Raw genomic sequence first — 67573 nt, 5'->3', positions numbered from 1 at the left:
CTTGAAGCACTAGGGAGCAAGCTGCTGGCGCACTCGTGCGTCAACCCCCGGCTCACTCGCTTTGCTCGCGCCGATATGAGTAAAATATCGTTCGATATAGATATTCCTCTACACTATAAAGGTACTCTATGAAGATTTTCTTACTTAATGAATAATGCTGTATCTGAAAGTCCATCAATCTTACCGCCTACGATCATTTTTAGCGGATAAACTTTTATAGAAATCTCATCAAAGAAGGGAACTTATAAATAGAGGAATGGAGTCCTCATAGTCTATTATATTTTAGGACATCTCAATTACCCCGAAGATCTCCGTAGATCTGCGCACTGAAACAACCCAAAATCCATCACCAAATCGAATTGATCTCCCTTTTGGCCAAAAATTGTTCATTCTTTAGGGATCGACGAGGGTGTAACTTTTATAAGTGCTTGTGAGAGAGAGGATTCAGGGACCAGGGTCCAAGCATGTGTCGCCTGGAAAACAAATGATCGCAAGTCGAAAGGGAAACCCAAGCGAGAGAAATTCTTTGGGTCTTTCATTTTTTTTGTGAAGAAATCCACAGGAAGAAGAAAAAAGAAAGAAGAAGTAGAAACTTTTCAATACGAAAATGTCAGATAAATCGGCTCAGGATGCTCGGGCACAGTCCCAGTCCCCTGGGAATAATTAATGATGTGCTCCATATTCACGCATTGGTGTAGGTCCGACTGCTCTCCGGCGGTTCCTTTCTCCTCTCTCTCTCTCTTGCGACACGACAGACCGCCTGCATGTCCGTCGTCTGTTTGATTTTAGATTTCACCATCTTTCTTTTGCTGTCTCTCGTCTCGTTGTTTTTCCTGGCAAACTGTCACTTTTCCGTACCCAACAAACGTGACGTGCGTACGGCAGCGACACGTGAGAGAAAGACTTTTACCCGACACACGAGGAGATAGTAAAGATTACGATTTCGTTTTCCACAAAAGATGCATCTGCATTTGGGCATCTGCTTAGCATTGCATGCATACTCGTATCTCCTATCTGTCTGTCTGGATGGGTGTCTGGTAACATGGGAGGCCATCTCTCTTTCTCTGACCATCACTCATGGCTCAATGGCAACCACACGACCTCTACCCCATGACCTCCACTCCCCCAGCACCCAAGAATATATAAGCCACCAAGTTGACAGACAAGTGAAGCTCGGGCTTGGTGTGTGGACGGTTCCTGTTTCGCTTTTGTTTACTCTTTCTTTTGGTTCGATAATGGAGTTTGTGATATATCAATGAATCTCTCGATCTTGGGAGATCTTTAGAGACCTTGAATGATCAAAATAACTGGAAAATGAAGCTTTATTTGGATAAAGACTGGTGGGATACAAGGAGTCGACTTCTTCAGGGCACCCAACCATCATTATAATCATCGCAGTATATTCCCACCTTTCCCTTTTACGATTTTAATTTCATTTCTTATCGCAGGCTCAGGGCTTGGGGGTTCTCTGGGGTTGGGCTCTCACTCAAGGCACTTATCAGAGTGGGGGGGCGTTCCATAGGGGGGAAGGGAAACCTTGTCACTCGCACTCACAGCTAATCAACGCGACCTCAAAATGTAAATGGGACCCAGTCCCGGGCCTTGGGCAAACATTGTCGCCATTTTTATTCCTTGCTTTCTTTCCATTTCTTTTTCTCGCTGCCATCCCTGATCCTGTATATCCTGTTCATCCACTTGGACGTCTCGCGCTGCCTGCGTATCTGTCAGTCAAACTCGTGCAAAAAGATACTTTTCTTTTTGAGTCGTCTCTCCCTCTCCCTCTCCCGCTGCTCTCTTTTCGCTTTCTCCTGCCTGTTTTGGTTTTCTCCCACTTTATTTTTTGTTGTTTTGTTGGATTTTCTCTCTCTTTCGTTTTTTTTGACACATAAAAGGACACGCACCGCGTCACATCATGAAAGGATTGATTAATGATTCGTTGATTTTTCGCCCTTATTCTCTTTAGTTACACTTGGGCACATAATCCGCCTCGTCTTCATCGCTTCCATTCTATTTTTGCGGCAGGCGGCCTGGACAGCACGGCAGCAGGAGGTGGCAGTGGCAAAGGGGATATGGGAGGAGGACTAGCTAGTCCAATTTTAGCCTAAAGTGAGTTTTCAAGAGGAAACAATGCATTGCCAAGTTTTAAATGCTTCGATTTGGGTAGGGATGTGGCAGGGAATGGGTCGGAAACTTACCAAATTTAAGGAGATTGCAAGGCATGTTCTTAAGTTCAGCCTGAGAGAGATTCCAGCTGATGAATTCTTTAACTTTAGAAACTTAAAGCTCCGAAAGACTTACAAAAAAAACTTGATTTTAGAGCATTGAAAAATGATCAAAATGAAAGGGATCTTTCTTAGAATAATGATTGATTGACTGAAGAATTGAATTATGCTAATGAGACAATGAGATCTTTGAAAGATTAGTGTCTCTTTAAGACTGTATATATGTACCTCAAAGCATACAAATGTTCATGGTCCCACAGATCATTTTCAACAACTATTTATCTGTGGATGTTTAGTAGTCCTACTCTATTTGAAGGAGCTGGGCTTTTTCTCATATAGAAATCTCTTCCCTAAACGTATGTTCAATGGAATATTTCCAATATCCTTTTCCCACATGCCTTGATGCTTTCCCACCTCACATTAGCAAATCAAATGTGTGTCATTGAGGGCCACATCACACCGCACCACCTTAACTTAGAGACTTCTCAAATGGAATCCATTAAACGAAAACAAATGCTTATGGGCACGAGTGCAGCTCATGAATAAAACAACAGAAAGAAAGTAATTATCCCAGGAGAAAACACCCAGCCCAACCCATCAACCCAATCCCCAATACAGCCGCCCATAAGAACTGACAATTAAAAGGAGGGAAACCTTCCATGCACACCTTAATGAATGAGAGACACTTTGACAAAGTGTTGATATTCCAAGTAATTAAAAGGGAAAACTGGGGGGAAGGACTCCCCACGTAGACTAATTTCTGCTACTTCTTGAGTTTTGACCAATGTCCATTCGTTATTAGCCGCTTAAGCAGCTGTTGAAGGGGGACTACTGATGGGGAGGGTGGATCGGTTGCCTTTTTGGGGTAGAAACTGATGGAGGACGTGACACATGTCCGCTCTCGACTCTGGACACACAAGTAAATCTGTTTGGCATTCCACACAACAGAAACAGAGACTGGCCCCGTGGCCATTGCTCTGAAAAGCGAGAGAAATTCCCAGCCCAAAATGGACCCTTGGCTCGCACCATTTCCTTTTATTTTTCCAGGGGGTGGACACTGCTGTTTAAAGTGTCGAGTTTAGCGTCTTAAAACTAGAAAAATGATTCGATTCGATTCGGACACCAGCAGCAGCAGCAGCAGGAGCATTTCCTTCTCCATTCTACCTACAGATAATTTTAAAATTGGTCTTAAGTCCGTGAAGCGAAGGAGGATGGCCCAGAACAGCGGACAGCGGAGGAGGCATGGCCCAAAAACAGCGGACAGAAAGAACAGAGCTCAAAAAGAATGAAAGAGAGAGGGGAAAAAACATTTAAAAGGCAAAATGCGTAGAAACCTTCATCACGTTTGACTGACAGGTTTTCAAGATGTTCGCACTACCCAACCAAATGTTTCCGCTGCTTCCAAACTCCATTTCACTGACTTTTAGGTTGGGTTGGTGGGGAATCCTAAAAAATGGCCATCGTCAGGGGGAGAGATGGTAGATGTTTTGCATGGTTTAGGCAGTCCAAGGAAAATTATTTTCTTTATTTGAAATTGTACATTTATTTAAAAGAGTGTTGCATTCGGCTTGAAAGTTGTTGTGTATTGAACGAATTTTCTAATTTTTTGTTGTCTTTAGCCCAAGGCCTCGATGCTAGCGCTCCGCTTAATTGATTTTTAATAATTTAATAATCATTAATAATATAATATTAAGTCAATTTTCATAAAATTATTTTCTCTTTACCTAAATGGTACATTTTACATTACATTACAGTACATTTACATATACATTTACATAGAGCTCCGTCTTTCGGCGGGTAGGAATGCGTTCCACATGGCTTAGCATAGACACAAACCACATGATAACATATAGCTGCTTCGCTCTAGTTCGTACAGTTGTCTTTTTCTTGCAGAGGGGAAATGTAAGCAACTGAAACGAATGGAATGGAAAGCAATTTGAAACAGCAGGGAAAGAAGATACATATTTCAAGAATATCTAGATATTGAAGGATGAAATTTGTAATACAGTGGACCACCACTGTAGCGCTAGCTATTAAAATTGTATATATGTAGCTTAGGTTTTCCCATACCAACTTAATACGAGTATATCTTTAACGAATCTTCATTTCGAGAATTTCCGATACATCATAAACATTTGTTATTTTAAATAGCTTATATGTTTTCCAGCTTATTTTTCCAGCCATCATCTAAGATAATTTTAATTAGACCCCCCATAAATTATACCACTAAAAACTCGACTAAGGAGCTCACACGATACACCGAATTATCAGCAATGAAAAAGCAATATTTATTATATTAGTCATTAAATTTATTATCACCAAATATTTGTTATTATATCATTTAATTTATTAATCTCTATTGATTCCATTTCTCTACCTCCCTAATATCCATATAGTACAACATTCCTTTACCATATATTTATAGAAATTACAAATACATTGCCGTTCTTATCTTTTGGAGGCCTTATCACTTATTAGATATCTTCCGCCACAGAAGAAGTACTTTTATTATATCGAACCTTATCAAATAGTTATAATCATGCACAGACATGAGTAATGATATTTTCCAATGTCTTAATTAGGTTAAAAAGATAGTAAAGAAAATTCCCCAAGGACTGGCACGACAATATCAATTGGTTGGGGGTTTTTATTGGAGAATCTCGAGGGTGGGAAATCTCTTGGAGAACAAAAAAGGTATCCTGGCATAATGGGCGGCGACGGATGTGATTCAAGTGGCGTCGTAGCCATATGCAAATTGGGTAAAAGTGCATGGCCATTTGCACAAAACTGCAACTTTGCCGATTCTCAGCAACCAAACAGCACACCCTCTCCGCCTTCCCGACTCCCCCCAGAAATCGACGCCCCACAAACCACTTGACCCAAATGTCTTGTTCAGGCGAAGCACACACCCCACATAGAGGGTGTTCCCCCCTCCCACTACACTCCTTTTGGCCAAATTGTAATAGCAATTTGTATGCAAAATTTGGAGAATGTAAATTTCATGCAACACATCGAATAAATTGAAGTCAGCAGGAATACAAATGAAGGCAAAAGAATCGAAAGGAAGTACAAACAACAACAGCAGCAAATGTCCCATGTCCGGTGGGTGAAGAAGTTTTGAAATGTGTGATACTTGATTCAATTGAAAGGCAAATACTTTTGTGGACAAGTATGAGCCGAAGGCCAATTGATGGAATTGATTTCTGAACATACTTGTGCTACCCTTGTTCCAGTTTGAGCACTGAAATATACAAAATATATTGATATATTGGAACTGTTAGGGACCTGAGTCCTTTATTGTGCCCGTTAACATTATTTTTCTTAGAAATTAATGCTGTTTTATTGTGTGACAATCTTAATAATTCACTTCCAAGTATCTTTAGGGTATGTCATTTTATGGTCAGACTTTTTAAACTAATCTCTTGATCATTGCCTTGCCCTTATAAATGATAGTAAATACAATTTTTGCTTATCAATTAAAGTCAAACAAAATAATGTCAAAAGAGGGATTCATGCACCAAGAACGTTTAGCAAAGAATTTGGAAAGTATTTCAAGTAGATTCTCTTGGAGTGACTCATTTTTGGAGTTCTTAAGATTTGACAGGGGCAATCCTTAGAAAAGCCTTGTCAATTTCAATTAAGACATTATCTTTAACAACAAATTATGTCATTTAGTTTATAATAATAATGTTTAACAAAAAATACATTAAACAAAAGAGTGAATATAATTGATGAAGTATATCCCTAAATATTGCTAATGTTTCTACCATTTAAGCCAAAATGAGTTTATATCTAATATCACAATTTATATATCAGTAAATTCTTAATTATATTTAAGAAAAATAAACTTAATGTTACAAGACTTGCACTTTATCACATTTCACTTTAATAACTATCTGTTTTCGTTGTACATTGAACCACACAAACCTCTCTAGAACCGAATTTGTCCTTAAAGCTAATGTAAAACAAATTCGGATCTACAGGGTAGACGTGGAGCAAACTTGAGAACCAAAAAACTGCCTGCAGAGGACGGGGTGTGGAGCCCAGTGCCATGCCCGAGGGCGCCGAGAGGTGAGCAATCAGGACTGGAAAAAAAAGTGAAAATATTAATAAATATTTTATATGCTAGGTTTTGTGAGGGGGTATAATTTCGATGGGGAGCTACGCCGTGAAGGAACAAATTACATGCGCCTAGACCAAATTATATTTATCGTGCCACACGTGATGCGACGGCAACCGCCGTTTCCTTTCATTGTTGCCTACGTCGCCATCGCCATCGCCATCGCCTGGCGAAATTATGAAATGACCCATAAAGGTGATTACAAAGCTCACTGTTGCCGGCCAATTAAAGCCGAGGCATGTTCGAGGTCCGTGTCGATGTCGATGTCCGTGTCCAGAGTCACGAAACGACACCCGTGAGCCGGCAGCCGCCGTCTCTTCACTCTCGCTGCCAAACCCAAACTGAGACTAGGCCCCCAACGAATGGTGACCAGGTGGATGGCGTACAAGATTAGGCGAAACAGACCCGAAAAGAATGAATACAGAAAGTAATTCCATTCCTTATCGGAAGACGCGGCGATAAGATAAGACCGCACTGATAGTTCGTTCAAGTAATAGTATCTCTGCCTGGGTTCCCGGTGTCTTCTGTCTTCTGTCTTCAGTCTTCTGTCTTTCGTGGTGTGCTTAGTGCTCCATGTATCTAATTGATTGCTCGCGGATTATGGCACTTTCTTGTGTGATAAAAATATACTGAAAATTGGATAGACAAGAAAACACATTTAATGAATGATAGATCTGGTGTACGGTAGCGGTCTTTTGTTTGCACTGAAATCAATCAGGTTGCTGATTCCTTGGCTCGTCAGTAGTGGCCTTCTCGTAAGCCCTTCGAACCCAGTCAGTCGCCAGTCGACAGTCGGCAGTCGGCAGTAATTTGTTTGTAAAGTCTTCCTTCTGCAGTTAGGCGCCAGTTCCGTAAGCCTTCTTCTGCTCCACTTTTCCGCGTGATGATGATGATGATTCAGCATAAGCCCCCTGGGTAAGGAGTGCTGAGTAATGGTATGAGCGGGGGGTACTTCTGCCAGATGACTCTCTCTCTCTCTCTCTCTCTCTCTCTCTCTCTCTCTCTCTCTCTCTCTCCTCCTCTGTCAATGTGCGTCCTGTCCTGTAATGAAATTTCAATTAATTAATGACTTTTTAGCATTATTCATTAGCAAGTCAAAAACCTTTTCGTGCTCGGGTCCTGGATATCCTAGATCCTGGGGTAGGCGGTTACCCTAGAAATCCCCCGGATTAAGCCCCGTAAATGGCAACAAATCTTGCGTAAACAAAGGAAAGAGGACCAAAGCATTTGACTTTGCACACCCTCTAGCCAGCCAGCTCTCTCTCTCTCTCTCTTGCTCTCTCTCACTCACAGTCTGTCTCTTTTTGGTGCCTCTTTGTCTGCGGGCCGTCCGCCCGGTGGTTGTCCTTTTTGCAGCCTCAATATGGCTGCTCTGCTGGATAGCCATAGCCCCGGAGCAAGAGAGAGAGAGAGAGAGAGAGCCAGGACCAGGACTCTCTCTCCAAATTTGTGTACACATACAATCCACAAAAGAGCAAGGAGGGATGGATGATAGAGAAGGGTAGCTATAGATGGAAAGAGAAAGAGAAGATGGCGAGCGAGCCGTTAGGGTGAAGGACCAGGCCGAAGGGCAGCTGGAAGTCTCTCTCAATTTGTGGTGGGTTTTCGGGTACGATCACACGTCTGTTCTTAACAAAACTGCTGCTCTAAATAGCCCTAATTTCTTGGCCTTGACTAAATTAACGCCGTTTCGCCAAAAACCTGGAAATTTGCGAAAAACATGCCTTACATCACCACCTCGGACAGACACCCTCCCGCCTCGTACTCCAGCCTTAGATTGATTCCCTGCTAATTGATTTCACGTGGCCCAAAGTTAACACATTATTCTCCCCTTCCCCGCATATTTTATTGACACAAACGCAAATTGTCAGGAAATAAACATGCTCAACGGCTTTTTACCCACTCCGATCATGCGAACATAGCGTAAATATTGGGGTTTATTAAATATATTAACAAATAATAATTTGTACTATGGCAGTGTTGTACAGTCATGCTTGGACAGAGGCTAATGATGGTTGGGAGGAGTTTTATTTTTAGATAAAACGTAAGGGAGAAATATTTCCATAAACAACAAACATTTCCAGAGGCTAAATGATGGACATACTGTGGAAAGAAAGCTTGCACGAGTGTTGGTTCATGATTAAGAGTGCCCAGTGTTGAGTAAGTAACTAAAAAGGGTTACATTTCAGATAGAAAGATTCTAATACATTTCCTTAGCATTTTTAACTAGTCATTATATCTATAAGAAGTTGACTTCTCATTGAAGTATATTTTCGTTTTACTTTGAAGTTTCCAAACCACTTTTAAAGCTCTTTTCTGTTGTATTTATAAGCCAAATTGATTAATTAATTTGCTCATTTCATTGATATAAATATCGGTAGTATTATCTGTAATTGATAAACATGATGTATGAGCTGGTAAACTATTTTTTCGGCAGCTCTTTGAAATTTAGTTCTACTATTCAGGTAGCAACAATCCACTTTCCTTGAACACAAAAATCACTCAATCAGTGTGTTATTTAATGATAAAATATTCCCGCTGCCTCCAGATGGACATGATATGAAATGCAGCGACATAAAAGAGAGGAAGGAGAGAGACGAGAGACCCCAAAGAGTCGATCCCCGTCTGGCATGGAACGGAAGTTCCGCGAAAGTACACAAAAGGCGAGTCAAGAATGCGTATATCCCCCCGTGACAGACCCCTGACCAGACCCAGACCCAGACCCAGACCCCTCCTCTGCCCACTAGCATGTCCCCTGGACAACAGACCCATAAACCATTGAGCCGCGCCACCAGAGAGCACCAGAGAACACCACTACACAAAGGGGCAATGACTGTGTAAATTTTTCGCAATGTTGCTTTTAACACTCGAAGACAACTTCGCACATAAATCACAGAACCACTGGGTGACGGCTGATGGGTGGGGGGAGGAGATCATTTACCTGGCTACCCTGCCCTGCCCTGCCCCGAGTGCAGCATGGTCAGGGTGCAATTTTCCATCGAGCATTGCCCCACTGTACCGGCGAGGGGCTCTACCATATTGTTGTTTGCAGCAACGCAACGGACACTGAGAGCTTGAGAGGCCAAGGTTGTTTCAGTTTGCTGAATAATATTATTATTCTCTGCTCTTCGCTGTTTCCATCTTTCGCGCTATTCGCGGCGAAAAATTGAGAGCTAGAGAGACAGGTAGAAACGGAGAGACGAGACAGAAATAAGAATGAAAATAAAGAGGAAAAGATATTCCGAAAACCCCGCGGTTGTATTTATATTTTTTTTTGAACCTGCCCAAGTTTGCGGCATTTTGTATCTTTGTATCTGTATCTTTATTTGTGTGTTCGCGTATGGATATGGGTATGGGTATGGGCATGGCTATCCCCCTGGATCCCTGGATCACATACCGGTCCCTGTCTGGGAGCTTCTCTGGAGGTTCTCTTCTCTTGATGTTGTCGGTGCCTGTTTGTTGTTTACGAAAATACGCGCCTTCCTTTCTGGTTTCTTGTTTTTATTTTTATTTTTGTTACCTTTTTCCTCTCCTTTCCGCAGTTTTGTATTTTATTTCTTTTTAGTGTCTTAATTTATCTTTACGTCGGGGCTTAATGAAAATGCGCGGGTAATTCTTGTCTGTGTTCTCTGGGGGTTCTCCCTGTGGATATAGAGTGCACAATACTCTGAGGGTTCCCTCTGTGGACATACGAGTATAGATTGCAAGCTCCCTCTCTCCCTCTCTCTCTCTCTTTCTTTCTTTCAAGACAGCTGCATTTGCCCAGTTGATTGTTTGGAAAATTTGCATGAAATTCCAATAAATATGTCATATTGCAGTCACTCGAAAATGGGTGGAAAGAAGTTCCCACCTCAATTCGATTCCCCTCAGGGTTGTTGTTGATAATGTTGATTGGGGGTTGGGGTTGTGGGGTGTTTTTTTCTGGCTATGCTAATTCGATAGGGAATTTGATAGCATTGGAAAAATACACCATATGCAGCATGGCATGTTTGAATTCTTGGGGTAAATTCAATTCTTAGGGGGATTTTGTACGGTTATCAAGTCGTGTTCACAAATTTTGTGGGAATTTGTTTAGTCACTGTTTTTCAGCTTGTTCTTTCATTTACTCATTCTTTGAAACTGCATTTAAATGCATATATTTTCACACAACTTATGCAACATAACCTCATTTGGTGACCCATTGACACAGAACTGGCGTCACCAAAGCCACCAAAGCTGTATTTTCGCTGACTTCTTGCTGATTTGAATTTTAAAATGCTCTGCCCTGCTAGCCGCTTATACATATTTATAAGAGGACACACAATTCCCAGTCCAATCTCCTAAGAATTCACATCTTATCAGTTTTTCTCACTCTCTTGGTATAAGGTTAATTGCTCCTTTTATAGATTGAATAATTATCCGCGAAACAGCATCATAGCCCTGTCAAACAGATATCTACACCATAAAGATATTCCAAGCAAACAGGTCTCGTCATCATCCATACGAAATTAGTCATAAACTACAAAAAGATACTCGAACTGGCATTAAACTTGGGGGGAGATTTCGATATAATATAATCATAATAATCAAGACAGCGCACAAATGCATAAAGTAGCAATAAAAGTTGGTTGTTTTTTTCAAGTGTGACCCAGCAAGTTTTTTTTTTGTTTTAATTTCAATGATATTCTCATTTTGGCTATTAGTCAGTTGCCGTTTTGGTTTTGTTGAACAATTTGCATACAAGAACAAAATTGGAAAATGGGTTTATTTTCCAAACATTAGGGGAACGGCTTGGACTGAACCGTTTTGACCTTAGCCAAATGTGAATGTGGAGAGCTTAAGAAGGGGTGCCATATCGCCATATTGCTGCCTGCGCATCGGCGAACCTCGAAGTTTACGCACCTTACGCGCATCCACAGATGTACATCCCCCGGTATGTACGCATTAAGTGCAGCCGCTGCATCCACAGCGTCCTCGGGTTGGGTCAACGTCATCATCATCATCTTCATCTTCATCAGCATCAGCATCGCCAACTCTATATCTACTGCAGATGCTGCCAATCCCAGCCCCAGTCCTCAGAGCCACTCTCAGCCTCCTTCCAGCTTAACACTTTGCCACTGCCGTATATGTATCTTCATCATCATGATGATGGGGTCCCTCTTGCGCCTGTAGATGCGTTGCCTCTGAAGCTCCTTTTGCTTCTAGGGTTGGGGTGTTCTTTTTTGGGGTTTATGGAGCAGCTGTCGCCGCCTCTTGTGCACCCCGCCCCTCTAAAATTTCGGTATACTACTTAACCCATGCACTAAATGGCGGGACAAGTGTTTCCCGGCCCCCGCCGAAATGGTGCACGTGGATACGAGTACTTCTAGGGTGGCTCTCCGGGGGTGGGCTTTGGTAGTTATTGTTGCTGCTGTTCATGCCACTGATAGCGCGACAACGAGGTTGAAATTCGGTTTTCTTATTTCTTTTTTTGTGTCGTTCTCCTGCTCCTGACTTTTCCTGTGTTGAAGAGGGGCGGGGGGTGTGGAGAGGGGTGGGAAGTTTGCGTTCGGTTTTCTGCGCAAATGAAAAGTGGATGAAAGGAGAGCTTCAACCGCTCCGGCTTCTGCCTCTGCCTTTGCACATTTCCGGGCGCGCGACACTCACACCAATACAGAAACGCGGACACACACTCAGAGACAGGGGAGACACACAGATAGACACACATATACATACAGAGGCGACGACGAGTCAAAACGAGGACAGGCGCAGAGGCTTTGGAAATGGCAATTGACTATAGCACCCCCTTACGCTCCTGTGCCACTAAGTCTACCCCACTCCCGCCTCCACCATCCTTTCCACACCTCACACCCTGCCCCACTTACTCCCTCTCTCCCTCTCTCTCTCTCTCCCTCGCGCCTGTCTGTGGCACATGCGTACGAGTGTGTCCTTTGGCTCTGACTTTGGCGTTTAATCGTTTTTTCGGCGAATTTCCATTTAATAAAGTGTAATTTTCAAAACATACCTGATTGAAACCAATATTAAACATTAAATCCTTGCCATTGTCTGGCTTTTAAAAGTTTAAACCTTTTTATCACTAGGATGTATTTTAAATGAGGTTTTTTGTAGCACTTTTTGCACCGTTTAGCGTTTTTTTCGCTTTATTTTTTGCTGGCATGTTAATGAATGGCCCTGAATGAGGGCCTGATCCCAGGGCCGTCGCAGAATCCTGCAGGATAATGGTTGCTGCTCTGCTGCTGCGACGACGTCAGCTGCGTAGCGACGGGCGGGTGGAAGATAGCAAAACCGGGCCGTCCCGTTGAATGTTCCGCTACGCTCGGCGTCAAATTTCAAAGTGAAGTCGACTCTGAGAGCAGCAGAGACGTCGACCCACCAGGCCGCACCGCAAGGCCGCCGCACCACAGCCAGAGCCAGAGCCACAGCCACAGCCAGCTCTCGGGCCAAAGGCATGCTTTTGCTGCCAAAGTTGATAACAGCCATAATGCTCGCTCGCTCGCTCTCTCTCTCTCTCTCTCTACCGTTGCGTGTGTGTGTCCATTAGCAAGAGCGAGAGAGAGCAAGAATGAGCTGCAAAAGAGAGCAGCTCGCTCTCGGCTTCCACTCGAAGAAATACTCGTAGTACGTCAGCAACTGTTGATAAATGGTGGATTTTATGCGATCTTAGATTGGAAAAGAAGATAGAGAAAGATTACTCTACATTTGATATCAAGATAATTTTAAGTCTTAAAAGAAAATAAACCTGAAGGATTTCTAAGTGAATACGTTTCAAAAAGTGGAGAACAGATCATCGGAAAAGAATTAAGATGTTTTTGAAGTTAAAATTAAATATTTAAAGTTTAATTGAATCTTATTCTTGAAGAGTTGAAGAATCCTTTTTTCATCGTCCGCAATAATGTATTTTATTTATTCTATGATTAAGTTCTGTTCTATTAGCAACATGGAAAGAATGTCGGCATGGAATAATTACAGAAATATGAAATTTTTCAGGATAAATGAAAAGTATATGAAAATAGCTGTGGAAAGTTGTTTATCATCTAATTTCGCTAAAAACTTCAGAATATAAAAAATGATATTTCGAAATGTTCCTAAATTGTTCAGATATGTTTTAAGACATGTTTTTTTTATATATATTATAAATTCAATGTAAAAATGTTATCTAATATAGAGAGTTGCCTGCATTTCTGATATTTCTTTGGGTTTAACATTCGCAAAGTAAACTCCTACAAGCAAAATAGATTCCTGAATGCCTTAAAAATTTTTACCAGTGCACCCTACTCCTGTTCCTTTATTTTACAGGCCGTGACATCGCTTTACACACGCAATCCCAAATGTCTGACTTTTTGTGGGAGAGAGGACATAGAAACAGCTCATTTGTAGACATTTTGTGGATTCTATTTCCACTGTTTCTGAAATTGCCCAATACATTCTCGTCCTGACAGGATACCCTGACTGGGACCCTCAGCTCTCTTAGCAATTTACGAGGGCCAGCTCTCTCTCTCTCTCTCTCCGGACCTTCATCTTTTACCCTGTAGCCATGTCCATGTCCACTCTCCACGAGCTGAGAGTCAATGAAACTTCTTTGTTGTTCCTCTCCCGAAGCGACGGCAGAGTGCTCCGCGTGTTTTGAGAATGAAATCAAAGTGGGATATTTAAAGCCTCATTAATCAGGACCTCCGCTTCGCCCAAGGAAAGTTCTGGCTTTGTCCACGAGGGCGACTTCAAGAGGCGCTGAGTGCCCCTTTCATGGGGTGGAGATTGAAGTTGTTGGAGAGGGTGGAGTCGGACTCGGACTCGGAGACTGGGCGAAGATGCGCTCGTTAAATTCAAATTTGTTGCATTGATAATTACACAGATAATACCCAATGAAGGCGGGGGAGGACAACATTAAATATAGTAATTATGCAAGCCGTACAAAGCTAATATTTCAATTATGTGTTTTGCCGGAAAGTATCAGAGGAAAATGTAGTTTAATATGGTTTTAAATATACTAGATATATCTTTTGGATTGATAGATAAATTGTGAATGCATTAAAGTTTGCTGTAAAATGAATATGAATGCATTCAATCCAACTAATTTCAGCTGAAAATCGATTCTGCAGTGGTACTTTTGACCACCTTTGACACGAGTATAAAATTGAGTATATTGAGTCGGTTATATTAATCTTGGATTATTCTTCAATTAGGCCTACACGCCTTCAAAACTAAGTTTCTCTATCCATTCTAAAGCTATTTCGTTCTTCAGAAAAACTAATTCACATACTTTTCCGTACATTTTTCACACCACCAAACCGTCAAAAAGATGCAAAGATATCCGAAATATTTGTCATACGCCATTTCTTTATTTCCCGGAGCGCTGTCATAAAGAACCCAACCCAAAAAATATTGAGAAAATGAGCAACGCAAGCTGTTCTGTTCTTTAGTTCTAACGAGGAAAATCTATAGCTCGGGTTCCATTGTTTCTTTGGCATTTGCCATTTTTTTAAATTTATGACCCATATTTCCTACGTTTTTCGGTTTCCTTTTTTTATGCAACGCCTCTCTACCTGAGGCCGAGAGGCCAACAGGTAACCGGCCGGATTTAATGGTCGTAGCCTTGATATATTTGCCAAAAGATACGAAAATTTCTCTGTAGCATATCAAGCTCCTATCATATCTCATCTAATTTCATCCGACGTCATGGAACAGTTTCGAAAGATCTCTTGACTTTAGTTTATCAACTAAATATTTGAGTTTATTTTGTAGATTAACACGGGACCGACCCACGGGCCGGACCGGACCCGGACCGGGCCTAATGTACACCCAACGTTTTCCTGCCTTTCCCCCGCAATGGGTCTCTGGTTTTATTGTTGCATCGTGAGTGGCCAAACTCTGCTGCCGTGGCAATTTGATGATTTGTCGTAATGAATGCTAATTAAACGCATTCGTTTCTAGTTCACTTGCCAGCATCCGAATACGCTGCTAAATCGACCAGATATACGTTTGCTGTTTGGTATCGGTATGTACTCTCCTCTCCTCCTTTGTCTGGCTGGGCCTTCATCTGGTGCTTCGTTTTTAGCGGGGTAGGAAAGTGTGTCAAAAATTCTTAGGCGTATCCACACAGCCAGCAAGCAGCGCTCTTCTCTTCTACATATGTATATGCCGTCGGAGTTTAACAAACATCCGTACACTACACTCAGGCACAGTTGTCGACACAGAGAGACAGCGAGAATTCTAGATACAGATACAAATGCCGTCGGAACAGAGACCCGGCATAGATACAGATACAGATAGCTGTGTATGTACAGCACACAATTTGGGTATATCCACGATGTCGGCAGTGAAGTAAATGGAAACGCAAATAAAAGGTGCTAATTTCATGAGGGTTCAATTAGACGCTGGCGGCCCAACTGGCTGCTGTTGTACGATTTCTTTTCTTCGCGGTGGTTAGCGCAGTGCGACTAGTTGAAACTAAACCATACTAAATGTATCCAAAAACAAATATGATCCAGTTTCATTTTGCAATCCATTGTCAAGCGGAAATATGAAAAAATTTGCTGCATGAAGCAAAAAAAAAAACAAAAAGTAGGTCGCCCGAGCAGGGACTTGAACCCTGGACCCTTGGATTAAAAGTCCAATGCTCTACCGACTGAGCTACCCGGGCATGTGATGGAGGGATGCCACAAAGCCAATATGGTGTTATGCCGAAAGCTCACGCTCGAAACATATGCGCGTGAAAGCATTCTTGATTCTAATCTACCTGACTACATTTCGTTGAAAGTCGAATTTATTATAAAACAACCATAACACAAATTCAAATACAAAATTTGATGAGGAATTTCGTCATACCAAAAAATATTTGGACATTTCGTTTCTTACATCCTTTCGGTTCCTTAAGGACTTACAAAAAAGAAAATAAAAATTTTGAGTAGCAAAAAGATTGTGGTCCAACCATGTTGGTGGGCTGGAAACGGCAGTTCACTCCGGTACGCTATCCCACTACTGCCTACCACGGGAACTCTTGGCTGCTGGTTTTCACCCCTGGCCCGGTTCATCCCTCCTTAGCCAACCTGAATGCCGCGGACTCCTCCATGGCACCCATATTGATGGCAAGCTTAGTGCGGACGTTCCGTCAACATGAGCTGGTCCGTTACACAGTGATTCCCAGCCTCAGGCCATCCCACAATCTGACCTCACAGAAGCGTGATTACAGAAGATGCCAACCTTCCAGTCGGAGCTCTGATGTCTAACATTGCATTATGTGTCACTTTTATTGATTTGGCTTTTATTAAAACTGCCTTAGCGACTAATGAACTGCTCTATCGGCGACAAGTCGCTGTGGATTTTCTGCTTTGTTTGCATATAAGCAGTTCAGTAGTGAACTGCTCTATCGATAATCGCGCTGCCAACCATATTTCCCAACCATAAATTTTAGTGGTTGTTGCACATAATATGCAAGCAGTTCATTCTAGTTAAGTGTAAGACAAAAAAAACTTGTTTACCAAATATATAATAGAAAATTATGAATTACAAAAAATTAACAAAATAAAATGTAAAATAAATTGAAAAAAGAAAAAAATTTAAGTCGCCCGAGCAGGGACTTGAACCCTGGACCCTTGGATTAAAAGTCCAATGCTCTACCGACTGAGCTACCCGGGCATTCAACCGACGCTAGCCAAAGTACTAACAAAACCAACGTTCTTATCTCATTCTGATGACGTGGAACAAGTATTTTTAGTTTGAAAAAATAATTCTCTAAATCGAGAATAATAACTAAATATGAATACTGCAATAATTACGATGCAAGCAAAAAGAAATCGCCCGAGCAGGGACTTGAACCCTGGACCCTTGGATTAAAAGTCCAATGCTCTACCGACTGAGCTACCCGGGCATATAAATTTCCGGCGCAAAAGGCCCCTGAAAATCGTATCCTTTGATTTTGTAAAACCGTTCTTATTCCTTCGAAGAGGATACCTTCCGGAACTAAGTTCCTTAAGTACCTTATAGCAGGACATATCGAATTTTCGAAATTTTCGAATTTGTACGGGAAAATTCATTGTAGGTTTTCAATCCGGAAATAAAATTGTGCTGTTATAACATTTAATTCTATGAATATTGCAGAGTATGTAATGAAATTTTCATGATGTGCTAAAGATTCTCGATCGGATTAAAACCAGGAACATTACCCGGCCAGTCCAATGTCCTAATTTCCACTATTGATACATATTATTTTAGCTAATAGCACCCATCGCTGGAAAAAAAACCCATCAAACTTTTTGAATGTATCATTACACAATCCAATAACAAAGTTTCAAAAAATATGCCTGACCAATCTTGCTCGGTCTCTGCGACGATCCTTTGTCATACTTTCCCACCAAACTCAGACGTACCGACTGAATAATCTGCCTTCTAATATCTTTGAACCGATTTTAGATGCTGAAGTGCTTAAGAGTACGATCCTACTTTTATAATCTCTTGAGATGGTCTTTTACCGAATAGCGTGCAAAAACAAATTTTTTCTGACCCCAATGCCAATATACCTATCGGCTTTAGAAATTTTTGGCATTTTTATACCCGATACTCAATAGGAGTATAGATTTGTGGCTAAACTGGATGTGTGTGTAGTCCAGAAGGAAGCGTTTCCGACCCCATAAATTATTTTTATTCTTGATCATCATCAATAGCCGAGTCGATAGAGCCATGTTTGTCTGTCCGTCCCGATGAGCGCCTAGGGCTCAGAGACTATAAGAGCTAGAGCAACGATATTTTGTATCCAGACTGCCGAATCTGGATCAGACCGGATTATTGTTATAACCAAAAGGAACAAATAAACTTTCAGTGGCTAGTTCTGACTGATATTCTGTCTCTCTCGCCCACACTCTTTGTCGTTCAATGTATTCGGCGTCTGCCGGAGGAGAGCCATACTGTCAAAGTATCGGGTATAAATGTAAGATATTATTTAGACTATTGTTTATTCGTATTATTATCGCGGTGGCCTGGAATTTGTGATTACAAAAGTTCCTAAGGTTACGGCTTGTTTCTGCTGATTTTCTGCTGCTGCTTGAGTCGCGTCCGTATGCTGCTGTTCTCTCTTTCGACTGACTTTCTCGGTTTCCCTTCTTCCCTGCTGTTCCTGCTTATCAGCTGTTCATCTTCTGCTGTTATTACTGCTCTTGATCTGCTGTTGATCTTCCACTACTGCTGTTAACCACTGCTCCCTCAATGTGCCAGTTTTCCTTTTCATTCTTACATAAATGTAGAGTTGCGGTCGCAGCAGTAACTCACAACGTTATCTCTCGTTATAATTTGTTTTAATAAAAATGAGAAGTAATACTTGATATATACATTTCATGGCCTTCAAGGTCAAATATTATAGATCCTATACATTCCCGCTAATTTTTTTCTAAGGATCTCTTCAAAGCTGTGGTTTTTCTTATCGTATTTGCTGGCTGGTAGACTGGCAGACACATAAAATGGTAATGTTGTAAAATGGCACCTCAAGATAACAAATTCGTTGTCGAAATTATGCATTTTATTAATGATTTCCCCTTCCTACATACTGTGCTTAATACATTGGATTGGTTACTATGGGAAATTTTCCCGGAATATGCAGATTTCTAAGCCCTAAGACTTAAAGTTATAGGATTAAAACATTTGCTGAGAAAACGAGGGGGAACGTTGTGAGTTGCTGCTGCGACCACAACTCTACATTTATGCCCGATACTTAGACAGTATGGCTCTCCTCCGTCAGACGGCACTAACATTGAACGACAAAGATTGTGTGCGAGGGAGAAAGAAAATAAGGCAGAACGTTTCGTCGGGCGCTGCGTAGTGATCTGATCCAGATTCGGCAATCTGGTAGACATGGATTGTGCGTTCTTAATATTCTCTTGTCTTAAAAATTTTGGAGGCCACAGATTTTCGTCTTTTGTTGGGGGCGGAAGGTGGTGGGGGAAAACTTTGAAATAAACTTGTAAGAGTAAGATCTAACAGGAGTGTGGATACCAAATTTGGATGCTCTAGCTTATATGGTCTCTGAGATCTAGGCGCTAATTTTCAGCGATATGCAAAGCCGACCATGAAAGAGGCAGAGCGAGTGGGAATGAAATTGTTTTCTTTATTCTGGCTATAATATTGATATGATGTGGTTCAGATCTAAACAAGAAGATATAGTCATAGTCTACGATTCTGAATTTTTGGTTTTCTCGTATCCTTAAAATTGTGGAAGCCACAGATTTTCGTCCATTGTGGTGGCAGAAGTCACAGAAGTCTAGACACAAAATGTCGTTGATCTACGTCAAGGAAAAAAGTCAACATACAGCATCAATTTTTCAATATTTCGGGTTTTCGCAATGAAAAGTAAGGGCCATTGTTTAGAACACATACAGTTATCATTACTTCAGAAAAGAAAATTATGTATGTATACTAAAGTTACTAGGACAGAACATAAAATGTTAACGGAAAAAAGAATACATACAGCGAGGGAATTCCCTTTAATATTCCTAGAAATAGTTGGTAAAAAAGGAAAATCCCCGACTATTTTGACGCTTAGCTCGTTGCCTATCAAGTGTGTGTATTGGGTCTTATTATTACTCTTTAAAAAAAAAAAAAATGGAAAAAAGGAAGGAAATACAGTCTTTTGTGCGAAATTTGATTATCAGCCTATCATATAGTCAAATTAAGTCGATCCACCGTCCAGACCATCATGCGGAATAAGAAGAGATAAGGAAGGCCAAAGAAGCTATCGAGTTGCGACGAGAGAAGCAGCCTCAAGGAAGTCAATAAAAACCAGAAGATAAGTGCACCAAAATGGTCGGAACACATCGAAAAGAATTCCGGAGTCATTGTGCACCCAAAAGCAATTGATAATTTTTCGCACAAGGATGGTTTCAAGAGCCGAGTTCCACGAAAGAAACCATTGATTTCCGGCAAGCATGGAGGCGGTAGTGTAATGGTTTGGGACGCTATGGCGTCGCAACTTGGTGTTTGTGGAATGGAATATGGATCGCTTCCAGTTTAAGAAGATATTGGACGATTTGAAACCATCGGTAGATGCACTGAGCCTGGGAAGCAGTTGGATCTTCCAGCAGGACAAAGAACCAAAGCACTCCGCACATGTGCGGGATTGGTTGCTGTATTGTGCCCCAAGACAGCTTCGTTCACCACCCCACATCGAACATCTTTGGGACATTTTAGAAAGATTGGTACGGAAGTATGACATCAGCAGTCGGGAAAGTCTCAAAACCGCCTTTATTTGAGCTTGGGTCGAAGTTCCGCCCACAACAGGCTGTAATAGATGCCAATGGTGGACCAACCAAGTATTAACGAGGGGGAACGTTGTGAGTTGCTGCGGACACCGCAACTCTACATTTATACCCGATACTTAGTCAGTATGGCTCTTCTCCGGCAGACGCTGCTAATATTAAACGGCACGACAAAGAGTTCGTGCGAGAGAGACAGAAAATCAGTATGAACATGTCGTCGGGCGCTGCGTAGACACTGCAAATTGATTTGTTTCGCTTTGGCTATAAAAATGATCCAATCAGAACCAGATTCAGCAATCTGATAGCAATCTGGTCATTCTCTATGATTGCGCGTTTTTAGTTTTCTGGAATCTTCAATATTGTGGATGCCACATATTTTCGTCCTTTGTGGAGGTCCCTTCCGCCTCCTGTGGGGCGAAATTTTGAAATGTATGTGTAATAGTGACATATTACAGAAGTCTGGATACAAAATGTCGTTGCTCTAGCTCTTATAATCTTTGAGCCCTAGGCGCTTATAGGGACGGACAGACAGACGGGGTTCAATCGACTCGGCTATTGATGCTGATCAAGAATATATATACTTTATCCCTCTGGACGTTACACACCTCCATTTTCACCACAAATCTAACATATGTATGTACGCCTACACTCATTTTAAGTATCTTGATTTTTATAACATAATTATTATTTTTGATTTTTATTGAATAATTGTTATTATAATTATTATTCTTGATTTTTATTGAATAATTGTTATTATAATAGTTATTCTTGATTTTTGTTGTATAATTGTTATTATAATTGTTATTATAATTGTTATTCTTGATTTTTATTGAATAATCGTTATTATAATTGTTATTCTTGATTTTTATTGAATAATCGTTATTATAATTGTTATTCTTGATTTTTATTGAATAATCGTTATTATAATTGTTATTATAATTGTTATTCTTGATTTTTATTGAATAATCGTTATTATAATTGTTATTATAATTTTTATTCTTGATTTGTATTGAATAATCGTTATTATAATTGTTATTCTTGATTTTTATTGAATAATCGTTATTATAATTGTTATTCTTGATTGTTATTGAATAATTGTTATTATAATTGTTATTCTTGATTTTTATTGAATAATCGTTATTATAATTGTTATTATAATTGTTATTCTTGATTTTTATTGAATAATCGTTATTATAATTGTTATTCTTGATTTTTATTGAATAATCGTTATTATAATTGTTATTCTTGATTTTTATTGAATAATTGTTATTATAATTGTTATTATAATTGTTATTCTTGATTTTTATTGAATAATCGTTATTATAATTGTTATTATAATTGTTATTCTTGATTTTTATTGAATAATCGTTATTATAATTGTTATTCTTGATTTTTATTGAATAATTGTTATTCTTGATTTTTATTGAATAATCGTTATTATAATTGTTATTCTTGATTTTTATTGAATAATTGTTATTATAATTGTTATTCTTGATTTTTATTGAATAATCGTTATTATAATTGTTATTATAATTGTTATTCTTGATTTTTATTGAATAATCGTTATTATAATTGTTATTCTTGATTTTTATTGAATAATCGTTATTATAATTGTTATTCTTGATTTTTATTGAATAATCGTTATTATAATTGTTATTATAATTGTTATTCTTGATTTTTATTGAATAATCGTTATTATAATTGTTATTCTTGATTTTTATTGAATAATCGTTATTATAATTGTTATTATAATTGTTATTCTTGATTTTTATTGAATAATCGTTATTATAATTGTTATTCTTGATTTTTATTGAATAATCGTTATTATAATTGTTATTCTTGATTTTTATTGAATAATTGTTATTATAATTGTTATTCTTGATTTTTATTGAATAATCGTTATTATAATTGTTATTATAATTGTTATTCTTGATTTTTATTGAATAATCGTTATTATAATTGTTATTATAATTGTTATTCTTGATTTTTATTGAATAATCGTTATTATAATTGTTATTATAATTGTTATTATAATTGTTATTCTTGATTTTTATTGAATAATCGTTATTATAATTGTTATTATAATTGTTATTCTTGATTTTTATTGAATAATCGTTATTATAATTGTTATTCTTGATTTTTATTGAATAATCGTTATTATAATTGTTATTCTTGATTTTTATTGAATAATCGTTATTATAATTGTTATTCTTGATTTTTATAGAATAATCGTTATTATAATTGTTATTATAATTGTTATTCTTGATTTTTATTGAATAATCGTTATTATAATTGTTATTCTTGATTTTTATTGAATAATCGTTATTATAATTGTTATTCTTGATTTTTATTGAATAATCGTTATTATAATTGTTATTATAATTGTTATTCTTGATTTTTATTGAATAATCGTTATTATAATTGTTATTCTTGATTTTTATTGAATAATCGTTATTATAATTGTTATTATAATTGTTATTCTTGATTTTTATTGAATAATCGTTATTATAATTGTTATTATAATTGTTATTCTTGATTTTTATTGAATAATCGTTATTATAATTGTTATTCTTGATTTTTATAGAATAATCGTTATTATAATTGTTATTATAATTGTTATTCTTGATTTTTATTGAATAATCGTTATTATAATTGTTATTCTTGATTTTTATTGAATAATCGTTATTATAATTGTTATTCTTGATTTTTATTGAATAATCGTTATTATAATTGTTATTCTTGATTTTTATTGAATAATTTGTAAACTTTTAATAGCACGGTTTTATTATATGTTCTTCTGTCTTCATTGTCGTATATCAATTGATTTGTGTTGGCATATCGATACTTGTCGAGGACAAGTATCGATATATCGGGTACATTGGTATTTCTTATAATACTATCGATGAGTAACTAATATTCAAATCTTATAAACTAATATTCATATCTTACATTCGGGCAACCTGACTACAGATCGCCCACGATCTACACACTAAGGCATACAGTTGGTTAAACATTTCTTAGTCGGTATTGTCTTACTTTACATACTACTTCATCGATTAACAACATGAGACCATGGTTTTATCATTACACTCTACCCAGGGTTTAAGCCTTGCTGGTTCTAGTATACTTCGGAATGGCATTTGCGTCAACTGACAGTCATCAATGTCGACAACCTCATAACGATCATTATCCAAAACTCTATTGATCCTGTACGGTCCTCGATACTTTGGTGCGAACTTCTTATTGATCCCCGGTGTTGTGTCCACATGCCGGACTGCTACATAGTCACCAGGTTCATACTTTAATGGGGCTCTATGTTTATGGGCATACATCTTCTCATTTCTTTTCTGCGACAACCGTATGTTCTCACTTGCTATTTCTCTTATAGTTTCCAACTCTCTAAGTTCTGACGCTAACTTCTCCTCTAGGTATTCGGTTAATTCATCTACAACGGGTCCTTTCTGGGGTATTCCAAATAACAATGTGCTAGGTGTCTTTTTCGTACTGCTGTTAACGGAGTTATTAATGGCGTGCTCTACCTTGCTCATCAACCTATACCAATCGGCTTGCTCAAGGGGCTCTGACAGTTTTCCTAACATAGGAGTAAGAACACGATTCACCCGCTCCACTTGGCCATTCGCCTGCGGTGCACCTGTAGCTACCTTAATGTGCTCTATCCCTCTCTCCTGCAGAAAACTAGAGAACTCTAACGAGGTGAAACAGGTCCCACGATCTGATATTATCCTAGTAGGGCGACTATAGAAATCAAAATATTTACTTAAGGCATCCTTCGCTTCCCGCGTGCTGGTACTATTAACCGGGAACAATTTGACAAACTTAGTGAATGCATCTATTACCACAAGGAGGTGTTTTCGCTTAGATCTAATACTCGGCAATGGACCCAAATGATCAACATGTAGGGTATGAAAAGGAACACACGACTTTGGGATACTATGGAGCGTTCTGTTATGGATTGTTTTAGGCATCGAGTGTAGTATACACGGTAGACAGTTTCTGATGAACCTTGCCACTTTACTTCTCATTGACGGAAACCAGTAGGTCCTCAAAAGGTCACTCACGCACTTCTCTGCGGCCAAATGTCCTAGTTTTTCGTGTGACCGCCTTATCAACTGCTCTTCCATACACATTGGTACATAGAAACATAGTTTGTTTTCACAACTCCTCTTGTAAACAATACCATCTATCATTTCAAAATCTACTTCAATTCCATCCTCTAGCATTTTTCGAATCCTAACTACTTCCTTGTCTCGCATCTGTTCTGTTTGCAATATCAAATCAACATCTTCTGGCGTTGCACCTACTACCCCAACTATCAATGATTTTAGTAATCTTTCCTCCTGAAACTCTAACTTGTCCCTCTCTACTGTATCCTCAACACATTTTTTCACTTTATCTGAATTCCTACTACTAATGTACTTTACTCCCCCCACCACATCGTTAACGCTTCCTCTACATTGGCTCAAATCTCTAATTTCAATCTTCGATCCATCCTCTTCCCTATATTCACTATTCTCTATGTTATCTCTACAATCACTACCAAGGTTCTCTCTATCATCAGACTTCCACCTATTTCCCAATCTACTTCCTACTGCACTTGATTCTCCACACTCAATCGCAGGGTTCTCTACTGTACTACTACGCTCTCTACTGATATTTAATTCTCTACACTTAATCACAGGGTTCTCTACGGTACCTCTACGCTCTCTACTGATATTTAATTCTCTACACTTAATCACAGGGTTCTCTACGGTACCTCTATGCTCACTACTAGGGTTGTCTCTACTTACACTATTCCTTGTATAATGCTTTCTACTATCATCTTTTTCTAAATTAGACTTTTCTAAACCGTATTTGACTCTATAACCATCCTCTAACATATTCGTCACTTGATCTTGTCTGCTCAGCGCATCAACGTGCGCCATACTGGCCCCAGGTCTGTGCATAATGGAGTAATCATAGTTCTCTAACTCTAGGGACCACCGTGCTATCTTAGGACTAATTGACTTTCTGGTTAACGTCTGTACTAACGAATTACAATCCGTGATTATTTTGAAGGACCTATGCTCCAAATATGCTCTAAAACGCCTCAATGCATAAATTATAGCTAATGTCTCTAGTTCGAAACTATGATAACGTGATTCTGTTTCTGTTGTTTTGCCAGAATAATAGGACACAGGGTGCATCTTCCCATCATCTTGTCTTTGCATCAGTATTGCGCCATAACCGTATGAACTTGCGTCTGTATGTAATTCCGTTTCTCTATTTGGGCTAAAAATGGCTAATACCGGAGGATTTGCCAACGCATTCTTAAGAGTTTCAAACGTCTTCACCTGTTCTCTATTCATAGGAAACGGACCCCCTTCTTTTAACAACTGCACCAAGGGCTTAGCTGTCGTCGCAAATGACAACATGAAACGTCGAAAGTACGAAAAGAATCCCAAGCATGAGTGCAGTGCTTTTACATTTTGAGGGACTGGGTATTTTTTCAAGGCCTCAATATGGGAATCACTAGGAACTATTCCGTTTTGATTAACTTTATACCCCAGGAAATCGATGTTTCGATTGACAAACCTACACTTTTTTAAATTTATCTCTAAATTTTGCTCGCTAAACCGAATGCATAGTCTTTTTAATATATCCATGTGTTCTTCAACTGTTTTAGTCGCTACTAATATATCATCCATGTACACTACAATGCTTTTGTTCCTAATAAAGTCTCTCAAGAGCTCCGAAATAAATCTTTGAAAAATAGCTGATCCATTTTTTAACCCAAAGGGCATTCTCAAGTACTCATACTGTCCTTGCGGTGTCACAAACGATGTATACGGAACCGATTTTTCTTCTACGCCTATTTGATGATACCCGCTTTTCAAATCTATAATGGAAAAACAGCACTTGTTTTCTAAAAACTCAAGACAGTCCTCAATAAGGGGCAATGGGAAATTATCTTTAACAATTCGTTTGTTCAGACCACGGTAATCGACACACATTCGAAGTTCTCCTGATTTTTTTTTTACTAGGACCAACGGGGAAGCATAAGGAGACTCACTATGACGGATTACTTTCTTTTCTAACAGATCATCTACTATTTCAGCTACTTTCTCTCTCTCATGGTAGGATAAACGACGCGGAGTACAATGAAATGGTGTTGTTTCTGTTACACGAATCTGCATCTGATACTTTGGTGGTGCTTTAAAGTCAAATTCTTTGTGTAAATAGTATGTCTTAATAACTTCCCTACACTTTTCTGCAATAGTGGGGCCAAATTCGAAACCTACGTTAATATGTTCCTCTTCATCAATCTCTACCGACGCACAAAAGTTACTGAATTCGTCGCCTTGATTCATATTCTCGATGACCATTTTGTCATTCCTTGAGTTTTCTTGTGTCTGATTTTTAAATGGATTACAACGTTTGATTAGCTCGCTTCTTTCTGATTGATTACCGTCTAACTTATCATATAGTCTTATGTTAATATTATTTTTACTTTCGGTGAATAAAGACGCGCAGGTTAAACTAATAGCTTTTTGCTTTAGCGAACTTAATGGTGTGTGTTGCTTCGCATTGATATTTTTCTTATGAACTAATTTTACTTCAATAACTTTAAGGGCATCGCGTCCCAACAATACCGGCAAAGGCAGCATGTTATCATCTACGATGTTTAATAAAACGATATATTTCTTTGTGCAAAATTCAATATGGCACTTAAATTTTCCCCATATGGGAATTGGTTGTCCTCCTAGTCCATAGTATTTCCTAACTTCATTATAGGCTTCAACTATAGCCGACTTCGGTATCAAAGACTTATGAATAAAACTTACAGGGCTACCTGTATCAAATAGACTAAAAATACTGACGCCTCTTTGTTCACCAAACGGAAGTCATAAAGTGATTGACTGGACAGCCGCTAACTCGTCGTTGTTTTTTTCTCCTGGTCGCTCCTCATCTTGAACTGCAGCTACCCTAGTGGCCATCTTTCGTTTCGGGCACTGCGAATATAGGTGGCTGGTACTCCAACAGTTAAAACATGCTCCATCCGGTCTCTTTGGCTGACTGCATTCCTTCATAACGTGCCCAAATTGCCGACAGTTGTAGCAACGCATTGCGCCACCACCTTGCTGCTGCCCAACTGCCATACTCACATTTAGTTTTCCCTTTGTCATACCTTCGCTACGAATTGCTACGACGCCAGGAGCTCTTCTGACCTTATCATAGGTGACCATCTTGTCACGCAACTCGTTGAGTGTGGTGCAGTATAGCATGGATGCTGCCATGCCCGTCTTGTCCTGCAGTCCCTCTACGATGAATTTGACCACATCGCTCGTGGCCATGTCTGCTTGCGACGCTATGCTGCACATTGCGACGAAATATTGCAATGCGCTTTCATTATTTGCAATTTTCCGTGCCTCCAGTCGCTTTCCAATGTCCCACGCTGTCACTTTCTGCTCAAAGACGTTGAGCAATTCTGCTCGCATCAATTGCCAAGTCAAAGGCGCCACATGGTCGATGTACGCCTTCGCCGATCCGCCTAGCAGCCGCTTCGCTAATATCCAGCATTTTGACTCGGATACACCATGGAAATTCATAATGTCCTCAAAGTTACTTATCCAACTGGTTACAGCCTGGTCGTCATCTCCAGAAAATGGACGCATCAACGCCTCAATGTGTGTCAAGTCGATGCAATCCCTCGGCGTTTCCAACTCCATAGCCTCTTTCTCCGTTTTCAATATGCTTAATTTGAGATCAGCTAAGCGCTTGCGAGAAACGTACAATTGTTCCAACTGCTGCAAACGGCGCGATTCTTCTTCGTATTCATCTGATCGCATGGTCAATTTCGAACAAGCGTTGTCTTGTCGCGGCATGAATGCTTCTCGAGCCTTCTGCACATTTTCACCATGTTCTTCTGGCGCCGCTTTTACTGCGTGTTGTGCACTACGGTTGTCTCTGTCTATCTCGCGCTCAACCGGGACTGCAAAAATGTCTGCCTGCATAGTCTCGTCTGCGCTTGGCGCCGTATTTCCTAGCTCATGCGTGTCTTCCATGATTTTTTTCACTGCTGTACGTAATTGGTGTATGTTGGCATCTTGATCAAAATATACGTTTTGCCTACGCAATATGTCGCTAAGTTCACTTTTGGTTTTCGCTCTTATGTCCGCATAGTTCATCGCAGAGTTTTATTTATTTATTTTTTTTTTTGGGCAAACCCCACACCTGATATGTAAACTTTTAATAGCACGGTTTTATTATATGTTCTTCTGTCTTCATTGTCGTATATCAATTGATTTGTGTTGGCATATCGATACTTGTCGAGGACAAGTATCGATATATCGGGTACATTGGTATTTCTTATAATACTATCGATGAGTAACTAATATTCAAATCTTATAAACTAATATTCATATCTTACAAATTGTTATTATAATTGTTATTCTTGATTTTTATTGAATAATCGTTATTATAATTGTTATTCTTGATTTTTATTGAATAATCGTTATTATAATTGTTATTCTTGATTTTTATTGAATAATCGTTATTATAATTGTTATTATAATTGTTATTCTTGATTTTTATTGAATAATCGTTATTATAATTGTTATTATAATTGTTATTCTTGATTTTTATAGAATAATCGTTATTATAATTGTTATTCTTGATTTTTATTGAATAATCGTTATTATAATTGTTATTCTTGATTTTTATTGAATAATCGTTATTATAATTGTTATTCTTGATTTTTATTGAATAATCGTTATTATAATTGTTATTCTTGATTTTTATTGAATAATTGTTATTATAATTGTTATTCTTGATTTTTATTGAATAATCGTTATTATAATTGTTATTCTTGATTTTTATTGAATAATTGTTATTATAACTGTTATTCTTGATTTTTATTGAATAATTGTTATTATAACTGTTATTCTTGATTTTTATTGAATAATTGTTATTATAACTGTTATTCTTGATTTTTTTGAATAATTGTTATTCTAATTGTTATTCTTGATTTTTATTGAATAATCGTTATTATAATTGTTATTCTTGATTTTTTTGAATAATTGTTATTATAAATATTATTCTTGATTTTTATTGAATAATTGTTATTATAACTGTTATTCTTGATTTTTATTGAATAATTGTTATTATAATTGTTATTTTTGATTTTTTTGAATAATTGTTACTATAATTGTGCGTGCGAGAGAGACAGAAAATCAGTCTGAGCGTGACGTCGGGCGCTGCGTAGCCACTGCAAATTGATTTGTTTCCTTTGGCTATAAAAATGATCCGATCTGATCCAGATTCAGCAACCTGATAGATATGGTCATTATTTATGATTCTGCGTTTTTAGTTTTCTCGAATGTGCAATATTGTGGATGCAACAGATTTTCGTCCTTTGTGGGGGCGGAAGGGGGTGGTGCGAAATTTTGAGATATACGTTTTATAGTGAGATCTAACAGTAGTACGGACACTAAATTTGGTTACTCTAGCCTTAATACTCTCTGAGATTTGTGAATATCCCCAGATTTGCATCCTTTGCGGGGCGGAAGGGGGTGTGGCGAAATTTTGAAACAAACTCGTCTCGGTCTGATTTATTAGGAGTGTGGATACCAAATTTGGTTGCTCTAGCTTTTATAGTCTCTGAGATCTAGGCGCTAATGTTTTACTCTAAGCAAAGCCGCCTATGCTACGTGTGTGTTAGAGAGAGACAGGGCAAGAAAAAATGAAATTGTTTTCTTGATGCTGGCTATAATAATAATACGATCCAATTCAGATTCTGCAGTCATATATGGTCATTCTCTACGATTCTGCGTTTTTGGTTTTATCGTATCTTTAAAAATGTGGATGCCACAGATTTTCGTCCTTTGTGGGGGCGGAAGTGGGGGGGGGCGAAGTTTAGAAATATTTTTGTAGCAGTGACATGTCACAGAAGTCTGGATCCAAAACATCGTTGCTCTAGCTCTTATAGTCTTTGAGCATTAGGCGCTGAAGGGGACGGACAGACGGACGGACGGACAGACAGACAGGGCTCTATCGACTCGGCTATTGATGCTGATCAAGAATATATATTCTTTATAGGGTCGGAAACGATTCCTTCTGGACGTTACACACATCCACTTTTACCACAAATCTAATATACCACAATACTCATTTTGAGTATCGGGTATAAAAACGCTTCCTTCTGGACGTTACACACATCAATTTTCACCCATATACTCATTTTACGTATCGTAATCGTAATTTAAAAGTATTTGTTTAATAAATCCCTAAAATAATACATAAGCTATGGCCGCATGGGGAGATGAGAGAGTGTCATTGTTGTTACCATAATTATATTTGTTCGATTAGCTGCAGGAGTAGTAAGCGTTGTAACCGTTTAATCTTGAAGTGACGGGGTGGGATAAAGATTGGACGAAACACTCGATTTCTATCTTCGCTTTAATTTTTATGTGAAAATAATAAAAAAAGACTTTGAAAAAAAGAAAATAAAAATTTGGAGTAGCAAAAAGATTGTGGTCCAACCATGTTGGTGGGCTGGAAACGGCAGTTCACTCCGGTACGCTATCCCACTACTGCCTACCACGGGAACTCTTGGCTGCTGGTTTTCACCCCTGGCCCGGTTCATCCCTCCTTAGCCAACCTGAATGCCGCGGACTCCTCCATGGCACCCATATTGATGGCAAGCTTAGTGCGGACGTTCCGTCAACATGAGCTGGTCCGTTACACAGTGATTCCCAGCCTCAGGCCATCCCACAATCTGACCTCACAGAAGCGTGATTACAGAAGATGCCAACCTTCCAGTCGAAAGTCCGGGGTTTAATACTCAAAAACGAGTTACAAATTCGAAAGGTTTTCTAACCTGAACTGCTTTGCCGACATAATGAACTGCTCAACCGACAGAATTAAATTCTAATTTCACTGCTTTAAACTGCTTTGAGATGTACAATGCAATCGAAAACAAAATAAACTTTTTAAACGTAAAAAAATTTTTCTATTGACAAAAATAAGATCAGTCAAAAGAAAAATTCAAATATTAAAAAATTAAACAAAAAAAGAGAAAATAAAAATATATCAAAAAGTTTTCGCCCGAGCAGGGACTTGAACCCTGGACCCTTGGATTAAAAGTCCAATGCTCTACCGACTGAGCTACCCGGGCATTCAACCAACGCTTGCCAAAGTACTAACAAAACCAACGTTCTGATCCCATTCTGATGACGTGGAACAAGTATTTTTAGTTTGAAAAAGTATTTCTCTAAATCGAGAATAATAACTAAATATGAAGGCTGCAATGATTAAGAGCAAGCAAAAAGAAATCGCCCGAGCAGGGACTTGAACCCTGGACCCTTGGATTAAAAGTCCAATGCTCTACCGACTGAGCTACCCGGGCACTTGGGCCACCCCCGCCCACGCCTTCTTCTCAGAATAATGCCCACCCCAGCATCCCAAACAAAGCCTTGATCAGGAATAAGATGATATCTGGTGGTACATTTTAAAATAGTTTTTATTTTTTTATGCCATATTCATACATGTTTACAAATTGGTTTTGTTTTGTTTTGTCATTATATTTGTATGGTTTTTGTGGTTTCATAGTTGAAATTTCCATTTGATTTTCGATTCCATTTTTTTTTTAGAAACAATGCAATGCCTATGCAATTGAACCCAGATTAAGTTAATACATATACATACGAATTTCATTAAAAATTAGTTGCGTAATTTTATTTTTACATGGAATGCAGTTAAACTTTTTGCGCCCACTGTGCGTAAGCGCCCCCTTAACCCAAAAACTACAAACAGTGTTTTGTATATTGTATTGCATTTCGTTTCGGTTCAGACAAATTGCAATAAAAAACAATAAACCAATCGAAAGGGTGGGTGCATCAAATGAATGATTGAACAAATGTACAACGAAATGAAACAAAAAATAATAATAGTAATGATTAATTAATTTGTGCTAAGTATTTTTTGTTTGATTTTTATGCATTTTCCATCGCCATATTTTGTTCGATTTGTATCCCATTTTTGTTCTGTTTTCACTAAAAATTTGTCTTGCTAGTTCGATATACATATAATTTAGGCTTACGGGCTAGGGTTCACATAGACTACCGATAGTTCTAGAATGCACTAACCTTAGCTTAGCGAAAAGTACAGCATAAATAATTACATTACATTACGGTTATGGGGTTGGGTTTCCTTTAGCTTTTTCGAGTGTAACAATTCTCGTTCTATTCAAGATTTTCCTTTGCTTATTATTGATTACCTTTCGGTTTTGTTTTTGTTTTTGTTTTTTTTTTTTACAGACATGAAACATTGCTGAAAGAGGTCTCTAAATAAAAAATATATTCTTTTAATGCGGCTCGAAAGAAAGTCCAGTTTCCATATCGAATTCTATGCTAAATGTGAAATATTTTTTAGTTCCTGTTTGACTTCCGAATTTGTTCTTCAGTGGCAAATTATAAAACGATTTGAATCTTTTTTGTTTTTAGTTTTTGTTTTTGGATAAAATTAGTAAAGCATTTTCGAAGCTGCTAGAGCACTTTCAACAACACACAAAATAAACTGAACAGTAGAGATACTTTCAAAATACTTTCATTTCTAAACGAAACACAAACATAATAAAAAGAAAGCCGTCCCCCGAGTCCGAGGGCGCTCTCTGCTATTTACAAACTAAACAAAGCCTTATGTGGTTAACTAGATTTAGGTTATCTACTAGCTAGGTATTAAGTACACACTTTAGGACTCCCTGGAGGGCGGGGAATTGGGTTGGGTTTGGGCTTGGACTTGGATTGGGTATATCTTTAAACGAAGAACTAATGTTAGTTAGAAATCACTTTGAAATTATTGCAGATATTAGTTTTTGTTTAACTCGATCTTCATCTCTGTTCATCTCCTCATCTGTGCAGCTCTTAGGGACTAAAATTTATGCTAGACTTACAGACTAACAGCTTTTCGAATACTGCTTAGAGAAAGAGGTCCATCATACTGGGGGCGAACCACACGCATTCACATAAAGAAAGTCCAGAATTAGGGGAATAGAAAGGAAATCTCTCTGGGATCCCCAGGCAGTTGAGAGCTGTGCTCAATTCGGGGAAAGTTTTGAAGGGAAGGAAACGTATCGAATATCGAATAGAATTGTGTGATTGCTTGGGGTCCCACATCCAGTATCATAGACCCAAACGAGCTGCCGTGCGGGGGGCGGGGGAACAGCTCGTTTCTTAGCTTAACACGAATCAGTTGCAAACAAGAAACATCGTCTCTGATGTTGGTTGATCGACGGGAGAGCGGCGACTGGGACAGGCGGGTGGCGGTATGCGGTAGGCAAGATTTGGGGCAGGTGGTGGCTAGATCGCCTCAGCAGCAGAACATATTGCAGCCAACAATGTCCGTCTTGTAGTCCAGTTCCAGTTCCAGTTCCAGGTCCAGCTCCGGATCGGGCTCACAGTCCGATTCCAGCAGCTGTTCCATCATCTGCGGATGACGATTGTGCTCCTCCTGCTCCGCCTGCTGCTGCCTGATGATAACCTGAGATCAGAACTCTTGCGGATACTTGAGGCAATCGGCATTGGAGTTGCTGGCAGCGGATGAGAAGAGCGAATTGGGACCGTTGCCGGTACTATTGCTGCCTCCACCGCCGCCTGTCACACCCGCACCACCACCACCAACGACACCACTACCTCCACCACCATTACCATTACCGCCAAGGGACACAGCATCCTGCGGCCCCTGCGACTGATAGCTACCGGCCACACTGGCCGCCGCCGCCGCCGTCTGATATGGTTCCTGATACAACTGATTGAGTCTCTAACCAGTACCCGAAAAGTGCCACGCGTCCTATGCGCTCAGATGCGCAAACTGTGACGGATGGATATCGAACTGATGGTAGGGATGGCCATAGGGACCCATATGGTAGGGCACGATGTTCATCGAGGCCATCTTGTGCTCCTTCTTCCACTTCATGCGCCGGTTCTGGAACCAGATCTTGATCTGGCGCTCGGTCAGGCAGAGGGCATGGGCGATCTCGATGCGTCGCCGGCGTGTCAGGTAGCGATTAAAATGGAATTCCTTCTCCAGTTCCAGTGTTTGATAGCGGGTGTATGAGGTCCGTTGTCGTTTCGTCTCGCCATTGGCATTCACAGTACCTACAGGAGAAGACAGAACATAGAGAGATATTTTTGTTAGTTGGAGCAAGAAAATGTTTCTTAAATTAAGAGTTTTCTTTTGGAATATACTTAAAATATCTATTTCATTGTCATTTCCCTTCTAAGACTTGTTTTCTTTCACTCCTTCCAATATTTGTAGGCGTTTCTAGGCAATCCTCAAACGTTCAAGTGGACAAGACCCCATCCATACCCCCTTGAAGCCCCAGGCAGTTAATTTTCTCATTTATTTTGTGATTTTCTGCAACGTTGCGCATTTCATTTCATTTCATAAATATGACGTGTCAAACTGCAATTTGTTTGGCACCCGAAAAAAACAGACCAAAACCAAACCAAAAACCCAGAAACTTTTGTATTGCCAAGGCGAAGGAGGAGTTCGTTCTGGCCAAGGTAGGTATCACCCCCTAGACAGATGTTTGTCGCTTGCCCCCCACCCTCTTATTTTGTATCTTTTATATTCATGGCAAGATAATGACAATTTCCCGTTCATTGTGAGTCGCCCCCGAAAAAACTTTTCTGTCATCTGTATTGGGCCTCCGACTGGCGAGGCAGCGAGGGCGTTGGAAACGCGTCGTTCATAATGAGGGGGCGTGCTGTGGCAAAGTAGACTTTTAAAAGCCATTTACCGTGGCGTGTTATTATGGCCAAGTCCAAGTCAATTGGCCCGCCCGCCCGCCTCGTATTCGCTGCCAAAGAGCCAAAGCCAAAAGAGTTGCCAGAGACAATAGGCATGGGCACGAGCATGGGCCAATGCCTTCTGCAATAGATATTGTATCTCTAGTATTTATATCTGTGAAATGTGTGGCAGTCAGTCAATGTGATAGACGGCAACCGCTGGCTCTTCTATGTGTGGCTCTCTGTGTGTTCTCCAATCCCTATCTGTTGTACGAGGGGGGCGACTTAATTCTACGTTTCACTGATTTTATATGGGTCATGGCCCATTCGCTAAATGGGAATTGGTTATTGGATAAGATAAAGCAAAAGTTTTGCTGTTACAACAGTATCTTTCTGTAAATATCGATGTGAAATTTAGTTTACTTAAACTTTTTCCGACTTTTAAAAATGTTTAAAATGTGCCACACACAAGCTGTTGCTATCCCCCTCTTTCTGTCTTTTTTGGTGGCTGTCTGCTGTCTCATTTTCGTGGTCTTCGATGTGACGTTGGCGGAAGAGATGTCAGGGGCACATCAATCAGCGTGGAAAATCTAAATGGAATTTCCGATTAAAGTTGAAATTAATTACCGCTCATTTAATTAAAGTGAATTTGAGTGTGGCAAATGCTCCTCCAAGCACACAGATACACCAGCTTGAAGCATGTGTACATACAATATATGTATGTATGTATGGGTGTGTGCTTGGGGAAGCGCTAACATCAAAAGCTCTTTTCACATCCCTGGCTCGCTCTCTGGCTGCCACATCCTGAATGGGTGCCAAACTAATGACCAAGTAAACAGCCGGCAGACAGTAACCAGACAACCGGCCATCGGCTTCATCAGTCATGCGGATCAGCAGAGCGAGAGAGGGACAGACAGAGACAGAGACAGAAACAGACAGATACGAGGAGTGAAAGGGATGGCCACAAATTGAATTGCAGTAATCCGAGACCCAACCAAACTCTTGACCCAGTGCAGCTCCTTTTTTGTCTGGGCAGAACTGTCAGTCAGGTTATCAAATTTGATTGTGCAACTAATATTTCTAGTTTGCCATTAGACCCAAACTTTGACCCCCACCCCTCTGCAAAAAAACTTGGCAGACGGCTCTCGCTCAGAGGGTCAGACTGATGCATGATGTGCAGACATTTTTGAGTGTTTTCTTGTGACTATTTCATAAGCTCGGCTCTGACCTTGTCCAGGGACCCAGCACCAAATCAATAAACAGACAGCACTGCTCTTCCTGGTACTCGTATGTTCTCCATTTTTGCTGTTGTCAAATCATGTGAGTGCCTGCTGGCTGGCTGGCTGTGGCTATGGCTGTGGCAGAGACAACAAAGAGACATGCTGAACACTTGCACTGCCATCGACCATTTACAATTGTCAAATGTTGCTGTCATATGTTGCAATTTGTTTACAACACTACTATGCCCCCAAAAGTGGGAAGAAGGAGGGGTGAGACACAGCAGCAACAGCATTGCCAAATGTATCTCAGAGATGTTGGGTTGGAGGGGAGTTTTGAGAATAAAGGTATCTCTACTATAAAAAAAGAGCCAGAAAGTGTTCTAGATAGTTCTCCTTTTGAAGAGCTAAAGTTCCCTTGAATTCTTAGATAATTCTGCAACAGATCTGTGTTCTTCTCTCTCATTATGTCTTCTTTGCCCATCATCTCCCTCTGGGGAAGATCTCAGCATCATTCAGCCTAATACCCACTCTCAAATTCAGTTTGATTTCCGACTAAAGATCAACACACATCCGCAACCCGTTGAGTGTCAGCACTGTGGTCGTGGTCTTCCCAATCTTCGGCGTCAGTCTCTTTTTCTTTTGGTTAACTACATCGCGAGTAAGTAGCGCATCGCTGTCGTCATGGCCAGGCGCAAAAGCCTCCCGAATGAGTTGACAGGGCAGCCACAGAAACGGCACCTGGCATGTCATATCACTCCACATGCTTATATCTTATATCAGGGGGGGGACTGGTCGAGAGCCGAGAGAGCGAGAGAGATCCCGGGAGGAAGGAAGGCCTCTTGACAGCGCCAATGAGCGAACATTCGAAGCGTTTTACAAGTTTGTTCCCATTTCCCTGCCACCTCTCAATGGGACGTGGATGTGGCTGCTACGTCTGGGCATTTGTGAAATACTATATAGACATATTGGATATATACATTCACATATTTCCGAGACAGAACGCCCCAAGAATGAAGAATTCGCTTGTGTGTGACTTTTTGTTTGTTTGGATGTGTCTTTTGCTTTGTCATGTACTCTTTCTGGTCGGGTTTTGGGATTGTTTGAATATGATGTTTGTTCAAAAGATACATTTATTTGAAAGCTTAAATACGAGGGTTGTTCAATAAGTCCGTGACAAAGGCATCTATTAGCTGATTGTTGTCAAACTTGATAAACAACTCTGGGAACTCTACTCCATCCAATTTCAATGGTAAAAAAGTGATTTGCCGAAAGGCCAGGACGCCTATATGAGGTCTCCTCTGTATGAACCTTAAACAAGAGCTAAAAACTGCATCTTTCATTCTCAAATTAAACCAGAACTAAGTGTAGAGATTATATATCCTTCCATTCCTCCAAAAAGGGTATTCAAACTTCTACTTTTCGTTATGATTTTCTCACTTGTTGGTCGCTTTTTCATTTGCATTTCATGTAAGATGACGTCAAGTGCTTGTGACTCGACCAGCGGCTGACAGCCGCTTAACATATCAGTTGATATTTGAAATATTTTGGTGCATCCCCAGCCATCTCCCAGCCACGGGGATTGCATGCAAAAGATCTGTTTCAGAATTTATTAAGTGACGATCGACGGGTCGGTCCAGCTTGGACAGCATTCAGGGTTCTGCAATTCAAATTGCCATTGTCTTTGGGCCTGTGTTCCCCCAATGTTTTTGGTCTTTATCTCTTTGCATACTGGCTGGAAGATCGGGTCTGTGATTGACACGAGATTAGCATACGCAGAGACTCCTCTCAGCTCAGAGGGCAGGTTCAAAGTTAAGCAGAAAACCTTTGGCGTAGGTCAGACACACAGTCGCTGGGCCCAGGCCGAGGCCTGAAGTTTAATTGTATTTTTTTTGTTGTGGCGCAAATAGACGGCAACAAAAAAGATACTTGCGGCTTGTCACAAACACTTGTAGCAGTCATTTGTCAACGGACCGGCGTCTGGTCAGCGGAGGTAGGAATAAAAATAAAAAACATACAGCCCCAACAACAACTGAACATCGTCATCGTAATCAGCAACGTGTGCGGCACGGCACGGCACCAGAGACTCGACCGACTCCCAGCACCTGGGATCTCATCTGGCGGCCTCAGTTTTGATCTTATCCCAGCAAAAAAACATCTCTGAACTTGTTGTATTTCTTACAGGGAATCGCGACAAACCAACTCCAAAGTGTCCAATGAGTCAGGGCAGGTTCGTGCTCCGAAGGAAAGTTCATAAATCAACGCACTTCCGATTGGACATCCAACGGAGATCCAGTGTGCAGTGGCTACTTAATGAGTCGTTTAACCAAAACCCATTATCAATGTCAAAATTCCACTCCAAGATCATTACTCATAAGAAGAGGGTTGGTCTGTGGAGGGTTACAGATAGTTTTGGTAGAAATTTGTCACAAATTGAACTAATTAACTCGGCACATCTCTGGCTGTATCTGGGGTTTTATTCCCAAAACAGTTTGCACGACTTTTAGTATTAAGATTCCCTCAAAACAGTTCCATAAATAAATCAGACGGAGAGAGAATGGGAATGGGAATGGTATGGTATGGTATGGAGAGAGAGAGAGATGATGCCACGCTTGAGGTCGTTTGGAAGAAATAAATCTTGAACCATGAGAAGCGATCGGAATGGCATGGGCATGGGGATGAGTATAGGAATGGAGGATGGGCATGGGCATGGGCATGGGCATGGGCGAGGAGTCAAAAGGGCCGCCACAGGGGTCGTCAGGGACATGTGCAGCCCGCGCGGGTTAATTTCTTTCGGAAAAAGAAAATTAATCAAATATGTGCCTCAGTCTCAGTGCTATCTTGAGCATGTATCGCTTCGCTCTTTCTCTTTCTCTCAGTTGCATTCCTTAGGTGATAAATGATGATGCCGTGGTGTTTCCAGACTCTTTGTGTGTTGTGTGTGTGTTTTATTTTTGGGGCCATGCGACAAATGATGTGACATTTGTGATAATGAAAGTGTTACCCCTCTCCCCCTCTGGCACGCGCTAATAATACGCTCGGACAACAGGTGTTTTTGGGGTTCTATCGATGTCCACACACCATTAAAGTGCTATTAAATCGTAGTTACAACTACTGTCTGCCCCCGCCACTGGCACTGGCACTGGCCGTTGTCTGGGCTACATTTGTCACAGGAGCAGCATGGGAAAATGGGAATGGAAATGGTAACGGAGCTGCTCGGATCATTAATCACAATTCAAATAAAGGAAACGATGCAGTCAGGAGGGGAAGATGTTGGTCAAGTTGGAGACGGGGTCTGGTGGGGGGGCATCATCATAAAAAATGGCAAGAATATTAAAAACACTCCACGAAAATGGGATGCAGCCAATTTCTGGAGCATCCATGCCCCTCCCCAAACCACGATTTTGGGGTTCGTTCTTTTTGTTTTGGGTGCGAATTGTGCGTGGCCTTGTCCTCCCACTCCCCCCACTCTCTCTCTCTCTTTCTCTCTCAGGTTTTTTTTCGGGGCATTCGCGTGGCTGCCTTTTGGTTTTCGTGAAAAATGGAAATTATGTCAAGAAGTAAATTGATTATTTCGCTTTAAAGCATTTTTCAATTTATATTCCGTGTTTGTTGTCAACACGAAACACCATTCGGTGTTTCGTCAGTTCCCGACAATTCTTTTCCTTCGAGTGTTCTTTCGAATGGAGAGCCACTCAAGTGAAATGACATCATGTGGCACGAAGCTCGGCAACAGCTGATGCGGTCTGTTGGCAAATTAAACGATCTGAGCCCTGTAGTAGGTACAGGAATGAGCGGAGAGGGGACGGGGACGGGGACTCTGAGGATACCATCCATGGACGAAGGCATATGGTAGAGCATATGGTTTCCGGTTTGGCAATGGAAGATGAGGATTGAGGCTTTAAGGAATGGAAAAATGTATATTAAATTGTGATAATTATTTGCCTTCTCTTTCATTCAGTCTCTCAATGAAATTCTCCTTCAATTACTCCGCTGAAGCAACCAATCACCACAATTAAAAGTCCCATTTTGCCACCTTTAAAATCAACCTGTTGATTGGATATCCCACCACTTAAGTGCTTTTTGGGGGATTAGACGAGAGGCAAACGCCCTCAGGAGACACGTGACACCGCCCCCGACCTAACCCCAAAGCCAGGCAGTAGCAAATTCAACCCTTAGAGAGTCATTCCACCACTCGGAGGAGTTTCACAATAATTGTTTTCAATTCGAAACAGTTGCCAGAAGCACAACAACCCAACCCCACCCCACTCTCGCCCATCCTTCAATCCTCAATCCTCGCTCTCGGTGTTGGCTGAATAATGAGCTGAATAACAAATTATGCCGCTGTTTCTGTTTGTGTATTGTGTTGAAAATATAATAAATGAATTATCTGCATAATTAATGAGCTTTTAATTTTTAATGGCGCGTCGCAGGCTCCCAGGGTCCCCAGAAATGAAATGGGAATCCAAACAGAATGTTTGTTCTGAAGAACATCACCAGAGAGAGGGGTGAGGAGAGGAGTCGAGGTGAGGAGAGGAGTCGAGGTGAGGAGACCGTGACCGCGACCGAGACCGAGACATTGGTCAGCAGCGGCTGTGAGGTGGTTATCAGGGAACGCGTATCTTTTAGATACAATTTTAATGTGACTTCTTGCAAATTATTTATGCGCGCATTTTCGCTCAGATAATTATCGTTTATCTCTGATTTAAAGAGAGGAGAGGACTCTCCTCCACCCCTAAGATGATGATGATGATGATGCTGCTGTCTTTAGAGCTGTGTATGTATTGCATGTATGCTCTGTATTCATGCGTGTCTGTGTGTATGCCTGTTCATGTTCGAATCCAAAATGACTACCTCAGTTAATTATGGGGCTCCCGAGTAGGGAGCGAGCGAGCGTCGCGCATGCGCACATAAATTAGCAGAGCATCCAAGCAGTGGAAGGAAAACCTGTTTTTGAATCGCTCGCCCTTGGCCCCCCCCGTGTAAAGACCGCATAAACAGACACCCAGCCGCTGCCGCTGCCACTGCCACTGCCACTACCACCTCGCTCTCGCTCTGGCTCTCTTTTGGTGTGGAGATACCCTGCACCGTTGCACCCATTTTTAATGAGTGTCCTGTCGTCTGCAGTTGAATGAACGCGCTACAAAATGCGGCGTTGTCGTTTGTCTGGCTTCTGGAGTTCGTTCTCTCTCTTCTTTTTCCTGCTACCATGATTAACTGCTCGAGGTCTTTGACTGGCGCTGATGATGACCACGACCACGACTGCGACGGCGACCAGGACCAAATCAGCCAGAACCCAGACCCAATCGCAGGCCCAGACCCGCGACCAGACTCTGTAATCAATCAAAGGCACGTTGAAGAATCTGTGCTCTTTTTTTTTGCTCCTGCCTGGCTTTTGATTCACTCGCGTCGCACTCATTGACTTTCCATTAATAATTTCCTTTGTAAATTGCATCCTGTGGCAATTGTTGTAATTGTGATGAATTCTTTATTAATGCAAAAGGCGTGGAGCGCGGGGCAGATAATGCGAGTGGGGCACGGGCTACTGTCAATGGCGTTAGGTTCAATTATCTGCCATAATTCTTTGTGGAAGACATAGTGCCTGGTGCCTCAATTCATTTGCGATCCATCAGATTGCCTGAAAGCAATTTGCATTCGAATACTGTCTGTCCCCCTCCGCCTTCGATCAGAAGTCTTTAATTTGTTAGTGGATGCGATTTTGATGATGCATTTAAAGGCAATTATCTCGATTACATAAATCAGATGCAAGAGCATAGATCGTTTTATAATCAATAAAGTAAACACAGCACGAGTCGCGAATAAGTGCTCTACTTAAGCCATTAACCGCTCTATTTAAAGAGCAATTAATCATTCCGCTAACAGTATTCAAATCATGGCCTAATAGAGCTGTACGAAGCCACTGAAATTACTCTTATAGGTAATACATTTTTCTTACTCTGAAATCATTTGCATTTCATTATATGTATATTTTTAGCGATATGGAAATTTATAAGCTGCCCAAAAAATAATCAAAAATTTGTCTACCTCGTGGATGGTGCCTCGTAAATGCTGTTTCAACCCACAGCCCCGAGTTGAACAACTATTTCTACACATTTAATTAAATGGAAATACAAAATACACAGCCAGCCGGGCACCGCAATCAAAATTAACTTGAAATTTAACTTAAAGAAAAAAACGCCACGAAAATAAGCTTCGTTTTTAGAAAACAAAAGTATTCAACATGGCTGCGCCCGCTCTCAGAGCCAACAACATGTCAGAGAAGATGTGAACACGTTGAAAAAAAAAACGAGGAAAAAAATAAAAATAAAATTAAAAAAGCCCCAAACGACTCAGAGACTCGGAGGCTGAGGCTGGGGTCTCTCTGGAACTCTGAAGCTCTGAGGTGATGAAGATGAAGATGGTGAAGTGAAGTCAGGGCGCGGAACAAGTTTCTCAAAAACTTGCTACAAAGGTGTCTTTAAAAATCTTTTAATTTCGACTCTCGCGCGTATAGGAAATGTGCAAATTTGCTGTCGTCAGTGCTGGCTGGTGGGGAGAGACTCCATTCGAACTGGAGCTGCGACTGGGATTGGGACTGGGACTGGGAGGGACTGGGCAACAGGGAGACTGGGAGACTGGGAGCTCGAGGTAACCGCCCGCCTTTTAATGAACCGCGAAGTGCAGCGAAATGTTGTGAACAGTATTGGTGTCTGGCGTATCTGTGTGAGTGGAAAGTAAAGCATGAGTCCATGAGGCAGAGTCGGACTAAAAGTTGAAGTCGCTCTGGGCCCAAGGGCAGAACGTTGCCAACAAATTGCAATTGTTGCCATTGCATTCGAGCTGTCACTGCAGAAGGCAGGACACAGAGAGGTACGACACGGAGGAGGAGTGGGATCTGACCCTTGAACCGCAGTGCTTTTAGCACGCCATAAACAGGAAGAGGGCACAGAGGGAAGAGAGCAAAAAAGGTTACAAAATATGGCCAGGAAAAGCCAAGTGGAAGTGGCAGACATTTAAATCGAATTGGCTTGAGGTGGCGGGCCACTCGGTTTTAATCTGCGAAATGTAAGACGGTACTGCACGTAGCCAGCACCCAGCCAGCAGATACATATGTATCTGCCAGATAGACACACACACACATACGACAAGCCCTGGCCACGCGTGTAACTCAATTTTCAATGGAGGTGGCAGCCCCAGCCGAGCACACGTTCCACAATCCTCCGCCGCCTGACGCCTCCTCCTTCTGATTCCGGGACCAGGTCGCCCCGCCGTGGGTTTGTCTACTCAGCCAAATAGTTTTGCCGCCTGCATTAATAATTCACAATTTCATCTGGAATTGTATGCGATTTGTGATGGTTTTCGTTTAACTTGGTTTTCGTTTGTTTGCCCCAGCACACAGCTCCAAGGTCTGTGGCTCTCTCTGGGTTCCATAGCCTGTTGCTGGTTTTGTCAGTGGATTCAGGCACAGTGGACAGTACCCCACTGTCCAAGAGAGACTTGAATAGGGGTAAAAAAGTAATAAAGGTGAGAGCCAGACTGTATATAAGGCCGAAATTCCTTGGGAAAGTAAAGATATTGAAGCTCCAAAGCCAGTCTAAGAACATCGTGTCTTTGGCATAACATTCCAAGGGATTTTCAATAGCCTCCGATCTCCAGCTTCTTCTTGCATCCTTTCCTGCCCCAATTTATAGCCACTTTCGTACCACTGTGCGCACAGTGCGCTTATCGCCATTGCGTCACTTCATTTCATTTTGGTTAATGCGAAAAGAGATTAATATTCTATGCGTATCTCAGCGCAAAGGCGGCTAAAGAAAAAGGGGGAAAAACGGTAACAGGCTGGAATCCAAGAGTGGACTCCGAGTCGGACCTGCTTCAGGATCTGTGTGGCAGCCTGGCGGTGTGGCTGCCCCAACTCAAACAATCTGCAGATGTGCGCCAATTTGCGACTGAATTTGATAAATTCGCACTGCAGCGCTGCCGTGACACTCAGTTGGATTTATGGCTCGCACTTTTTCACCATTCAAATCGCAATTACTTTGCTTTATTCGCAATTTAATTTTCTCCCTCCCCCGCTTCCCCTCCGCGAGAGTATCTGAAAGATACGGCGCACTCAGCTTGATCTGTTTGCTCTCTAAACAATTGCAATGGAGAAAGAGTAAACAACATTTTGGATGCTTCCAAGTCCATTAGAATGTCGTTTCAGAGTGAAATGATTCTATTGCAGTCTGTATGTAGTCTTCCTCCTCCTACTTTGAATCGTATCGGAATAATGAATGTATCTGTAGCTGTATCGTATCGTATCTGTATCTGCATCTGTAGCTGTATCTGCGGGCGTTTCTGCGGCGGATGCCGCTGCGTTTGCATCTATCAGCGCTGGCACATCATCAGTCATTAGTGGCGCCATTGTTGGCTCTTTAAATATTGTTGTCTTTGTATCTTGTGAGTGGCCTCCATTGTTAGTGTCTCGTTCTACCATCCTCATCCTCCTCCTCATCCTCATACTCTTCCTCCTGGCCTTTCTTTCTTGTTCAGCTTTTATGCGCTTTTATTAACTTTGGCCAAAATGTGGCCGACTGCCACTTGAAGGCAGCCATCAATGGGCCACAATGTGTTTTCTTTTTGGTTTTGGGGCATAAACAATCCTCTGGGCTCTTTGGAGCGGACCAGCTCTTCAATCATCTTTTTTTAAAAGCCTTTTTCTTCACTTTTCTTCACTTCACTCTCTTGCCAAGTTGATTTGGGCTATACGATGAGTGATATTTTTAAATCAGACAATGCTTATCCCGCGGATAAAGGGTATATTTAGAACTGCACTATCGTTGACCTACAAACAAAAGGAAATTCTCTCTACGAATGTGTGTGGGGAATGTCTTTCCTTTCTAGCCTGCCTAATGAGCTCATGATTTCATATGCAAATTTCCCTCTTTCACTCTTGAGTGCCCATATCTTTCTTCAACGAACTGAAGAATGAATTTCAATTCAAGCAAAGTGACGATTCGTTTAGCAGCGACATCTCTGAATGAGAGAATTAGTTTCATTAAGAACAATCACTAGGCATTCGCCGACTCGCTGACTGATGGTTGCCAAAATTTACTGGTGGGATACCCTGAAAAATCGCTAATAATAGGGCTCCGACTCCTGCTCTGGGGCTTGAACCCATCATCGTCTTTGCGGTGGTGCAGTAAAATTAATTTATGTTCTACTGCACTTTCAGCACCTTGCGCTGCATCCCATACCCCATGCCCATTTTGCATTCACCTCTCGGTGGGCATTTTAAAAATGATTTTTGGGTTAGAAGCTCCCCTGGAAGGAGGCTGGGGGTACGACCAAATATAATAACAATCATTATGATTAAACGTAGCTATTTGAAAAGTCGTGTTCCAAGTTAATGAAAATGTAATTGAGCAACGAATGCCGCGCGCGTTTTTCCTGCACTGTGGCTGTGGCTCTGTCTCTCTGGGTCTGGGTCTGGGTCTTGGCCGCTGTCCTGGGGTCTCCATCTCCCTTTCTGGGTAGTGCCTGCCTGGTGTCTGGTGTTGCTGCAAAACAGCATGGCGGATCGAGGCAAGATCGAGAGCAGGAGCTGCTGCCAGCATAGACGAGTAGCGGGGACAGTGCAACAACAGCAGGTCCACCAAGCAGACACCAACACCCCAGACCCAGACCCAGACCCAAGTCCCCGTCCAGGCTGGGGCTGAGGCTGAGGCTGGGGCTGAAACATTCTCTGTGGTTGGGTTGCCTTGCAGCAGCCGTCGCGTATCTTGTATCTGGCATTCAACTCGTTTGCAAACTATTAATTTTGTGTAACATCCTGGCATCTGCAGAGCCACAGCCACAGCCACAGCCGCAGCCAGAGCCCAGAGAGCCTTCGGGTTGAACGGCACGACAGAGAGCAGCAGACCAAAAACCAAAGCCTGATCCGAAAGGTATTTGTAATTTAGATTTCGAAAATAGACTGGATTTTATAATGGTTTATGTATTAGATATTTGTTTTAGGGGGGGTTTCATTTAAGCACAACTTTCCTGAAGAGTTTTTCTCTACGTGCTGGAAGATAGATTGGCTTCTGTTTCATTAACCATTATATGTTCTGCATTTAGCCTAATTTCCCCTTGATCGAAGAAGCGTTTGAAGCCGATTCCAATGCCTTGCGAAATTGCCAAATAAATGCTGTATTAAAATTAAATAAATAAATAGCCCACTAATTGGGGTGCGGCCTGCATTGGCTGTACAAAAATTCAACAAATTGTCAACAAATTTTGTGGTTTATGCGGGAATGCCACACAGAAGAGGATGGGTCTAATAAGCATTTGACATTTTCGTAAGTGATGTCTGCCAGTCATCAGGTTGTATCTACATATATATCTATCTATCTATCGTATATTTGTATCTGCTTTGGTGCATCTTTTGATGATCTGCTTGGAGCAGTGCCAGCTTTGGTCTTGTCAATTAGAGAATGCCTTTTCGAATGCCAAACAAACTTCACAAGACTGCATGCGATATTAACTAAACATGGATCTATATATACCATGTATGCTCGTACCCCCCGCACTATGTACTGTGTACACCCATAAGTATTGGCCGAGCATTTAGCCAGAAGCTGTGTTTTTTTTTTTTTTTGTCTTGGGAGAAAAGTGTTTCGCAGAATTCTGGTTCTCGTTTTTTGTGTTCCTGTCGATATCTCTCTGAAAGATGGCGTTTTGGGGCATGGGGGTTTTTTCTTCTTACACATTTTAAAATGGTTGCCACAGTAACAACTTGACGTGATTATATGCAATCAGCGTCGTGCCCCCGTCCCATCGCTGGCCGCTTCTTCCCGCTTCCCTGAGCAACATGCACTTCAAATTTGCATAATTGTTAACATGATGTTGTAGCCTCTGCCTCTCTACTGTTGCTGTTATTTTTACTGGACTTTAATCAGGGAATGTTCGGGCCAGGCCCCACCCTTTTGCCTTTTGCCGCTGCCATACCCTAGATTGCCCTTTATTATTGGCATTAGAGCTGCTTGGCACCTGCAACAACGTGTTTTTTTCTTCTTATTTTTAATAGCGATTCTTAGTTTGGCAGCAGCAATTATAACTCGAAATCCAACACATGCCACCACAGGCACTTCTAATAAAGACATTTGCTGACGAAATTAAATTGAGTTGTGTGGCAGGTACGATAAAAAGTGGCAAAGCCTAATTGCCACAAACACACAAGGCTATTGACTCCTCCGGGTAGGAGGTGCGGCCACCATTAGGGGCAAAAGTCCACAAACAAGACCGAAGCCCAACCCCAAAGCCCAAGTATATCAATGTATCTCTAAGTAAGAGACTGTTGGCTGACACACACTCACAACTAATTGGCAGTCTCTCAGATGGGTTATAGTTATATGTATCTTAAAGATTCATGTACAAAATGTAGCTATAGATGGCTGCTTTTCATATTACCCTCAACAGAATATGATTAAGAAAGTAATTAAATCTCGTCGATGCATGAAAACTCAAGGGAAAACGGAACCAGAAAAAAGGCCAGCGCCAGACAGAGAGATGCAAAAAGAGCAGATGAAAAGATACATTTGAGAGAAGATCGCTGAGGAGATCTGACTGCCTTCCTCATTTCATTCATTCATTCATTCATTCGTTCCCTCCAGAAGTTCATGTTCTTCATTAGCCCTCCTTTTTGCTCAGCCATCAATTTGTACTGTGTGCCTCTCCACTTGCTGCAATTTGCATAACAGATACAGATACAGACACTCTGTGCTGTTGTTGCCTCTGCTGCCATGAGTTACAGATACATAAATAATAACAATGTGCCCCATTGATTGGAACCGCACATGAAACGAGTTTTCCACACACACACAAATCGAAATGGAAAATCAGCCAAAGTTTCCTTCAGTTGTTAATCAATATGTATCTGTATCTGTGACTGACTGACTGACTGTCGATTTATAAGTGCAGTGCAGTTCATGTGGCATTTCAACGTCTCTTTAATTGGCTGACATGTTGTGATTTTGGGTTGTCAAGAGCTGGAGCCCGTCCCTGGGGCGCAATATGGCCAATGGAAAATTGCAATTTTCCAAAGCAGGCAATTATCGATGGTTTGAAGGAGGAAAAAGCCCACACATTTGGACGGATACTTGAGCAGGGAAATCACCTACTTTTATAAGAAACTGTTGAAGGAACTTTTCTTATTTTTGTGGCTTTTTGGGTTCTCCTTCTCCCGACGAAACATTTGATAGATGATAGGCTTGGGCCTTCCCAAAGAATAGTTCCCAGAAGCCAGAGTCAAATGATTAATATAAATAAATATGACTACACAGAAAAATTTAATTATTTTTAGTTGTCGCTGAAATAATAAACGAGCTGCAAGCAAAATTCCACTCTGCTAGATCCAAGCAAATGTCAAACAATTTGCAATCCAATTAATCTTGTGGATCCCCCTCCTGCAGTACCTGCCACAAAGATCGAGCCCCCTCCTGTAGCACCTGCCCCAAAACGATGAAGAATCTTCTGCTGCGGTCAATAATTTGATTATGCCTGGGACCCCAATTGCGGCTCCGTTCGTGTTGTGAGAGGCTCTCCATCAATGGGTCATGAGAGGTGGCCAAAAAGGGAATCAATTTGACGATGAGGAATAGCACTGGGAGTCGGAGGTAACCGATAGGCAGCTGTGGCACATGGAGAAAAATCGGTATGGGCTCCATTGATACGATGAAAAATCGCTCAACAATTTTTCCGTTCACAAATTTTCCAGCCCAAAAAAATTTCCAATGAACATTTTTTGTTCGTTAAATTTAAATATAAACCGAGCGGAGTGCTGAGATTTATATCAGGTCTACACTATCTGTCTCTGTATCTGTATCTGCAGATGTATCTGTATCTGTATCTGGATCTGTGTGTTTCGGTTTTATGAGTTATTGTGGGAGTCAGTCCCAGTCTTAGCTGCGGGTAGCCCGGGCCTGTTCTACGATGGATCGCCTCCCCCATTTGTTTACAATTTTCACGCGCTACGATTTTCGCGGTCGAGTTTTTCACGCAGCGCTCCCACCACCTCCAGCTCTCCATCTGAAGAGGCGGATTGTGGGAGAGAGAGTGTAAGTGTGAGGGAATGCGTTGCTGCCGAGAGTATTGTTTATGTATTTTGACAAGATTCCCCGCGCGCACAGTTTGCCAGACAATTTGGTGGCAAGCAGCATGCCGGTAGCCACGATTGTTACGTTCCTCACTTGCAACATTTCGGCTGGCAAATGAGTGAGGCAGAGGCACATCGAAGTCCGTAATGAATGGGTTTTGATGGGGCAGCGATTGAGCTCAAAATGAAATGGCATTCAATGGGTTGTCAGTGGGTGGGTAATAATCCTCAAGCGATGATTCAGCTTCAGATTCATACATTTTTCCAGAGAAATATACTCGTGTATAATTTAATGAATCCACTAATTAATAATCAATGATCTTGCTACCCTTCCTTTGCCCCGATTCCCTCTTTTAATACGTATGTAAATCCAATTCAATACTCACTCTGTCCGAGATGCACTCTCTTCATCCATGGATAGATCTGTGGCGGATTCTTCTTTCCATTGCCGCTGTTCTGGCTGCTGCCCGCCTCGTTGCCGCTGTCGCTCTCCGAATCGGAGTCGCCGCCGCCAGGACTGTGCATCGGGACATTGACCACGCCCGGGACACCACCCACGCCCACACCACTGCCACCGCCGCCCACTGGGCCGACCCCAGCACCGCTGTGGTTGTTGTTGAGACTGACGGCAGCAGCAGCGGCCGCTAGGCTGCCACCCAGCACCCCCTTGTTGAGGGATCGTGCCACACTCTCCACCACGGAGCTGGGCGAGAGCTTCGGGGAAATGTCGCGCGTGGAGAGGTCCTGCGGGCTGGCCAATGATTGGTTGTTGTTGTTGTTGCTGCTGTTATTGTTGTTGTTGCTGCCACCACCCCCTCCGCCGCCACCACTGCCGCCCGGTGTGGTTGGATCATTGGCGTACTTGCAGCTGATGTTCGTCTGCTGCTGCTGCTGTTGCTGCTGTTGCGGGAGTTGCTGCTGCGCTAGTTGTTGCTGCTGCTGTGCCGCCACTGCCGCCGCGGCATGGGCATGTTGCTGCTGCTGCTGTTGCTGTTGCTGCTGCTGCTGCTGTTGCAACAACAGACGCTGCGGCTGCAGCTGTGTGTAGTCCACCATATCCGGATTACCCTGTCCGCCGTATGCCGCCGCCTGGTTGGCGTAGTGCGCCTGCGGCGTGTTCGGATACAGGTTGGGCGTGTACGCTGCCGCCGCTGGAAAATAGTCGTTGGCTCCGGGCGTGGCTGCCCCAGAATTCCCGGGCCCACCGTTGGTGCCCCCACCGCCTGGCACGGCGGCACCGTTGCTGCTGCCCGCACTGGCATTGGCGCCCGGATGACTTTGCTGGGGATTCATCTGCTGGGGATAGCAGGAGGCCAGCGAGTTGACAAACTGGTACGAGGACATGGCAAAGCAATCGGGATCCATTCTGCAGCCAGTCTTTGTGTCGCTCGGTCGTCTAGGAATCGATTAGTATCTGCAAAAGAGAGAGAGAGAGGGAGAGAAGAGTGGGAATCCCATTAGTTATGGATGCAGGAAGATGTGTGCTGTAGGTGTTGGATAAGAACCTCTGCCTTTTTTAAGCATAAGATCTCATTTGGTGATGGGTAATGCATAATATTTGCATAATCAAGAAGAAAGATTAGTGAAAGATCCTTCCTGAGAAGTTTGCCCATTCCAAAGATCATGTAGATCCTTCCTCTTCCGTTCCCTACAGATATCCCAATCAAATGGCATTCAAACCACTGTGCCCTGGCCTCGTCCCTGGAGTCCGTTGATTGGTTCCTCCCCCAAAGTGTTGTGCGGCCGTTAATAATTTCACTGGCTTTCGTTTGGCTTCTACTTGGTTATTATTATTATTATTATAACTTTTAGAACGGTAAAGAATCGGGTTTCACGTCCCCGAGAAAGAGAGAGAAAGAGAGAGAGTTCACTGCCTAAGCATGCAATTTAACCAAGAACCAAGGCACAGGCACCGCAGTGCATCGTAGTGGAGTGGAGTGAAGTGGATATATATTTATATATATACAACAAGTATTGGGAGTTTGGGTTTTGTGGAATGCCTGGACCGCCCACTCTTCTGGACACACTTTGCGGCACAAAAAACTTTTGCTGGAGCTGCACTTGTCCGGGGCCCAGGCCAGGCATCGCTCCAACCATCGCACAGAACCAGTGCCAGTGCCAGTGCCAGTGTTTGTTCAATGGAGGAAAAACTTGTATTCCTTTTGGAGTCGAGTCGCTGGAGATAGCAAACAAAAGCAATGACCGAGGCACAACCTCTCTGCCTCTCTGCCACTCTGCCACTTCTGCTCTTCCCTGCCCCTTCTGCTGCAGGAGGAGGAAGCCATAGCCATCCAGGCTGAAAATCGCCTGAAAGCCGAAAAAGTGCAAAACGCAATGGCAAAAGAGGCCAAGCGAGGCCGATGCACATGAACATGGCCAAAATAAGATAGAGAGAGCAGAACTTTGGCCAAAAACAATGCAACGAACTCTGCCACTTCCATGCCCCGCTGTATCTCTGTATCCCTTTTTTTGTGTGCCTTGAAACCAATAATTTTGATTCAGTGGGCAATTTAACCCTTTAGCATGTTGGCCAAATGAAAGGAGCCCAATGTTGGGCTTAAATTAAAACGCCGTACGAAAGGTCTCAGTCCCCCCCCCCCCCCCCACTACCCCTCTCAAGATAAAAACAGAAATGGCCAAGAAGACACGAGCAGCACAGCACTGGGCAAATGCTCAGGCACTGGACAGAGATTTATTTGATGAGCAGCAGCGCTTTACAAAACAGAACAGAACGTGGCCAAGGAAATACTTGTACTTATTGTAAGCTGCTAGCCTTCAGCAGGGTATCTCCCTCCCACTTCCACTTCCACTGCCACTCCACTCCCCCGCCCTACGATTACAGACTTTAACGGTGGTTACCCCTTAAAGAAAACCCTCGCCGATTCGATTTGGCAATATGAGAATTATAGTTGTAGGTACAAGCGCCAATGTTTAGGCCCGGACACAAGGCCGAAAATCAACGAAGAAAATTATAGGATCAACATTTGACTCCGACTTTGAACGTTGAACCTTTGACTGGCAGATATTTGTACAATCCGTACGGACGGGGTCGGATCGATTTGGTGGCAAATGGGAATGGAAGCGATGAAAATTGATTAAGTGGAGAGATCCCAAAAGATTCACAGTAATCAATCGATGAACGAATGATGGCAGATAGTTAACGTAGCTGAGAGATCTTTAAGTGGAGGTTAAATTGATATCTGAAGATTGTATAACTCTCTGTTCCGCTCTGCTCTGCTCTGCTCTGCCCATTCCTCTGCATTTTTCAGTCGGAAAACAAACGTAAGGCGGCTGCTTCCGTTGATTTTTCTGATCACTTAAGGGCAAATTAAAAATTCAGTAAAATTCGGAGACGGGGCTCATAAATTATACCACGAATTTTTCGAAAATTGTTTTCCAAATAGTTGAGGCGACAAGCGGTTCAATTGGTGTTAATTAAATCCATGAATAATAAGAACGCAAAGCGAATTTGCGGGCACCCGAAAAGAGCCAAAGATACACAGAGGGAGAGACACACAGATACAGATACATCTCTTGCATTGAGAGACGGGGGGCAGAGGGACTGCCGCCAGACATTGTCTTAGATTGGCGATCGTCGGTCCATGTCATAAGAAAGCCATAAATTATGGCAATTCTTTCGGGGCCCCGGCGACATTTTGGTTTCGAGACGAGGGAGCGAACAAGCCCGGTTTTTCCTTTTGTCCCGAACCAGGGTTCCATCCATCCATCCACTCCTCTATTGTATAAACAATTTTTAATATGCCTTCAAATGGGGAGTGAAATTTCTTTTTTTTTTCTCGATACTTAAACCGCAGAACGAATTTCCTTTCCCCGGTCCGGTCCCCGGTGGCGGTCGCAGCATTTTCCGTTTCACATTGCTGCCACAGGTAAGAGAGCGGACGGATCTCGAAAGGAAAGTGAGGCAAGGTAATACTCTTATAAAATAAACAGCAATTGAGTTGCACATGCGTCTGTTTGGTCCGCCGTGAGCGCAATAAATCAATTTGGGGGCAACTTCGAAGGCGACAGCTGAAAAGGGTTTTTCATGAAAAATACCTCAAGACATTGACGGGGTTCTCGTATCAGAGAGAGAGGTCGAGGAGTGTTTGACTTTTGTACGTTTCAGGGGGGTTGAGGCTGAGGCTGGGCATATGCGTAATTAAGATGATTAACTTTTGCATAATCGATAATTAAAGCGGTTTTTTTAAGGGGTTTCTTTGGATTTTTATATAGGATTGATGGCACCCTGTTCATATGTATCTTTCTCCCTGCTGTAGATGGTTTTGCATATATATCTTCCTCTGTATTATTATAAGTCTAGTTTGGGTATGTTATGGAAGGAAATGCATAGATTTGGGGTTACTAAAGAAGCCTATAATAAATGCAGCTTTGATATCTTCAATGTACTGTACAGGGTACTATTTCCTACAAGAAACACTTTATACTTCTCAAAAAATATAGAATTCGTTTAGGCAATACATTTATTAAAGTACATCTCTACCTGAAAATGGAATTCTCTATATATTCCCTATGGAATAGTTGACTATTAAAGGGAAAATACATTAAAGACACAGAAAATAAACCATTCATTAAAATTAATTGTCTAAATATACCTGTAGAACTCACTGCAACAAATCAAACCTGTTTTTTCGTCTATAAACAACTATTCTTCGTCAAAGACTAGTCAAAACTATCATAAGTTTTATATTCCTCTGTTGCTGCCTCAAACTAGCCCCCCAGTCCAGGTCCAGTGCTGCTTAGGAACCCAACCACCTAATGACAAAACTGTCATCCATTTCTAACCACTCCATCATCATCACGTACGTCATCGGCTCAGGAGAGTCCGCCGCCACCATCTTAATTATGAAATGAAGTGAGGAAAACCACCCAAAGCAGTTATTTCTTTTACAAATGTCGCCTAGGCCGTCGCCGCCGCTGTCGTCACCATTACAGATATTTTTTGTATGTAAACAGGGTACCAGGGAACCATGGACCAGGGAACCCTCCTGCACCCATCATAAATCATAATTTTTAATATTTTGTTGTCAACCGACATGGGCGTAGCTCGTGTACATGTAAACATGCGCCGCATCTAAAACTAGGGTCTTCTCAGTCACAGGCCAGCACACGGTACGCACAGATCGTTGGAATAAAAAAATAACAGAAGAGAACTCTACACAAACGGAACAAAAAGATGAATAAAGGTATTTGCGCACGCGCAGTCACACTCATTGGGCTGGCTGCTGGCTGTCTCTTTTGCACTTCCCAAACTGAACCAGATGTTAGACAGAGACAGAGAGAAAGAGAGACTGTGTCTGTGGACCCATTAAAAACTCATAAAAATTTGTAAGCACCTCATAAAAATAGTCATAAATATTATTCCTCCTCATCTTTTTTGTCTTTTTTGTTGTTTTTGTTTTTGAAGTGGGCCTCTCATGCTGTCTCTTTCTGTTGTGGCAACCCTCGTCACAGTTTTCTGTGCTGCGGTTTGTTTGTTTGTCTGTCGCTCCTCATAATTTTTATGAGTGTTCTTTCAATTGTTTTCCAAACTCAAAGCCAATCATCCGACGATCCTCACACTGCAAGCGGCCATTTCTGCGATAATTTATGGTGTCTTATGTAATGGTTGTTGGTCAGAGATATATGTATTATCAGAGTGGTAGTGGTCCTGGTCCTGGTCAAGGACAACTCAATTGTGTAATATTTTATGGTTTTTGGCTACTGTTTTTAGGGGCAGATTATTGTCGTTTAAGTGTAGTTGGGTTCAGATTCTGACAGCGGGGAGTAATTAATGGAGTGTGGACAGCGAAGAGACCTCAAGGATAAGACTTGATCCATGTAGTAGATGTTTTAATTGATTGATTTAAAGATCCCGAAAAGGTATTCCTGAACCCTGAAGTTCTCTAGGAATATTCTTTAATCAAAGCTTGCATGCAAGGACAACCCTCAAGGGTCTACTTCTTTCTTGACTTTTGCTCCTTTCAACAACCTTCAAAGTGTCCCAGCTCTTATTGTACAAATTCTCTTTCTGGCATTTCCCCTTCAAAATACTTAGATCAACGACTCTTTGCAGCTCTGAGAAGTTTGCGTGTTTCCGATTTTGATTTATAATTATGAATAAGTCACGATGAAATATCATCGGGACAGAGGCAGAGGGATACGATGGACTCGTATGATGAATGTCTCCTCCAGGCGCAGGCCAAATGCGGAACAGAATGATAATGGGCATAAATAACGAGTGCCACAATGCAGAAGACACTCGAACTTTGGACATACCAGTCGGCCTCCTCCTCATATGGCCAATTAGCTAGATGGAAAACTGGGAGTGGGACAGAGAGAGTGGGTCCGGGTCTGGGTCTGGTTATGGGACTGCAAACTGTCTCTCTGTTGTGCCCACATTATGCAATCGTGGCAGCCACTCTTTGATCTTGGCCCACCCCTGGCGACGGGTGAGGGCCTGGGCGAGGGCGAGGGCTAGGCAAATGAAAGTGACCTACATCAAGTGGAATTTCTTCCATTCAGTCCACATATGTATGTATCCCCGTCATACACTCTCTCGAGTGCCCATGCAGGGACTCCTCTGTCTAGGGAACAGGAGCAGTCGGTCGGTCATTGGTGCAGCTACTCGGTATCTGGTATCTCGGTTCCAGGCCAGTGCGTCGTCTGGACGTCTTTAATATAATTTCGGTTTCGCTGCTTCGCAGTCGGTCGCCCCATGGCGTCTTGGCCAGCATGACTCCGCTGTCCCGGGGACAGGGGCCCAGACCTATGTCTTGGTTGCTTCATCCCTACACACATACAATATACAATCTGTATGTATTACGAGGGGTACGTTTGTATATAGGGATGAGTACATAGGGTTATATGGTCAGATTAGCCTCTCTCTATATTCGCTGCTTGTTAGGCATTTTTCATTCGCTGTGACATTTCGCCTTTGTGCCTCTTAATTATTTCGAAAGCGGCTGCATTTCGTTTTAATGAAGTGAAAATTCTTGGCGCTGATACCGCACACGCAACCCAATGAAAAATTACTAAACACACAACGAAAGACCAGAAACCAAACCCGAAAATAAAAGGGAATAAGTAGCAGGAAAATGTATGCGAGAGACTAAATGGAAATTTTGTGGGGCTTGGTTTTTGAGACAATGAACGATATTTATTGATTTAGAAAAAAGAGGACAAAAATACAGAAGAAGCTACTGAAATTTGGATTTAACCGAGAGGAAAAAGTGTCCATCAAGTGCGCAAGAAATATGTGAAAAGATAAATTACTTGTATCCGAATAAAATAAAAGAATACATACAAATCAAAAACAAATTCAAATGCGGAGTAAACGTAGCTTTAATTTGATCTCAGAGTTTCAAATGGTTTATGTATTTTCAAAAAAAAATCGATGAAACGGTGCAACTAATTCACACAACAAAAAAATTGCACAAATAAAAAAAAAACCATAAATAAAACAAATTAAAAGATCCTTTTCTAAAGTAAACAAACTTTTAAAATGGGATGAAATGCCTCTAATGAATACATTTATTGTATCCCCCCTTTAACTCGCTCTACTCACAATTTCAGTTAGCCGTCGGCGTTCGGCATTCACCAGATAGCAAGTGAATTCTTCGAATATTCACTTCACTCGATCACTGAATCACTGAATACACTTTGTATTTGTATTGAGAGTTGTTTTCATTCGACTGCGGATCGTCTAATGACCTCAGAGCACTGGAGGATGGATTAAAGGAAGAGTTTTGGTCTGGGATTCGCAAGAGTTAATCCGTTTGCATCCTGCTGGCAAATGGGTTTACGAGTGTCCCTTAGCTGCACCTGCACTTGTCACAGGAATGTTTTGGATGGCTTTTAGCCGTAATTGGCCGCAGATTTGAACGGTTTTTATTGCACACACCACACACACAATACACGCGGAGACAATTTGTCACAGACGCCGGCCGGGGCAGATGAGGCCCATTAGGAGAGGCGAACGCGATAAGTATCTGCGAGATGGCTAAAGTATCTGCGAGAATTTCACGCCGAATTTATGATTATCCATCAGCGCGAATGCGAATGCCTCTCAGACGTCATCGATGAGCGCACTGACACTGAAAACACTCTGCTGCCCATCCATCATTGTATCTAAGTGTATCTTTGTATCGTTGTATCTTTTGTGTGTGCAAGTACAAGTTTCTGTGCAGCTTTGTATCCAAGTGGACATCGGTGTGTCGGATTGTATTAAAGGTTGTTCCGTGTGTTCGATATTCCGGTGCTCGATGTATCCGCGGCTACGTGCTCGAAGCGTCTCACTTCGAATGCTCGGGCATCATTCAAATATCCGAGCATCAATAAAAAACACTCACACACTCATTCACTCGCTCGCTCACGCGCAGCCCCCCGTCCCTTCCCCCCACCCAATGACGACCCATCCAATTGTATCTGCGAGTACGAGCAAGTAGGGCTATAGCCACATCCAAGTGCATTCATCAAGCACTCACTCGCGTAAAAAAAGAAGAGCCAAACACACGAAATTCGAACACAAGTGAGTGCGAGCGAGCAGGCAGCACTGTGTGTGTCACATGCCATCTCCCTTGCACCTTCTGCGAGCATGCATGCCGCGCTCTACCTTTGCGGACGCGGAGAACATTTTCGTATCAACCGCCAAACCAGAAATTCGTAGCCGCAAAGGCTGTGTGCGTGCTTGTGTGTGTGCCTGTCTGTGAGTTCGAAAGAGCGGGAGTTCGAATAATGGATTCTCTCCGCATTTCGGTCAAGTTCTTATTGCTCTCACGGACACTGTCCGTGTGCATTTCAGTCTCACGTACATGAGAGATCGTCAGGCCGGAGTTCGAAAAATTTCTTCACTCGGAATTCTTATTGCGCTCTCACGTACACTGTCCGTGTGAGATCGATTCCTTAAAACCTTTAAAAAAAACATTCGAAATTCGATGTTTGGGATATCTCTGAGCGCATTGCCGTAAGCTGAGTTTTGGCCAAGAATTTTGGGGGCCCAAGAACGACGGGAGAAAAAACAAACTATTTGGATGTGCTCTAAGCTGAAAACAAGTGATTTTAATCTTTTAAAACACAGAGATTTAAAACATCGAATACTCCAAAATAAAGTAAATTCTGAGCTTATTTTTCAATGACTTCTGATATCAACACCAAACTCCTGTGTGCAGGGAATGTTGCTACACACCTTACACCTCCTACACCTGCGGTTTCAACATTTTTTTCTGCTAAATGTAGGATTTGTAGAATATAACAATGAAGGCAATAAATGCTGCTATTTTTTGACAGTTTAGCTTTTATGAAAAACTTCTAGCAGTTGGAAAATTATAACAAACTGTTGAAGATGTTCCACGCAGTTTTGATAGGACTGTTTGTTAATTTTGAGGAAGAATTTCCGGTGATTTTGACTCTGAGATACTGATGATAGTATAAGGATTGCTACCACATTCCTGTCAGAGCTGACAGTTTGTTTAAACTGTCTTTGGCATTAATTTAAAACCTCTGTCCTTGTGGCATATCCCTCCCATATTCCAGTTTATATTTTCTTACCTATAAATGGACGAATTTGAAATCCAATCGCAGGTTACCTATCTGCTTTGAAGAATCCGTTTTATATCTGCCTTCACACTTCACAAGATATTTCTTAATATTTTCATATAAATTGTATTTGCTTTTAGCACCGCACCGCACTTTTAATCCAAATTATTTTGAGTTGCTTGGGGGATTGTTTTCACTTTAGAATTTTTGGTAGAACTGGGACATCTTTTAATGGGGAGAGCTGGCTCCCTTTTAGAGGAACTATCTTGTAGATTTATCCGCTATAAGCTTATCGAGGGGACCATGACCATTGCACCTTGGTTCCGATTTGCCGACGCCTAAAAGCCTTCCTTTCCATGGGATACAAGACTCCAAGTTTCGTGAGAGGGAGACTCGATTCGACTCGCGTTGGGGCAAAACTTTCGCGTGTTGCACGATTTTTGTGGCAAGTTGAGGACCGAGCGCGCGGCTTGGCGACTGGAGCGTTCTTGGCCACGTTCGATACACGTTTGAGTCGTCGGACCATTCATCGGTCCACCAGTCCACGTTCGAGTCGATTCCACAGTACGTACTCTGCGCGTGTGGGTGTGTGTGTGTGCGTGTATTTCGAACACTGTAAATCATCTGCCTGGCAGGCCATGAGTGCGAGCAGGAGGCCCTCTGTGTGCGCATGTTCGAAAAGCAGGGTGTCCCGCTCTGGCCCGAAACTGACTCCGCCCCGTGCCTTGATTTATGGACAGAGGGTGCCAAGGCAACCGGCCTATGGCGCTGCAGAGCTGGCTCTCCGTCTGTCTCCCCCGTGGAAATGGAAAAGCCAAAGAAAACAAAAGAAGAGGAAAAAACAGGTAGTTGGCTCCAGCGCTGGCCAGCTCTCTTTTGTTCTTTCTGCTCCAGATTAGGCCGAAATCATCCTAGATTAGGATGCGATGCGATGCGTCTACCCAGGCGGGTCTCTCCCCAGCCCAGCCCCAACACCCTGCCCCTGAAGCCCACTCCCCCCTCCCCACTTTCCGACTTTATTTGTATTCAATCGTGGCGCTGTTCCCCTAAATCACCGTCACATTATTATTTCGCATTATTATTTTATAAACGTTTCGCCGCCGTTCCACGTTCATTTCCATTTTTATTGGCTGCCTTCGAAACTTTACACAAAATCTGTTCGCTGCTGCTCCTCCTCCTTCTCCTCCTGCTCCCAACCCCCCTCCTGCAGAATTCTGTATTTTGTGACTCCCTTTAAAACGAGCTCGTTTGCAGTTGTCTCTGGATTTAAATTTATTGGCTCCGGTTTCGGTTTCTGTTCGCTGTTCTCCACCGTCTTCTGTCTTCTGTCGCTGGGTTCACTTTGGGGCTCATAAGCTCCAAGTTCAAGTTCTGATGATTCATTCTGATTTTGGGTTAACGATTTTGATTTGTTTGGCTAAATGCCTTAATTAAAAATCAATTTCATATTTGCTACCAACATTTTTGTCAATGCTGAACAAATGTCTATTGATTTTCGTTGACATTTGAATTTGAATGAACTTGTTAAAGGCTTTGATTGGGTATGAATACCTATAGATATTCAATACAAAGACACACCCCAAAAATTGGTTTAAATTTTCAATGGGGTTTCAATTAGGAGATTTTTGAGGTTGTTTAGACTTGATTTAGATATGGAAAAAGCTTTAAAAATATCCCATCTTTCTAATAGTTAATCTTTCACATAACCAGCATTTACATACTTAGAAGGAAATTGTCATCAACCCGATATTTACTCTTCCGCTTTGCATCCCACTTTTCCAGATGTTTTTCCCCCTGCATATACACACACATGCATATGTAGAACAGCCTCTCCTCTCTATAAAAATATGTAAAAAAAGATATGGTATATGGTATGGGTAAAAATGAGAAACTAAAAAAAGAAATCATAAGAGAGACGCCTGCGTGTACTTCTGTAATTGGAGTTGATGTTGGCGATGCCAGCGGGCAGTCAGAGTCAGACTTTGGGACGGACTCACTCCTATGCCATACCATTCCGGACCCATCGAGGGTCGGTACCGGTCCCGGTCCCGGTCCCCTCTCTCCGTCTCTTTGTGCAGCAGCAGCATCCAACATGTTGCAGGCGATTTTTCATCATCGTTGCATGTTGTTCCTCTGCTGTTGTTGCGCCACACACTCGCCTCGCACAGTTTTTAATATGAAACAATCAGCAGCATTTGTAGTTTGTTTTTACTAAAAATGTTATAGGAATTTTCAAATTAAATGTGGGCATAGCATAGGAACTATCGTTGCAGCAACAGCAGGAGCAGCAACGGAACTGCCACTGCAACAGTTTCCAATTAAACGATCCAAGAAAAATGGCCCCAACCCGAGTCCCAGTCCCGGTCCCAGTCCCGATCCCGGTCTCGACTCACGACAATTCGTTAATACCTTGCCATTTGAGTTCTTCACGCATCCGTAATGGAAATGGGGGAATGCTATGGGATGGAGGATGAAATGAAAGATGGGAGACTGGAGTTTCAGATGGGTATACCATGTCTACGAGTAGTTGATAAATACCCCCCATTTAGGGACAACACACACAAGTCGGAGTTAGTTGGGATAGTAAGCGATATTTGGAGCAGGAACAGCCAACAGAACAGAACTGCTGCTGCACTTGGCGATGCATTGAGAGATGCACTTCCATTAAAAGCCAATTTAAATTAATTTCCATTCCCTGCTTTTTGGCAGCTACCAGTTTTCCGTCTTTTCCTCAACCTTCTCTGCCCTGAAGGAGACCAGGCCCTCTCCTCTGAGTCTCCTTCTGTGTCAGTGCCAGTGTCAGTGTCAGTCCATTCACATTTGATTATGACAAACGTGGCTCAGCTGTCAGGCAATGAGCTACTTAGTGCAAACAAGATGGCTGCCAGAGTGGCCAAGAGAGGGAACGACAACAGCTCTAAGACCGGGTGAAGTGGTTCTCTCTGTGGCAGGAGGAGGAGCGGTAGCCCGGGGGCCGGAGGTCATTAGGAGGAAACAACAGCTGAGCGTAAGCGAGGAATAAAAGCAGGAGATTGGTAAACACAATTTCAGAGAAGTTCCAACAAATTTGCATTTAAAAAGGGATTTTAAAGCTTGAAATTCTATGAATATTTCTGAGGGGAAATCAGTTGAAAATGTGTACAAATTTGTAAGCTACATTTTATTGGTATAAATCCACTAGAACGAGTCTCCTGAAATATTCAATTAATTTTGTATACCCATAACAAAACATTTTTATAAAATATCCTCTAAAATACCACATTTAATGAACATTTAGGCTACAATTATCTTATAAAAAGGAACACTGAAGAGTTTGGACCTTCCATCTTCCACCAGAACGTTATCGAATTAATGTTTGAATCATGAAAGCCACAAAATAGCAATCTAAAAACTGTGCAAATACCCGTAATGCCGCATCTAACGCAGGCCAAACGCCATTTTGATTGAATTTTTATACACATATACTCGATTCTCTCTATGTATACTACAAAGGACCATAAGGACACATTTGCCAGGCAGCCAGCCAGATAGCGAAGCTTTTTTTTCGTCGTCCTGTGTGCGAAAAGCTTCAACTGTATATTGCTCTCGCTTTGGCCGCAGCTGCTGTGCGGAAAGGAGATGTGTATAAGGATGGGAGGAAAAGGGAGTGGAGTGGGACGGGGACTGTTGCGCATGTCCTGTGCCACAAGCTGCGTACTTATGCGATGATTAATACGCCAGGACAGCGGCAGCGGCGAAAGTTGCTCCACCTACGAGGATGGGGTCGACCGTCGACAAAGCCTTTAAAGATACAGTAAGAGGAGCATCCTTTAAGTATGAAAATTCCGAGGCTAGAAATTTAAAATGGCTGAAAACGAGAGACACAGCTGCTCCTGCTGCACACAGACAGGCAGCCCCTAGGACTCGTTCTCAGCAAATCCTGACAGCAATCAATCAGATTGCAACAAAAGATACGGAGTCGAAAAAAAGAATTTCTATAAATGCCTGAATGGCTGCCTGGATGGATGGCTGGATGGCTGGATGGAACGGAATGGATGAAATGGAGTGCTAGGGCTGCCTGCCTCCTCCTGGCTGCTGCTCTTGAAATGCTGCGCCAAGGTCGAGCTTCGGCATTCGGGTGTCCTTCTAACAGGTCCTCGCTGCCAGCCAGCATTGTTCGACATGTTCCAGTTGTAGTTTTTGGCAAATGTTTGCCAATTTCTTACCCTCAACTCCTTTCGGTCGGGCTCATTTGTGTTCATTATCGTCCTGCGGCGCGCCGCCAACAAAATCCTTCCATCCCATCCATCCCTTTGCCCACATTATGCGTGTGAACAATGCGGGGCATTCACTTGCCTCGCCGGACAACTCTACATGTGTCTTGCCTCCTACACTGCCTCTTCCACTGACTCTGACTCCCTACCGCCGGTGCTAATCAGCGCCGCTTTAATTAGTTCACCTCATCAAGGCCACATTAAAGGCGCAGAAGGATGGCAATGGCAATGGCCATGTGCAGTATTATTCGCAAAAGGAATAAGTTGGTCACGGTTTGCATGTGGATGGAATGGAAGTTAGTCCGGTAAAGATACCCCGCAATCTACAATTGATTCTGTGGCGAAAACAGGTTAACCCCTACTGGAGGGGATAATTTTTTATATTTTTAAACTTTTATGAGCTATTTCAATAGACTTATTGCTTGTAAAAACATTTTTTATCCACATAAAACCTCTGATAAAAGATCTCACTAGTAAATGTAATATATCCTCATAGCAATATAGAATTTTCCTCCTCAGAAAATACTTATCTCACAAAATGTTGCCCCAAAACCAAAGCAGTCCTTTGCAACAATTTCACTGGCAACATTTACTGCATTTCTCTGCAACATGATGCATTGCCTGCATGTTTGTTGCTTAAGGACAGCAGCAAGCAGTGCACACTGCATTACCATCATATGTAAGGAAACTCAAGCAAATGGGTTTGTGTCCAGGCAAAAGTGGAAAGTGCATTTTCTTCTAGTCGCAAATGTAGAATTGCATTTTCCTGCGGAAATGTAAAATATAATTGCATTTTCCGGAGGGAAAAATATATTTTTTACCCAATGGGAATACGAGGAATCTCTTTAACTGTCAATCCAACCAAGAAAGGATGATTATCCTTGTTAGTCCCTTCCCATTCCTAAGCACAGAGGTCGCCCTTAATGAGTTTTCAAAACCAAACATTAAAGTGTCCAAAATCAAGGAAATTCCTACAGAAAACACGCTTTAAAGAGCTTCCCGTTCCCCACTTCGGAAGCTGTCAAATCGAACATCGACCTTGGCCATTAATCCTGGCATTCATGTCAAATTTGTACAATTCAAATGTCAATTGTGTGTCAGCAGTTGAAAGTTCTCCGCCAGCCTCCGTGGGAGTCAGGTTCAGAATCGGAGAGAAGCAAAAATCAATAATTCGAAACGCGTGAATTTCCATTAACAATTTGTTTTGGCGCCGCTCGCATTCGAACTTGAAACGTGAATCCCGAAACACGAAAAGAGCCTTGGAACAGTTCGCTAAAAAATAAATTAGAAAATTCCTCCACACTCGTGGGGCACATGTGCAGAGGGGTCTGTGGCGAAAGGAAAACCAGTGAAACTTTTGGCCCTTCCATCCACACTGAGGCCATCGACTTTTCTGCTTAGAATTAGGGTTACACGGGGAGATGGAAAGGGATGGGATGGGAGGGGAGGGGATGGAATGGGTGGCTGGCGCCCTGCCTAATTTGAATACATGCTTAAGGAAAATGCGTGCCACTGTGTGCTGTGTGTAGTGTCTGTAAATGGAAATTCTGTGTGCGATTCGCTCACTGACTGACTGACACATATTTGGGCATGATCAAAATTAATGACCCGGCACTCATATAGACACAGGAACACACACACATACGGAGACACCTTTGGGTGCACTGGAAAATGGGTCAAATGGGTTTTTTCTTATAGTTTATTTTGGAAGAACTTTGGTTACGGTTTGGATTTTTCGGATATTATCTACCAATGAATCTTTCTGTACGAGGGATGGCTTTCTTTTGGTATTTTAGATTTTGGTAGATACAAAATTGAATTGTCCAGAGATTATGTATCATTCCTGCGATTACCCTCCTATCCGAACCACAGTTAGCACAGCGTATATCTGCATTCACTGAATAATAATTCCTGCAATCAAACAGCAGGATGACTCCCCGGACAAACCCATTTTGATGATCACATCTCCACCCTTGGGTAAATATTATTTCTGCGGATTCTTTTGTTGCCGCCTGTTGGCGTCACATGCAATTTGCTTTTATTTCGCGTTAAACATTTTCTTTTTGACCCGAGCTGTCGGTTATTAAAAGTCATAATTGAATTTCTTGTAAACAGTTGTTGGTTGGTGAAAGATGTGGCCCGAACATGCAAAAAGCCACTGAAATAAGCGGTGAGCGGTGGAGGACGGTGGATTGGTGGATCCAGCCTGGCGCTGAAAATTTCGAAAGTATGAAAAAAGCAATTAAAACTGAAATAATGAATTCTTTCTTTCGCTGCTGTTTGCTGCCACCGCCTCGGCGTGAGGTTCGAGGTTGGAGTTGAAGTTGGAGGCAAAGCCAAAACCCAAGCCCAAGCCCCGTGCTTGGTTGGTTGTTTCGGTTCCTCAGTTCTTCGGTGGTGAAGGGATTGGCCTCCAGACCCTGGCAGGGGCCCGGGCCGGGACCGGGCTGATTAGCATGAGGCGTAACAGTTTTTAATTGCAGCCACATTTTGCTGTGCCTCGCAATGTGCAACAACAGCAACACTTATCTTGCCATCAGAAAGTTGAAAAAGATATTTTTTGGTTATTTTTTTAATAACAATAATAAAAGTTTTGTGTTTTTCTTTAGTCGGCTCACAAATGTTTTCCCATTTCGGTTGTCGCCTGGTGATTAACATAAAAAATATCTATTTTGCATGTTGAAAATAGGATGTGGAGATGGGAGAGGTTATATCACAATAGAAAATAGATATTAGCGGGGATCTTAGGTTAATAGAAAAACTTTAAAGGGAAAGCCAGGGATAAACTTCGCTAAATATGATATTGAAATATTTAAATTAGGGAATGAGCTGGTAAACGTTTCGTATCTCTACAAACCTTTCCAAGGCGCATCTATTTAGAGCCAAAAATATAGTTTATAGTAAGTGAATACCATTTAATAGTTAACGTTCTCCCATCGTGCTCTGCTCTATATCTAATTTAAGGACACCCCATCGGGGGTGTTGACTGCTCGTTGCTGCAGATTGCCATTATGGCCCTCAGCGTTGTCAAGTTATCTACGCCGCTTGAGGCCTTTGTCGTCACTGCCTTCGCAGGAACACGGCCAAGGCTCTGCTGAAGAAATTGTGACAATTTCCACTGATTGCCTGGGACTAGACCTTGACTGCCATAAAGTCAGAGATCAGACCCAGTTCTGGTGAGCGTTTCCTATAAAAATCCTCATAAAAATGCTGATGCTGCTGGCGGAACAAAAAATAAAACATACAAAAAAATGTGCCTCAGTTCTAGTTTAGTTTCGAGAAATTCTCTGTCTTCGCCGGGGGAAAAAATGGAAACTAGAATACGCGGGACAATAAAAAAAAAACGAAAAACGAGGCGCTGTAAAAACGTTTTAGAGCGAATCCGCTTTTGTGTTTTGGCATATTTTTGTGGCCATTGTTAAAAAATTCGAGCATTTTTTTGGGCCGCGACGCGTCTGAGTTTTTATTCCAAATCTCTCTGCCACTTGGCTAGGACTTGTCCTGGTCGTGGTCTCGTTCTCTCGTCTCTGGTCTCATTTTCCATTTAAAATGCACGAAACGCACAAAAGTTTTTCACGAATTTATGATTTTATCGCTTTACGACACCGGTCTCGGTCTCAATAAAACTTTATTAAGGCTGCTTGCTGACGGTTGTCTCCTGTTCCTCAACTGAACTGTCTCCGTGCTCGAGTTTCACCTCCGTCGACCTTATTTGGTAGCCTCAAAACTGTAGCAGGGTCAGAACAGGGTCAGTTTTCCTCCGTTTCGGTTCGGCGTGGGTTTGGTTCCGATCTGTCCTGGACTATGGCTCTGCGAATTAAGCCAGTCCCAAGGTCGCGCCCGGTTATGCAAGTCTATGCAACGGGATGGGCTTGCATAATAAAGGCAAATATTTGTTTAACTGGGAACTGCTCTAGTTAGCCCATTGTCCGCATTGTTGTCGCGCATCACCCAGGCACCGCCCACGAGCCCACGAGCCGACGAGGGCAGGGTTCCGTACAAGGAGAGTCAATAAAGCACACCTTCACCTCTTGCACAATATTTCACAACAAACTCTCAAATCCGGGGATTAGGCGCACCGTCCTCGCCGTCCACAATGGACGCAGGG

General features: G+C 41.9%; 1 protein-coding gene and 5 non-coding genes across 7 annotated transcripts; all 6 read right to left on the bottom strand.

Moving 5' to 3' along the window:
- Positions 1–15888: 15888 nt before the first annotated feature.
- On the bottom strand, positions 15889–15961 carry TRNAK-UUU (transfer RNA lysine (anticodon UUU)). Its single transcript has one exon. It is a non-coding gene; the product is annotated as a tRNA-Lys (tRNA).
- Positions 15962–16883: 922 nt separating this feature from the next.
- On the bottom strand, positions 16884–16956 carry TRNAK-UUU (transfer RNA lysine (anticodon UUU)). Its single transcript has one exon. It is a non-coding gene; the product is annotated as a tRNA-Lys (tRNA).
- A 159-nt stretch (positions 16957–17115) lies between these two features.
- On the bottom strand, positions 17116–17188 carry TRNAK-UUU (transfer RNA lysine (anticodon UUU)). Its single transcript has one exon. It is a non-coding gene; the product is annotated as a tRNA-Lys (tRNA).
- A 14473-nt stretch (positions 17189–31661) lies between these two features.
- Positions 31662–31734, bottom strand: TRNAK-UUU (transfer RNA lysine (anticodon UUU)). The gene has a single exon. It is a non-coding gene; the product is annotated as a tRNA-Lys (tRNA).
- Positions 31735–31892: 158 nt separating this feature from the next.
- On the bottom strand, positions 31893–31965 carry TRNAK-UUU (transfer RNA lysine (anticodon UUU)). Its single transcript has one exon. It is a non-coding gene; the product is annotated as a tRNA-Lys (tRNA).
- An 894-nt stretch (positions 31966–32859) lies between these two features.
- Positions 32860–59752, bottom strand: Scr (Sex combs reduced). Of its 2 annotated transcripts, none has more exons than XM_015182220.2 (3): positions 59225–59752; positions 50065–51092; positions 32860–34714 (listed from the first exon to the last, which is right to left on the bottom strand). In XM_015182220.2, the coding sequence occupies exons 2-3, from the start codon at positions 51041–51043 to the stop codon at positions 34407–34409; spliced, it is 1287 nt and encodes a 428-aa protein (XP_015037706.2). In that variant the 5' UTR covers positions 51044–51092; positions 59225–59752; the 3' UTR covers positions 32860–34406. The 2 variants fall into 2 exon arrangements, with proteins under 2 accessions (XP_015037706.2, XP_001359213.4); XM_001359176.5 differs by lacking the exon at positions 59225–59752 and adding an exon at positions 57243–58005.
- Between the last annotated feature and the right edge of the window lie 7821 nt (positions 59753–67573).

The sequence above is a fragment of the Drosophila pseudoobscura genome, chromosome 2, assembly GCF_009870125.1.
Source record: "Drosophila pseudoobscura strain MV-25-SWS-2005 chromosome 2, UCI_Dpse_MV25, whole genome shotgun sequence".
Lineage (NCBI taxonomy): Eukaryota > Metazoa > Arthropoda > Insecta > Diptera > Drosophilidae > Drosophila > Drosophila pseudoobscura.
This window is presented reverse-complemented; position numbering and strand designations above follow the sequence as displayed.

What these genes read in the sequence shown, in the direction of transcription:
- Scr (XM_015182220.2), bottom strand. Translation starts at nt 51,043, where the DNA reads ATGGATCCCGATTGCTTTGCCATGTCCTCGTACCAGTTTGTCAACTCG. An exon ending in GAGAGTGCATCTCGGACAGA is followed by an intron (nt 34,715 to 50,064) that starts GTGAGTATTGAA and finishes CTTCTCCTGTAG; the next exon opens with GTACTGTGAATGCCAATGGC.